Here is a 72,089-nt window from a genome sequence, read left to right as displayed (position 1 = left end):
TGGAATTGCTTATAACGAATGGTTAAGAGCCCTGCAGCTTTAGTTACCACTATTGTTTAGCTGAGAGTTCCCTGGGTGTAGCCAACATCCAGAAACCTCATCCCTAATGTATAAAAACAGATAAAAGGAGCTGCTCGGTTTACAGCCAGGATGGGGTTCCAGGAAGCCCCTCCTTCATAGCCTCCCCCACTTTCTTCCCCACTAAAGACCCTAGGGTCACCATAGAGCAGGGTTATGAGGTTAGCACAACACCAAACAACAAAGCCCAGCTCTGAAGCTTTGCTCAGCACCCATGATTTGCCAACTGCATCCAGGTACAGTCCTCACCTACAAAATGGAATTAAAATCTCTCTTTCAGAGATTGGCTGGGAAGATATAAACGGATTACTAGAAAATATGAAAAATCATTACTATGGGTCATGCTCCAAGATTTCTCTCTCCTGAGGTTCTTGTTAATTTTGTTTTGGGGTCTTTCCTTGTACCCAGTATGGTGGGCTGATTCTGTGTTTGGTATTTCCCGGAATGACCTGGAAAGAAGTGATGCTGAGGAGAGATGGAAGACAATGCAGAGATGCCAAGGGTTGAGTCCAGGGGAATGATCTTTCCCACGCTTTTTCCATGTTGGGAAAAGGTCAACCCTTGAGTCTAGGGCAGAGCCCAGCATAAAGATGGCAAGAATCTAAGAATACTCAGTTTCCTGAGGGCCAGGGCCACCTCTCACCTGACAGAAAGGAAGGGACAGGGAAAGAAGCCCTGTGACCGATAGGGACCTGCCCAAACGCCACATCTTTGAAGCCACTTCCATCCATTCCACTTAATAACCAGGTGGGAAATCCCTGAAGATATGATGGCTCTTATAGGCTGATCCTTAGAGACAGCCTGTTTTTGACTCACCAAATGTATCGTTAGAAATGCATTCAGCTGCAATTAACAGGCAACCCAATCAGATAGCTTAAATTAAAAGGAGATTATTTTTCTTAAATATCAAGTAATCCAGGGATAGGTGTTGCTGGTATTGACTTAGCTGCTCAATCATGTCATCAGAGACCCAGGCCTTTTCTACCATCCACACGAGCTGGCTCTCATCCCTATTGCTTAGAGTCTCATGGACACAAGATGGCTCCTGTGGCTCCAGGCATGACAGTCTCATTCAAGGAAGGAGGAAAGGGGGTCAGGAGAGGATAGAATCGTCTGGTGTCAGGGAAACCGCTGTAGGAACACGACACACCCAGAAGGTTGGCCCCATCTACCCAGGAGGAGCAGGTAGGCCTGCGGAAGTACATTCAGCCTTTTGGACTGGCGGCCTCATCCTCTTGCAACCTGCTGCTCACCTAGCTCAGGTTTCCAAAGGATCACCTGTGCAGGTATGTGCTCATCCCTAGTGTGGAATCGTTGCCCCTCACCAGATGAAAACGCTAGTGGGCGGGTGGGAGGATTCCATCCCTGAAGTGTCCTCTCCCTCCTGGTGGCACTCCGGCTTCCCTCAAGCGCTGGAGATGGAATCTCTGGGAACAGAACTGTGCCCTTGGGAGGCTGCCAGCTTAGTTACTCTGCTGATTTTTTTACCCCACCTTCCTCTCACTGCCCCGCTCTGTAGTAAACCAACTAGAGGCACACAGTGTGCCAGGCAGAGCAATTAGCCTCATTAGAGACTCAAGAGCACAAAAGACCTCTCCCTGCCAGCTGTCTCCTCCAGAGGGTTCTAGAACACAAGTTGGAAAATGGCAGCACTGGGTTCATTAATTAATACTTCATGTCGATTTGCTGCCTTTTATCACGAGGACAGGAGGTGACTGGGCGCTGAAAGGAGCACTGTGCTGGGGGTCCAGTCCTGGTCCCATCGCTAAACTCACTGTGTGGCCTCGGCCCAAGGCACCTACCTTCTCAGTCCCCTCTTCTGTAAAATGGGAATGACAATCATAGGCATCATGAGAAGCTATTAAACCCATGTTAGCAACTTACTTTAAAACTGATTATTTAGGAAATTTCCGTAAAGAATTAAAAGGAAATAGTTAAATGTTATAATGTTTTTATAAACTGAATTTGCACCCTCCCGCAAAAAATTCATGTGTTGAAACCGTAACCCCCAGTACTCCAGACTGTGACTGTATGTGGAAATAGGGTCTTATAAGAGGTAATTAATTAAAATGAGGTGTTTGGGGTGGACCCTAATCCAATCTGACTGGTGGCCTGATAAGAAGAGGTAATTGGGACGCAGACACGCAGAGAAGGAAGACCATGTAAAGACACAGGGAGACGCTGGCCATCTCTAAGCCAAGGAGAGAGGTTTAGAAGATACCTGCTGACACCTTGATCTCAGACTTCCAGCCTCCAGAATTGTCTGTTATTTAAGTCGCCTAGTCTGTGGTACGTTGTTACGGTAGCCCTAACAAACTAATACACTAAATATGATAGATCTTTGAAACGCGAGGTACCTGCGGAAGGCAACGTGTCACTTCCCCACCACACAACGCAGGAGGTCTAAGTGGAGAATCCCACATGGCCAGGCCCTGGTCAGGGCTGGGGAGTCATGCCTGCTGTGTGGGGAGAATGAATCCATCCTGAACAGGAAGGTGCTATTTCAGGAACTCCCTTCAAATCAGAGACTGAGCATTTGCACGGCCCCAGCTACCCACGCTGATGTCACATGAGCAGCCGGCAGCAGCCAGCTCATGCCAATCACTGAGGCCAAGGGTGAGTATATTGCTCATAACTTGTTAATAATATATTGGAAATTACAAAGCTCATGACTAATTTGCTTGTTTAAAAAATCAGACAAGGTTTAGGGTTATGCCTGAGGCCCTGTCACTTCACTCAGCCATCCACTCACTCATTTCATTTATTCATCATGAGTATTTTGAGAACCTACTGCCTGCTGGGTGATGTTTTAGGCTTTGGGAACAGAGAAGAAAACAATCTACCCCTCTGCCTTCAAGGAACTTACATTCTCCTGGATGGCAAGATGCTTTAAGCAAATAAACCAGTAAACACACACACACACACACACACACACACACACACACACACACACACTAAAGCTGCTTGAGGGAATAACACCTGCAGGGGATATTAGTTTACAAAGATTCATCAAAGAAGAACAGAACTCTCTGATTGCCATTTGAGATAGACCTGAATGAAGCAAGGGAGCAAACCATGCAGACATATGGGGATAGAGCATTCCAGGCAGAAGGAACAGCCAGTGCAAAGGCCCTGAGGTGGGAGCAGGTTCGGTGTATTCAAGGAACAGCGAGGAGACCGAGGAGGCTGTGACTGGAACAGAGGGAGTAAAGAGGAGAGTGGTAGGAGACGAGGTCGGGCAGGTAGTGGGGGCCAGCTGATGTAAGCAAGATAAAGACTAGGGATTTTATTTGGGGTGTGGTATGAAGCCCCTGGAAGATTTTGCACAGATGAGTGACATGCTTTAAAAGGATCCCTCTGGCTGCTGTGTGGGCAATAAACCAGAAAGGGAGACCAGTTAGGAAGCTGTTGTCCAAAAAAAGAGACAGTCGGGCAGCCATAGACAGTGGGATGCCGTCACATTAAATTGGAGCTCGCAGGATTTCCTGACAGACTGGATGTGGGATGTAAAAAAAGGTGAGTTGAGATTGTGCCAAAGTTTTTGCATGAGCTCCTGGAGGGTCAGCTATCCACCCTGACATGCTTTTGACAGGAAGGGGCAGATCTATAGCTGTTTAATCTTCCCAGAACTGCACACCCTGGGAGGGGATGCGGCACGTGACGTCATCTGCCTTCAGTAGCACAGTAAAAACCACCGCCCTCACACGTCCCCAAGCGAGAGATGGCCCTTGTGCTCTGGTCCACCAAAGGCTGGAAGGCCCCTGAGTGTAAGGGCAGGGAGGGGCCTTAGTCACCATCTATAGGACACATGCATGAAATCACCTGAGATGCCCGCTACAGACGAGAGCCCAGCCCAGCCCACACCTTCTGAACTAGAACGTCAGCTTCTGGGGATGAAACTGTAACACGTTCTCTGGGTGAATGTCATGCTCTCCAAAGTCTCTGAACCACTGATCTAGTTGAAGCCCTTCCATCTGCAGGTAAAGAAACAGGGCCTCACCCCCAGCTCCCTTCCCGGGCCAGGTTCCTTCCGGTATACCAAGCTGCCAGGGTCACGGCCCAGGTGACATCACCCTTCTTGGCTTTCCCAGCTGTCTGCCTCATCCCCAAAGTAGGACATCAGTTATAAGGGGCCCAGGATATGTGATGCTCCACCCCCACTGCTGGGAGGATAGGTTCTCACAGGTAGATGAGGGGCAGTGTGTCATTCCCAGGTGTAGAGGATGAAGACAGCTGGATGCATGGAAGAAGCCATGGCTGAATTGCTGTGAGGGGCGTGAAGCCAGGTGCAGAAGTGGGGACATGGGAACACTCCTGACACCGTCCCTGCTGGGTGAGCGTTACTGGGACTCTCAGGAAGTGTTCCCTTCCGTGAAGCCACGCCCTGGCACACTCAACTGTAACCCCAAAGGGGAAAGGCTAACCCCAGGGCTCTGATTAAGTCATCCCACTTATCTGCGAAACGTAGCCTGAATCCTTCCATGGGCCTGAACTGCCAGCTTGCTCATAGGGCCGTAAGTCAGACACGGCAGCCAGGCGGGTGGCCCAGGGCAGTCCCAGCAGCATTATGCTTGGCTGACTCTGCGCCCCTGAAGTGCCCAGGCCCCAGGGAGCACTGATGGCACAGAGCCGGTGGCGGGGGACGGGTGGTAGGTGGAGAGGGGCTTGCAGTGTGATGAACTAGCAAACCCTCCTAGTTTGCTAATGTACAAAAATTAGAATAAAATCAACCAGAGTTAACGCTGGCTTCCTGGAGCTCCATTCAGCTATATGAGTTTAATTTCACTGATGGAAAGACTTTGATTCTCTGCCTCCAACTTTCAGGTCATCCAGTTACCCGCCTGTCCTCCCCTCCCCAGCCCCTGGCAAAGGAAGCCACTGCAGCGCTGGGAGAACTTTCCTTAGCCCCCCAGGGCCAGGTGGGCTCTTCAACTGAAAGGTGTGGGTTCCACATTCTGCCTGGGAAGGGGGAGTTCATTGTCTTTAACTCCAGAGGTTCCATGCATACCTCCATGGGGATGCCCTTATGTATGCACACACACACACTGAACACAGGTGCACATAAACACACGCATCCCAAACGGGAGTCCACACAGATGCACACCCAAAATAAAAGTAAACAGGAAATAAAAATAGGCGTCATTGTAAGGGCTTACCGTATGTTAGGCAGTGTTCGAAGGGCTCTGCAGGTGTTACCCCATTTAATCCTCACAAGAACCTTGCAGGTAGGTGTCCTTGTTGTTATCAACTTGATTTCACAGATGAGGAAACCCACTGAGGTTCTCAGCTGTACACGTAGAGCCAATAGTCTAGCGAGTCTTCAGGGTCTGTACTCTTAACCATGACCTTCCCAGCTGCCCACCGTTATACACGCCACCCCCGGGTACATGGTCCCACACGTATGGTGTCCCACACCCCACTCGTGGCAACCACACACACAGACACACCCAAGACTGATCACACCAAGCCCTCCGGGGACTCGCACTGAATCAGGGCATCCGGAGTTTCTCCTGGTCCCCACCTCCCCCCACCCGCAGGGGATGGCAGCACATTTGGATGCTGGCCCAGGCTCATGGGTCCCCCTCTTGTCCTCAGAGCCCAAAGCCTGAGAAACTGCTCATTCATCTCATTCAAATGCAGGCAAATTGCTGAGATGGGTTAAGTCTTTGTTCAGGCTTCTTGGCAATAGACAGATCAGGAACAGAAGCATGAACTTTAAATCATCTAAGTCCACAACATTTAATAAACCTGTGGTCAGGAGCTTTTTTACTTGCTGCTGGCAGTTAAAGAAAAAGGCAGTTATACAGCTAAGCCCTAATGTGTCAGCTCACAAAGAAATCAGACTCCATTGTCACTCCCCTAATCAGGGACACACTGCTTTGTTCTGGCACTAACACCATTAGCTCAACGTGCATGAGAAATATTAAGAGGACGAAGGGACTTGCAGTTTCCAAGCAAGTTCTTGGGGTGCAAGTTCTTCCAGACGGGGTGGGAGCCCTGCAGGAAGAATTGGGCACTATGGGAAGTGGGGAAAGGCAGCTGCCTGGACACTGCCAAGTGCTTCCCCAGAGAGGCGACATTAGTGCCCTACCTCCAGGCTACAGAGGGAAACTTGGGCTCAAGGTTGGGGGCAGGGGAGGGGGAGAGGCAGGGCCACTGTCCATTCCTCTGGGGCTGAGCCTGGCTCCAGGAGGTATTGATAACGTAGGCTCTGGGTGTGAAATCTGACTCAGCATATGCTGACCATGACCTTAGGCAAGCTCAACCTCTCTGGGCCTCAGTGTCCCAATCTGTGAAATGGGGATAATAAATATAGCATCAGCTGCAGAGTTCTTGAAAGAATTAAGTAGAAAAGGCGTTTACTCTTAAAGTTTTTGTTCCAGAAACTGTCTCATCCTAGAGCGCCAGGAGCATTTTAGGAGACCTCAGGAGGATCTGGTCTTATCTGCACTTTCCTTGCAGGGAGGGGTATTGCTGCATCATAGACAAAGAATGTCAGAATTTAGAGATAGGGTTTGGGAAGCCAGCCTTCCTGATGGTTCTCCACTATTTCACCTCTTGGTATCCACCCCTAGTGTAGTCCCCTCTGACACTGAGTCAGGGTGGGCATGTGTGACACACAGAATGTGGTGGAGTGTTGATGTATGACTTCCGAAGCCAGGTCTTAAAGGCATGAAGCTTCCATCTTGGTTGGTGGGATCATCTGGTCTGGGGGAAGCCAGCCGCAGGCCAAGGGGAAGCCCAAGCAGACCTGTGGAAAGGCCCATGTGGAGAGGGACTGAGACCTCGGACCAGCAGCCAGCACCACGTTGCCAGCTGTGTGAGTGAGCCACCACGGAAATGGATCCTCAGCCCAGTCAAGCCTTCCAATGACCGGTTATGAGAGCCTGAGGCAGAAGCACCCAGCCAGCCACTCCTGCAATCCTGACCCAGGGAAACCATGAGCAATAGTAAATGTTTGTTGTTTTAGGATGACATTACACAACCATAGTGACTAGAACAGGGTGAAAATCCTTATTTCTCAGATTAGACAAACCCATAGGAAAGTGGATTGCCCAAAGTTGATAGGAGCCCAAAGACTAGAACCAGACTTTTGGGTCTTAAGCTGGCTCTTTCCTTGTGCTACCTTTAACCTAATGCCTGGCCTGGCCTCTGCAAGCTGGATTCAGTGGAATCAGGGAAGCGTCACTCTCCACCTCTCCCTGCCCCCAGCCTCCACGGAACATATTTCAGGCTCTCAGGCAGAGACAAGGTTACTAAACAAGCTGTTATTAAATTGTGCCAGGGACGATTAACGCTCACCAAATACCCATATGCATCTCTGCATCTCCCAGCTTCCCTTGAAGTTAAGTTGGGACAATGCACTGTAAAGAGAAGTGATGTCACTTCCAGGCCAAAATATTTAAGGGTTGGTGCATGACCCTCAACACTCTACTTTCTGGCTTCAACAACCAGGAAATCACCTATTCTGGAGTCTGTATCTGTAAGATGCAGCCTGGATCCCTGAGTCACCGCTTGGAAGAGAACTGCTCCTGAGAGCAAATAGCCCAAGAGCAGACTTCACAGGAACCAAAAATAAGCCTCTGAAATTTCAGGGTTTGTTATTGCAACCTAGCTTAACCTAATATACCATGTGTTCCAGATAATATAGCTACTAGTTGGGGTGGGGTTACCTAACTCATATTGGACTATGATGGAGTGAGGAATAGCTACTATTGGGTGAAGTCACTAAGATTTCAGGGTTTCATCTGTTATTACACCAGAGCCTCCAATCTCATCTTTACTAATAAATTAATCATGACTGCACCTTACAACTGAGGACCACTTACAAATGAGAAAATAGAATAATAAAAGGTACAAAGACATAAATATTATCAGTAAGTTTAGGTATGAGTACAAGTAAAAGCAAATCAAACTGATGGTAACTAAAATGATGCGGGCACTTATTGTTTATTTGACAAGAAGTTAGAGGAATATAGTTTAAATATTAGTTCAGCAGTTCAATGATGACATCAAGGACCCAGGCTCTTTCCCTCCTAACTCTATGCCTCCTCAGCTCTCTGGTTTTCATCCTTGTTGTCTTATGCTCAAAATAGGGCTGCCACAGCTCCAGCCATCACATCTTCACATGACCACTTTTAAACAGAAAAGAATGGGATTCACCCTATCACAGGGCTCAGTGCCACACAGGAAAAATCAGGATTCTTTTAGCAAGAAATGAAGGTAACAGCTATTGGGGTTACTTATCAACAGCATTTGCCCCATGCATAAATAATCAAGTCCCTTGCCTAATGCCGCAGTATTAAATGCAAAAAAGTTAAAAAAGCGGTGAGATAATGGTTAGAACACCACTCCCCTCTCTCTAGCAAATCGATATCCTTGGTTTTCAAGGCCTTTCCTTCCAATTAACTGAGGCTCCAAGAAAAAAGGGACTTGCTCAAGGTGTCCTGCTGATTGATAACTAAGATGAATCTATAAGCTAAATCCCCTAACTCTTGGACAGAGGTTGGGTCTGTGTCAATGTTTTTCATTTTGGGTGCCAGGGAACACTTTTCACAAGGTGACCTTCCAATCAAAAAGGGGTGAAAAATCAAATAAGTTAGAGAAATGCTATCTACTTGATCCCCATCTTGGTGATTCATTATGCCCACTAGCATAGTAAAGGCTCTGAGAAGTCCTGCAGCAAAAACATGCACTTTATAACATTTCACCTAGCAGTTCCCCAAATACGTTTGAGGATGGAATTGTCACCTCATGACCCCACTTAATATTTCATGGGACTAGCATTCTGAAGAACACCTTTGGAGAAGCTGCCCTAAACAAGGCAGCTTCCCTTCACCCCACCTCATCACCCAACCACTGTGCTGAACACATCCATCTGCAGAGACAGGGGTAATTAGTCTGAAATATGATGCTGTGCTTCTACTGCATTCTGGTGCAAGTTCCACCCAGGTGCTACATTTTTTTCCTCTGGTTAATGAAGAAATTTACTTTTGTGCGTTCATTTAGGAATTGTGATCACTTTCAAGAAAGAATGAGAGTGTGTCATTGGAAAGAGTAAGCATGAAGTTGGGAGGTAATGGAGAAATACATGGATGTATCTCTGGCTCAGAGAATGCTGGCAATGGCAGTCCACACAGCCCTGCTGTGCCACCCTGTACAGCCCCCTCTGCATACATCATCTCATGGATTCTAAAAGCAGGTGGCCCAGGCCTCGGTTACCTTCATGCACGTGGCCAAGGAAAGGTAACTGGCTGTGCCAGCCACCGCTTATGAACTTTGGGCAATTTCCTTCTCTTAAGTCTGGATTCCCTTGTCATCTACTGATAAGGACACTAATTCCTGGAATGCTTAAGTGGCCTGAGCTCAGGGTCCAGGTCTTAGGTTCTGGACTGCCTTTCCCCTCTACCTGACATCCCATGATCAGTCACGTTGTTTAACTTTTTGTAGAAATAATCATGCGGAGAAGTGCATTCATCGGAACTGTACATTGCAATGAGTTTTCACAAACTGAACATATCTGTGTGGCCAGCATTCCGACAAACATATCCTATCAGCGCCTCAGAAGCCCCCTGAGGCTGTCTTCTGGTTACTACTCTCCCAAGGGAAACCGCTACTTTAGTTTTGTCTGTTACTGAACTTTGGATAAGTGGAATCAAATGTATGTACATATTCTCTCATGCCTGGTTTCTTTCCCCTAAGAGTATGTTCATCAGATTCTTCCAGGTTGTTGAGTATAATTCTAGATCGTTAGTTCTCATTGCTGTGTGGTATACTACTGTGTGACTATACTACACTTGATCTACTCATTCCACTCTTAACAAAGTTTCGTTTGGGTCGTTTCCAGTTGGGGTCCATGAAAAACAGTGCTTCTATGAGCTTTCTACTACGTGTCTTTCGGAAGAGTATATGGATGTATTTCTGTCACGTATATTATACCCAGGAGTGGAAATACCAAAATTTCCAAACAGCTGTCCCAAGTGGCTTTATCCATTGATTCTCACACTCGCCACGTATGAGAGTTCAATCACTCCGCGTCTTCCTCCCAGGATTTCTCATCCTTTTCCTCATCCAGATGTGTGACGGCACCACATTCTGCTCTTAGTATGTATTTCCATACAGACCAATGATGCTGAACTCCTTTTCATGTTTTTTGGCCATGCAGTTATCCTTTTTTGAGACGGGAGCAAGGTTTCTATCCATTTTTTTCTCTTAAATTGTCTGTCTTTTTCTTATTGATACATTGTGATGCAAACACAAGGACCTGGTAATACCCCTGCCACACACACAATCACACCCACGCCACACTCTAGTTAACTCACAGAAACAAGGGGGCATGGAAACCAAGCCCTAGGTAGGCAGAAAATGCTCCCGAGAGATGGGTGTTTCGTGCGGGGTTGAAGGCCACTCCTCAGCCCTGATGTCCTCTCCTCTTCTCAAGGCCAGGCGAACAGATGAGACAGAGTGAGAAGGTGAGCACCACGTTCATACGGTAAATAATTGTCAGTTTCAGGCTGTGTCCCAAGCACTGTTCTGGGGGCCGGAAATTCTACAGTTGGACAAACCAAAACAGACCAGTCCACAGGAACCCAGGAGGTTTATTGAACATGAAAATGGTGCTCAGCCTTTTCTCCTCCAGAGCTGGGCCAAACTTCCCCTCCCAGAGCTGGGGATAATGAATGCCCTGGCTAATAATAATAAGTTGTTCACATTTATTAAACACTTACTATGTCCCAGGTGTTATTCTAAGTGCTTCACAGGTGTTAAGCCAGGGGCTCTCGTACTTTAAGGTACATCATTGGTGCTTAGAGGTTGTGTTCAAAAGACAGCTGCCGAAACCCTGACAGGTGCTGTTCCTGACTCAGTGGGTCCAGGAGAGGCTTGAGAACCTCCATTTCTAATGAAGATCCAGGCGATGCTAATGCTGCAATTTTTTTTTTTTTTTTTGACTGCACCACGCGACTTGTCAGATCTTAGTTCTCCAACCAGAGATTGAACCTGTGCCCCCATCAGTGAAAGCGCAGAGTCCTAACCGCTGGACTGGCAGGGAATTCCCATGCTGCAAACTTTTCAACCTCAGAGCAACCCTACGGGGTAGGCACTCTTATTATCCCTGTTCCTCAGTGAGGGCACCGAGGCATAGACAGGCTAAGCAGTACCAATGCCCGTGACCACACACTCATAAGTAATTGATGGGATTGGACCTGAAGCCGTGTGTCTGTGGATTTTTCACTCTTGACTGTTAAACCGCACCACGCTGTGCCCCAACTACCTTGCTTTTAAAGGCTTTCCCCCAAAGTCTTGCTTAACTGCTGAAATAAGAGTCTCCGATTCCCGTTAGAGAAATCAGTTCCTGGATGGACCGTACATTTGCCTCGTCCTGCAGAGAGATGCCAGCTCCTGTGATGCGTGGATAAGCCCGGAGGCCAGGGACACTTGTTTGAATTTTGCAGTTTAAAGATCTGTATTTGAATCACAGCTTCAGGCCTCATTACCTTTGAAACCTTAGGAAAGTTAGTCAGGTATCTGAGCTTCAGGGGTTTCTTGTTTGTTTTTTTTTTGGGTTTTTTTGCGGTACGCGGGCCTCTCACTGTTGTGGCCTCTCCTGTTGCAGAGCTCCGGACGCACAGGCTCAGCGGCCATGGCTCACGGGCACAGCCGCTCCACGGCATGTGGGATCTTCCCGGACCAGGGCACGAACCCGTGTCCCCTACATTGGCAGGCGGACTCTCAACCACTGCGCCACCAGGAAAGCCCACACACAACTGCTTTTAAGATCGGTATTTGTGTCTCAGACGGGAAGATCCCTGAGAGCAAGATGCAAGCCAAAGACCCCTTGCTGTTCAGACCCAATCAGACAGATTTGTGTGAGGATGGTGCCTCCTGCTGGGTGGACACACTGGATGATCTCGAGCCCTTTTCCTGCCCTGGGTTCTTTCTTAATCCAGCACCTGGGCTGGAAAGCTGAGTGTGCTGGCGTTGGGGGTGATAGGGCCTGATGGGGGTTTCCTATATACATTGTTCCACTGAGGCCAGAGAGTAGATCTGGGGAAATTTCTCATTAATGTATAGGCCTGCTAGGAAATAAAGAATCCAGCTAATAAATGAAGAAAGAATAGTAAAATTAAAATAGTACCATTTTGCAACCCCTGTGAATGAATGGCTCCAGGCATTGCTCGTTGGGCCACTAACAGCACAAAAAGAAAGACTTTTGTCCCTTCCGGTGGATGAATTCAACACCACCCATGAGGTAGCCTTGTCAAGATAATCCGTAAAAGCCAAACAGTGGAAAACTGCATAAAACAAACAACCCAATTTCATCAATACGTTGCAAAGAAAAAAAGAGAGATGGGAGGACCTATGGATTAATATAGACTTAAAAGATGTCACCCATTCAATCTGTATGGCCTTATTCACATCCTGACTCAAACAAATAAACAGTTAAAAATATATATCATGGGGGTTTGGGACTTCCCTGGTGGTCCAGCGGTGAAGACTCTGAGCTCCCAGTGCTGGGGACCCAGGTTTGATCCCTGGTCAGGGAACTAGATCCTGCATGCTTGCCTCGACTAAGAGCCCGCATGCCACAGCAAAGATCCCACGTGCCACAACTAAGACCCAGAGCAGCCAAAATAAATAAACATTTTAAGAAATAAATGCATAAATATATATATTTACATATCCCAGCAGGGAGGTGTGGAAATCATCAGGACCTGCAAGTGTGGCAGCTGCCTTGCCAGGAGCTGCGAGACCCACCCATGGACACAGGCAAGCTGTGTGATGTCCGTCAGGCCAGTGAAGGTCTCAAATGCCCCTCAGCACCAGAACCAGGGTCACTGGGGTGACACGCAGCTGAGTCCAAGTCACGTGGCCAGGCTCGTGATCCAGTCATGTATGCTTGGCTCATATGAAGCTGGGCTGCGCCCTCTTAGGAGAAAAGCGTTGATGTTCCCTCCCTGAGATGTGTTTATATGTTACGGCAGCTGGTGGGGAAGTCACTCTCAGCTCTCACTGTGAGGCTGACCTGGAGAGAGAGGCAAAGACACAGTGAGAGAGTGAAGCCTGCACCTGCTCAAGTCTGTGAGTCCAGCTTCTTAATTTGCAGGAATTACAGAGGACAGAGGGACATTTTCAAGGGTACCACGGGGATGCAAACAACAAAACTGGACTGTCTTTTAAAATCTCTAAGTCTTCACGTCCTTCTTCTTTCTTGCCACGTGCTGATGAATTGAGCTTCTGTTGTATGGAATTGTCCACTGCCTACAGTCCGTGGTCCTGCACAGTGCACCGGGGAGGGGCCTGGGGTGAAGAAGAGTGCTCAGGACAGGGACATGATCCTTGGCCACGGATGGTCCCTGGCAAGGAAAGAAAAGGTGCTCCTTCCTTCTGCTGGGCCCAGCCGGGACCCGGGAAAGCCCCACTTACACCTTCAGCTGGTGCCTCTATGCAGTCCCCAAACCAAACAACTATATGTGGCCTCCTGGTAAAGGTGATGTGTATCTCTCATGGGGCGAGAGGGAGGTTGGAGAAAGGGCCCACGCAACCAGGAGGAGAGGGAGCATGTGTATCTCTCATGGGGAGAGAGGAAGAGGGAGCAGTCTGATCCCACAGGCTCTAGGAGATGCTTTTTAGATGAGTCCTCTGCCTTCGTGGGCCTCCTCGTACCCCTGCATTTTTCCTGAAGCCCAGTGATCTGGGATTTGTTTGAGCAGAGATTGAGATGATAAATTCAAGCAATAGATATAGGCTTGTTTACCTGTAGAGTAAAGGGAATCACCAGTGACTGAGATCCTGTAGGAAACTGTGTGGCTCCCATTTAGGGTCACTTATCAGGAGCACCATTCCGTGTCTCTCCTGCTTCTCCTCTCACTCCCCCAGCCCTTGGCTCTGAGTTGTACAAATAAACCCAACCCTGCCCAGTCTGGAAGCTGGGCAAGTGATAGTACCCCCAGGCCTCTCCCTGGGTGCCTGCCCCTTCCGCTTGCGTGCTTGTCATCTCCAATCGCTCACGTTTATTGAGCACCTAGCCAAACACTTCACACACTCTGTCAGGCTGGGCTCTGAGATGCAAGCAACAGAAACGAACTCTGGCTGACTTAAACAGGAAAAGAATTTACTAAAAACACCTTTGGTTGCTCACAGATACTCTAAAAGGCCTAAAAAACAGGTCTGGGCCTATATACTCAAGAATAACACCCACGGTAATGCTGCTAAAATGGTCCAAATTTAGACACTACCGCTGTGGGCTGGCCCTAGACTTGGAGCTTATACCACTGACGCCAGCTGGGCACTGGCTACCAAAGGAGCAGCACAGCCACTGCTTTCTTGTAAAGCTGTTGCAGTAGCCAGAGATAATAACACTTCAGGGTCCCCTGGAGTCCGGGGCAGGTGCGTCCGACGGCAGAGCCAAGCCTTCCGAAGAGGGAGATGGGCTCTGCCACCACTGAGACACCCCCTCACAGGAAGGGAGTGAGGTGCTGGCCCCAGAGAAAGGCCTGTGTCTCCTTCACAGGCATGATCTCATTTATCTCCCTTAAATCTTGTGAGAACGCTGTGAAGTAAGTGGATACGTCACCCTCATGTATCAGAACAGGTACTGAAGGTCAGAAATAGTAGCCAGGGACACAGGGCTGGAGGCCCAGGTGTAGGATTTAGGGATGTCTGACTCCAGACAGCTCATCCCCTAACCATACCATCGTCCCTAAGCCTCCTGTGGGAAGCATTGCCTGACAGAAAGGGGCCTGTTTCCGCGAGCATCTGCCGGAGAGGAAGAGCTGGAACCAGAACGAGAAAGAGAGAGAGAATGTGTGTGTCTGTGTGTGTAAATGCGTATGTGCCTGTGTGGGTGAATGTGTGTCAATGTGTGTTCATGTGTGTCAATGTGTGTGTCAATGTGTGTGAATATGCATGTGTGTCAACGTGCATCCATGGGTGTCAATGTGTGTGAACGTGTGTATGAATGTGTGTGAATGTGTGTTTATGTGTGTGTGAATGTGTCTATATATGTGAATGCATGTATGAATGTGTGTGTCTGTGCGTCTGTGTGTGTGAACGTGTGTCTGTATGTGAATGCATGTATGAATGTGTGTGAATGCATGTGTCTGTGTGAATGTGTGGTGTTTGAGGAGGGCAGGTTGAGGCTCTCTCCCGGACTTTGCCCGCTATTGCTACCAGAGCCCTGACCATAACTGTCTGATGGTCAGACCCTGTCTACCCTTTCCAGGGATGTGTGTAGGACAATACCTGCAGGACCCTCTAACTCATGACTTTACAAAGTTGACCAAAGGCTCTGTGAGGTGAACCGCATGCAGGGCTTGTTAACAGCGCTGGTCACTTACACAGTGTCCCATATGCTGTGCTGATGCCCACTCCCTAAACGGCAGCTCTGACAGTGTGCAGTTTGGGATGGATATTTAGAAACCACACAGACTTGGAAGGAAATGTGGCGCTTTCTGATATCAGTCCCCCTGGACTGAGCTTCACGTCTGTCTTGTCCCCATCGCCCAGGGCTATGGGCACCTCAAGAGCTACTTGTTGAATGAATGAACGAATGAATGAACGAGTGGGGAGTGAGTGAATGAATGAATCGGCCTTCTCCCAGATGATGTCATAATGCCCTTAACCAGCATCATGTGATCCGTGGCCACAGGTGGGCTTCTCCTCGAGGCGGATCTGCCTCGGCCCCTCATCCTTCCGATCCCCACGTGGTCCGACTGAAGCTTTGCTGTTCTTCCCTTGCTTCTCCGTGCTTGCTCCCACATCTCAGTCTCTGGTTATTCATTTGCTTAAAATACTCTTTCAGAGTCTGAAATCTGTCCCCATTAGTTTCTATAGGAAGGCTTCGATTCCCTCCAACGAGCTCTGGGAAGCCTGAGCAGGTGGATGAGCCGCTTTCCACGCCTGCAGGGGGCGGGCAGGGTGTGCGGGCTGGGCGGCGGCTGCCGGAGACACAGGAGGAAAAGCTGGGTCTGCTCAGCCCCAGCTGAGGGACCGCGAAGCCCAGAAGGCAGCAGGGCTGGGTGAGAGCTGTGCTGCGATTTTCCTGGCTGCCCAGCATTTTCTCACACAGGGACCCAGGATCTCAACTCCAAGCCTGGAGGAGAACCCAGTCTTTTTCAATGATGAAAGGGTCCAAAAGCGGTTACCTGCTCCCCGCATCCCAAAGCGTCAGCCACATCCTCGCTCTCCGTTGCCCGAACATTGAACCCAGGGCTTTGAGGCTTTGTTCGTGTGTGTCCGGATCACTGGGATTCAGAGAGTGTCAGCAGAGGCTGTTGGCCAACCCAGCCTGCAGTCCCTGCACTGGAGGAAGCCTCCGGAAAGGGAAGCAGTGAGTTTCCTGCCTCAGAAGTGATGTCTGTGCTCAGCGTTGGCCCGAAGGCACCGCGCATGCTGGTTTCATCCCCCCTCTGCATATGCCTGCCCGCTTCTCTCCTCCAGCGCAAGCCTTCCCCGGCGGTGACAGGAAGGGAGAACTGTGTCTCAGGCAGGCAGGCGAGCTGAAAGGGGACAGGCTGGGCTGGGGGAGGGTGTGACCACTGTCCACTGGTGCTCCCGGGGGTGGGGGGGGTGTAACTTTCTCCTGGGCGGCTTTGTTTTTGCATCTTTCAGCCCTCATGTCTGTTCCACTCCAGGGAGTCCTGATGTGCGTTCCAGGGCCCCTAAGAGAGGGAGGTGCGCTGGCATATTTGAGAAAGATCCAGGAGGCAGTATGGGGTGGTGCCGGGGGGATGAGGGGGAGGATGACGAGATGAGACCAGAGCAGGACTGAGGGGCCGGGTGTGGCTTACAGAAAAACTCTTCTGAGCTTTTAACATATGTTAATTCACGTAATCCTCTCTCACCAAAACACTCAGAGGTGAGTGGGATTATTATCCCCACTTTCCAGATGAGGAAACCGAGGAACAGAGAGGTTAAATAATTTCCCATGGGGCACAGAGCCAGGATTCCCAAAGTTCTTGCCTGGACTCTGCACATCTGACCGCTTTGCTACGTTTTCCGTAACAGTGACCCATCAGCTTTAAAGTTGGACAGATGCAGATTCCAGCTCTGGGCTATAGTGTGGGAGCTGCATGACCCTGGCAAGTGAATCCCTCCATGTCCTTCTGTTTCCTCGTATCCCCCTCCTCACAGGGTTACAGTGAAGTGTGAAGCAGAGAAGATGCATATGGGGCTTATATGATCTGTGGGTCATTGTTCCCTCCCCGTCCCTCTTCCAGGCGTCCCTCTTCCGAGGCATGTTCCATGTGTAGGGAGTGACAGTCTGAGGAGCAGCGGGCAGCTCAGCCACAGAAACACGGGGAGCCAGAGCATAAGGTGATGCACCTGAGTGGAGGGAGCCACTTTCTATGAGGAAGTCACCATTGAGAGGAACAGGTTCCAGAAAGCACTGGGCCGTGGTTCTTCATTTGAGAGGTTTAGCTCCCAAAGAAAGGGAACTGACAGAGCAGAGGAAGTGAGAGCCAAGGAAGGGTATTCAAATTAAAGTGGAGAGAGCGAGGGCAAGGCAGGGAGTGCTGGAGAAGGTGAGAGGAGAATGGGTGCTCTCAGGGCCTGTGTCTGAAATAACCGGCCATGACCTCCAACCTGCTGGCCACACCCTGGCTGATGCTACACTGGCTGTTTGCAGAGCTTGGCACCGTGTGTCATTAGTTGCAGAGCTTGGAGCTGTTTGCACAGCTTGTCACCCCCTGTGTCACCATTCGCAGAGCGTGGCACTGTTTGTTATTCGCGGAGTTTGGTTTTATTTGCAGAGCTCAGCATTATTGAGAGAGGTGGGCACTGTTCCTGTTGCTGTTTGCAATACTTGTCATGGTCTCTGTTGGTGTCATGGTGTTGACTTAGCCCATTCCTCCAGCTCCTCTGTTTGCTGAGCCCCTCAGTGTTGATGCCACTGTCTCTGGATATCCAGAGTCTGTCACCACCCCAGGCATTGGCGGCAGCGCCCCTCCTTGCCCTGTTTGCAGAGTCCGTCACGATTGGAGTTATGGTGTCTGCACTGTGGGTGCCACGGATGCGGAGCCAATCGCTCTGTGCTGCTCCCCGCTGAGCCTCACCCCTGTGGTGTCGCTGTCTGCGTTGTGGTTTGCAGAGCCCATTGCTGGCTGTGCCTCTGTTTGCAGAGCCTCTCACTGTCTATGACACAATAGCAGACCCTGGCACCACACATACAGATTCTCCATAGGTCACCACAACCCTACCAAAAGCCCATCTCCGACCTCTGGCAACCACTGCTCCCCCAGCCCAGACTTGCACATCATCTCGTGCTCCCATGCCCTGAAATACCCTCTGACTAATTTGGATCACCGGCTTCTGGGGCCTCCTAAGACCAACCCCACCTCCCGAGCCTCTGCTTCCTGCCCCACGTGATGGGCCCCTACAACCTGCTTCCTGGAGCTTGATTTCATTGCAGAGTCGAAGCCCCATGGGATGGCTTTGGACCAGGAGCACAGACCAACATGCTGAGGAGCCACAGTTGGCAGGAAAGAAAAAAAATGATGCAGAAAGAGAGGAGCCATCAGGAGAGATGAAAGGGTTTTGCTTCTTCATCTGACGGGACTTGAAGGCTGTCACTGGGAGGGAGGTGGCTCCTTGCACACAGGGCGTAATTAATTAAGGGCGAGGGGTGCAAGTGCAGGCAGCTGGTGTGAGTGATAAAGTGGCATCGCAAAGCCAGTACCCAGTGGTGATGGAGATTAGGGGTGCCCATCACCCACATGCACAGGGCTTGCCGCATTCAGTGGCAGGAAGGGGGCAGGGTTCTTCTGGAGGGAAGATAGGAGCAAAGCACTTGTGGGTGAAGCTCTGGCTCCTTCAGACCCCAGCACCTGGAGGTTCAGCCCCCTGGTGGGAAAGCCCAAAATGCCCATCATGCCGCCAATCATTTCTCATAGAAAAACAAGAAATAAGACCGTGTGTTAAAGGTGAAAAATCGAAAGAAATGGTTAAAAGAAAGTTAAAAAAAATTTTAAAGCATAAGAAACCTATACACTATTAAAAAAATAAAGAGAAGCCTCCCTGAAATCTTGCAAAAATGTGTGCTGAAGATCAAAAAGACTAGTTTCTAGAAAGGAGAAAAAAACCCTCTGCATGGCTAACTAGCAAGAAAAAGGGGTCATGCCAAGGGGAAAACACCAGTTACATGTATATAATCCATTCATATATTTACATTTTATTATCAATTATTAATCACAGGAAAAGGTCAGATGCAAACTTGAAGTCAAATGTCCAGGAAAACAATGTGAGAAGCCCCTCTTGAGGAATTCCAAAACCAGTAACAAGAGCGCCTTTAAATACTTCAAAGTCAGGGACGCAGGGGGAGAGTGTGAGGGATCACAGTGCAGAAGACACTCCCAGGATGAAAAAGGCCGGCGGACGGGCTCAGCAGACTCTGTGCCGGAGAGGATGGCCTGGAGACCCTCACCCCCAAATCCCTTGATGCTGAGATTACACGGACAAGAAGAAATCCTCATGTTGAGGGTAACGCTTTACATCGCTTTGTGGTTTACCATTTTCTTTCACTTGCATCCTCTCATTTGATCTGCACAGCAGCCTCTAGGATGGGTAGGAAAGGAATCTTTAGTAGCCCCATTTCGAGGGTGGGAAAATTAGGATCAAAACTGGTAAAGAGGCAAGAACCCTCAGCTAAGTTAAACCTATGTTGAATTGAGAGCCCAGGGCTCTGACCCTAAGACCCAAAGGCTTAGCGTGACACCCTGCCATCTTGGTTTAGTTTCCTGCAGGAGCAGACACCCGAGGCAGGGATGTGGGCACATGTAGTTTAGTTGGGAGGTGAAGGAAGTGCTGGTAGGGACAGAGAAGGCGAGAACCAATGTGGGATGTGTCATCAAGTTGGTTAACACTGAGGAAGTTGGAGCCCAGTCCTGCGGGGACCTCGGGTCACAGGGTGGCACTGATCTTCAGAGTTTGCACCCAGAGGCAAGGGAGCTGGGGTGTTTATCCACCAGCTTTGGGCGGCCATGGAGGGCTGCTCCCAGGGGTCTTAATTCCCAGCACCTCTGTCCTGACCCAGCAGACTCCAGAGAGACCCTCAGGCCCAGGCACAGGTGTTGACACTTGGCATCTGGGCCAGTGCAGGAAAATGTTAAGGGCTGATGGGACGTGGAGGGCACTGATAGCACCTGCTCTGCATGCTGCACAAATTCTTCATTTCATTCAGAAATGGATATAACTAGACCAACAGGACCGGCTGAAATCCACCTGGACCTCCTGGATGAACTCAAGGGTGAGACTGTGAAATGGGCGTACATCCAAATTATGTTACTTTTTTCAAACATTCGCCCACTGAGTTCATGTCCTGGCAGATCTCCAACCACACTTGTTCCTAATAAGTGGATCCTTGAGATACGTGTTACCCATTAGATAGATATTGTTGTCCTTATTATTATCTGCAAGATAGATACGATTAAGCCCACATCTAACACGTGAAGAAACTGAGGTTCTCAGAGATTAAATAACTTGCCCAAAGTCTCTAGGTGGGGTGCGCTGGATTTGGACTCTTCACTTCCAATCCTAACATCCATACCAGCTTTTCCCACACCTCACAGAGGTGGTCCCTGTAAACACGAAAGGTGACATTGTACTTTCAGGAAGGTTGGTTCCTGGGCGCCATGTTCTCATTGAGATCAGAAGGGAATTTGGAGCCTGTGAGGGAGTCTCCCTGACACCTGTCCACGACCGACCGAGCTGTGGCCGGGGGATCAGTGGGGATTGTGATGGTCTAGGTGTGTGGGGGGCAGGCCCAGTGGGCGTAAGGATCAACATGCATGGGAGACCCAAATGGAGAGGTTTGGAACCTGGACTCAGACAAGGAGAGAGGCGAAATAACCTGTGGAGTGTCTCGGGGCTGATAAAATGGTCAGAGCCCTTCCACACCCACTGCTGCCTCCTTCCCTTCAGCCCCCCAGCTTCACAATGGCCCCTCTTCCTCTCCTGCCTGGAATTCCTCCTTTTTTAGCGCAGTAAACCCAGCACTGAGAGGCAGTAATTGAGAATCTTTTGTTGTACACAGTCTGCCACACTCCTGGGGTTGCAAAGTTACTTTCTACTGCCAGGCACATGGGGCTCGGGCTTTTTCATTTATTTGAACACTTACAGTCAGAAAGGGAGGGTGTGAGGTGTGGGGAGAGAGCGTGATAGAGACAGGCCTACAGAGGGAGAGACCTAAAGGGAGAGGAACTGAAGCCAAGACCAGAACACTCGGAGAGAGAGAGGCAGGCAGATACCAGGAGGAGAAACAGGAAGTGAACAAACACATGACAGTGAAAGCCTGAGAGGCAGCTGGAGTCCAGAAGAGAAGGAAGGAGACAAGACTCCGGGGCCGAGAGATGGGAGTAGAGAAGGGAGATAAATAACAGGGAAACAGACAGATGCAGAAAAGATGGACACATGCGAACCCACACAAACTGGGGAGAGAGGAAGGAAAAGCCGTCTAGGTGATCCCCCAGTTCCCTGAGTCCTGTGATACCTGCCCACAGGCCAGCCCAGAATGTTAATTACAAGCTGCTCTTCAACAATCCTGAAAGCTTGCTGGTTCCCTGAAAGGGGAAGCTGGCAGGCATGGAGGGAACCTGCATGCAGCATGTAGCACCTCCCTGCCCTACCCGAGGAAGGGAAGCAGCAGAACCTTTTGGTGGATCACAGAGAAAAAAGCAAGACAGTGTCCCTCAGGGTGGTCAGCATCCCTCGAGGACCACAGAGCCAGAAGAGAGCCTGGCCAGCTGGGCTGAGGAGAGTCTGGAAGGAGAAACCAGGGAGAGGAAGGGCCCAAAGAAGAGGATGCTCAGGAGGGAGGGAGAAGAGAGGCGGAAGAGATGGGAGACCCCTCGGCTTCCCCCCACTCCACCCCACATTTTACAGGGATTAATCCCCTTCTACCTCTTCTGTCCTGAGATGGAGCAGCCCCTCCCCAACTTCACCCCATGCATCTTTTCAAATTTATCATCACCTTCCGTTAACCTTTAATCAAGTGCTGGGTTACCAGTCAGGTCCGAGTAGAAAAACCTGACTCTTCTCTTCAAGGGCCCTATAAAAACTGAGAACGCAACTCCCTTCTGGGTGATGAGACTCCTCCCTTTACATCTGGCCCTTCAGTCCACCTCATCTCTGCGCTCCACATCCCCAGACCCTCTGGCTAAGATCTGTCTTCAGATCTGGTCTCCAAGTCAGGTGGGAAGATAATGCAGGGGCTCCAACCACTGCTGTCTGCTCCCCTCTTGGGAAAGGCCCCCATTTCCCTCAGCCTCTCCTCTGCCCAGGTGCCCAGGAAGCCCTCGTATCCATACCCGCTTCCTTCCTCCCCAGCCAGCTGCCAGCCACTGCTCAAGGGCAGAAAGGAGGCTGGCATTGCTTGCATGGTTCATGGTCAGGGGATACGGGGCTGCAATGGGAAATCCTTTGCCAGCTCGAGGGCAGAGAGACACCCCGGTCTCTTGAATTCCCCCAAGACTGGTGAAACTGGGTGGCCATAGACCTTGGGCCTTTCTTGCCCTCTGTGTCCTGCGGCCCCAGCCTTCAACAGCTTCTCTGAGATCCTGGTGTGATCTGGGCGCTTTGCCAGACATGCTCCCACGCACAGACTTTCGATGGATCTCATCCCACCCGTGCATCCCCTTTGCATCTTCACACAGGCGCATACTACCCAGAAGCATCCAGCCAGGCCTGCACACGAAGTGTGAACACAGCCTGGAGTCCATCAGCATGTGGACATATGCCAAACACATACACACGCACGCCTGTCTCCCTGCAGACAGAAATGCCCACAAAAGAGAGCACTCGAGCACACGGGCTCCTGCATAGGCAGCCAGCCCAGCGCTCCATAAGCACAAATTAAATTAAATACGCACAAGCACACCCATGGCAAGTCACCAGGCCCCTGCTCTGCCCCAGGCAAGGGTGTTGGGCCGAGCATCCTCTGCACAGCTAAAGAGCCTTTGATTTGACAAATACATTACATTTCCTTCCCATTAAAGGAAAGGCTTTGAAGATTCAAAGCCTCGGGCCCTGGAAGCAGTGACCACCCTGGGGGACAGGGCAGCAGGTCAGGGGCTCCTCTCCCTGCCCCTGTCACTGAAGGAGTGTCCCCGTCCCTGAGGCCTTGAAGGGCATTGAAAGTTGTGATCTTGGGAGGCTGAGACAAGGTCAGCGGGTTCCACGCGGCTGGCTGCCTGGCGGTGGGAGGGCTGCCCAGAGGTCTTATGGCATCAGTCCACCTTGGGGGTCTCTCATCTCTCTTTCGGACACCTCTTTGCTCTTTCCTTTATAGTGGCCTCCCAAGGGTGTGTCAGGCTGACCCCCTCCTATGTGAATGATATGACTTTTCTCATCTTTCTGGGACATCCCTGTAATCCAGAGAAGGAACACACTGCTGGGACAGGAAAGGCACCGAGGCAGCAGTCCGCTCTGCTGATATATAAGCTGGGCTGACATACGAGAGGCTGGAGACCCTGGAGATTCACACAAGCCCTTCCTCCACCCGGCTCATCGCCTTGCCCTCCTGAGTGTTAACAATGCTACGTACAGGCCAGCACTTCAGAGAAATAAAACGTTACTGCTCAGTCTTAAGTCTGCTCTCCCAGCTCAGTGTTCCTCAGGCAGGGGTGGCCTCAGAACTACCTGTTTGTCTCCAAGACACTTCTCAGCCAGTCCTACAACAGGACACCTACCAGTCCCTCCTCAAGAGCCTCCCACATTGATTTTAATACAGTTAAATCTTCTGAATTGAGCAATTTTCTGCAAAGGTCCCTGCAACTCTCAGTGTGGTCTGAGGTGCGTGGTGACCTCTGGGAAGCATTGGAGTCAGTCCCAGAGGGGCGGGGAGAGGAGGAGGAAGCCCTCCTAGCCTGCAGGCCCAGCTCCCCACCAGCCCCTGCACATGCCCACCTGAGCCTCTTTCTCTCCTTTGATCAGAGGAACACTATACACATCAAAGCATGGGTCATCAGAGTTAGAAAGAACCTCAGAGATCACCCAAACCCCTTATTTTACAGATGAGAAAACTGAAGCCCCAACTGGTGACATAACTTGTCTGAGGGTGCACAGCCAGTCAGGGGCAGAGCTGGGGCCCGAACCTCCTCTTTATCATCTCAGTGTTCTGTAAATGTTAACTTACAAGACACTTCCTTGAATTCTGAAAGGTGATTATTTTTACAAATACTCAGGCCCTGTGTCCAGGCTGTTACCTCCGCTTGGAGCTCCTTCTCGCCCACCCTCTCCCAAACATTTCTCTCTGGAAAACTTCTACTCATACTCCAAAACCCAGCTGAAATGTCACCTGTTCCTTGATTCCTCTCTTCATTCCCACCCAACATCTACAGATTGAATCACCCCTTTCTCGGGTCTCCATAGCATTTCATATGACTCTACTTGGGCACATAACCACTGGAGTTGACTGGTTACATGCCCGCTTCTTTCCCAGAGCCATGACCTCCTTCTGGGGGTTGGGGGTGGGGAATCACAGTAGAGTCTATCAGTGTTTGGTTCAACTGACATTACTAATTGAATATCAGTTGTCCATGTCAGTGGACTGTGGAGGGGAGGGATAGTTTGAGAACCATCCTCAGGATTCAAGGTCAACTTTCTAGAAATATTGCTCTGACTGGGCACGATGACCCTGTGTATTGGGCTTTCTCTCCAGATATCTTTGTATCTGTGAGGACTCCAAGCATCTCCCAATAAATTCAACCAGGGCAGGATGGATCCAGGGAAAGGCATGTTTCAGAGGAGGGAGCTACCTTAAGAGGGCCTCTAGGGTGACCTAAGAGGGCCCCTGCTTCATCCTTTTCTGTTGGGTCGGGCTTGAGACAGAAGCAGCCCCTGGCCTAAGACCCCAGACACTCTTCTGTACTTGCTGTCGCTGGGAGATGAGCAAGAGACTGTTCTGCTCTCCTCTCCTTCCCCAGGTTGGGCCATCGAAGACTCACACACCCCGAGTAGGTGTTGAGATGGCCCCTCCCCTCTGGCAACAGGTGCAGCCCAACTCAGTACTGCAGCAAGAAAACTGGGCCAAAAATCAGGTCTGAGGTTGGGCTTCAGGATAAAGTTTGAATAAGATTAGAGAGATCAGGTTAGGGTTAGATTTGAGAGGCTGGCTACGACTGCCTGTGGGGAGTTCCCAGCCTCATGAAGCTCCCAGTCCGACCAGGAGACAGAAGGCACATATACAACCATGGACGTCGGGGCCCAGCAGATAAACAGGACTGATCTATGAGTGGAGACGATGGGCACGGGGAGGAGGCCTCTGGAGGAGAGGAGAGAACAGCAGGGCTGGAGGATTCTCTGGCCTGCCTGCTCGAGCTGGTGTGAGCCCAGCAATGTGGATTCTCTCTCTAGAAGTTTCTGGTGGCACTCAGTTATATTGCTCTATGTGTGTGTCCGTATGTCTGTATGTCTGTATATGTGCCTGTGTGTGAATTTCTGTTTGGCAGGATAGGGAGAGATGGAATGGAAGTGGGACAGGACATTCAGAGATGAGCGGCTAATTTCCTGTTAATGGCTGGTTGCTTGGCAACCCAGCTTCTTTCTGCCTGTTACCCTCAAAATTGGACTGAGGAATTTTTAGTGTTAAAGCACCTCCCATGGAAACTCAATGCTGTGAGAGGCCAACCTATCCCTACCCGGCTGTGCCCTGCTCCACCCTGCTGGGTGACAGAGCAGTGCATGTATTCAAGGAATCAAAGCTACAGGCTCGCACAGCCCCACAGCCCGTCAGTCTCTCATTCTGTCTTTCTGCCATCTCCTTCATGGGCAATCATGCACACAGGCACATACACGCATACGTGTCTCTGTAACACCTGTGCACATGCATAGACATGCACTAGACCGTGGCTCACCAACAATAATAATAATAATTAGCTGTTACTATATTTGAGTACTTACAATGTGCCAGGTATTTTGCTAAGGGATTTGTATTAATTTCCTCTGTTATTTTTCCCTGTGGCCTTATGAACCATACTATTGTCCATGTTTTATAAAAAAGGGAAGAATGAAAACTTTTCCAGTGATCGAAGCACTCATATGAAGATGTTACAGAAATCCAAGGCTGAGGGGGGACCACCTTGAAATGACCCCAAGAATGACCTCCATCTATATCCCTCTTCCTTACCCTCCATAAGCCTTCTGACACTAATTCTACCTGGAATGCAAGAGACCTAAGAACACGTGTTCCTTTCTTCTATCCAAACAGCCCAGAACTCAAGGGATCCCCTGTTCTCTGCCATCCTCCACCCAAGTCATTGGACCTGGGACAGATGCCCGAGCTTGTCTGTGCCTTTGCATAAGGGACAGAGATTTAATATCAAATATTCTGTGCTTCCCCTATCAGAATCATAATTTATTTAGAGTGGAAATATGCCACTTAAGCAAACAGACAAACAAACTGACAGTTCTCAGACTTCCTTGCAGATCGGGATGGCTAATAAAATATACGGGGAAGTCATTGGGTGGGGCCTTTGGAAAAAGTTTTTAAAGGGGTTTCTCGTGTGGAGAAAAGGGAGCCCTTGTGCAGTGTTGGTGGAAAGGTACACTGGCACAGCCTTTATGGCAAATGGTACGGAGGCTCCTCAAAAAATTACAAATAGATCTACCCTGTGATTGATCTAGCAATCCCACCTCTGTGTATATATCCAAAAGAAATGAAATCACCATCTTAAAGAGATATCTGCACCCCCATGTTTCTTACAGCCTTATTCACAGCAGCCGAGCTATGGAAACAAACTAAGTATCTGTTAACAGATAAGTGGATAAAGAAAATGTGGTATAAAATATACAATGGAATATTATCCAGCCATAAAAAATAAGGAAATTCTGCCATTTGCAACAACATGGATGAAACCAAAGGGCATTATGTTAAGTGAAATAAGCCAGACAGAGAAAGACCAATACTGCATGGTATCATTTATATGTAAATCTCAAAAAAGAAAAAGAAAAAGTCAAACTCACAGATACAGAGAGTAGATTGGTGGTTCGCAGGGGCTGGCGGTGGGGGGCGGGGTAGGGCAACAGAGAGAGGTTGGTAAAACGGTACAAAGTTTCAGTTAGAAGATGAATAACTTCTGAGGATCTAATGTACAGCGTGGTAATTATAGCTAATAATACTGTATCATATACCTGCAATTTGCTAAGAGAAGAGGTCTTAAGCTTTCTCACAAAAACAAAAAACAAAGATACGAAAACCAAAACAAAACAGAACAAAACAGGTAATTATGTAAGGTGATGGATATGCTAATTAACTTGATTGTGGGAATCATTTCATAATGTGTACGTGTATCAAATCATCACTTTGTACACTTTACATATATTACCATTTTGTCAATTTTACCTCAATAAAGCTAGAAAAAAATGAAATAGATAAATTGTAACAGTGGGATTCCTCGGCTGATAGGTTCTCCTTTGCCCTCCCCAATTCCTCCTGCTTCCTGCCTGGAACTCCTATATGCTGGCTAGAATTCTAGCAGCCCCCTTAGGTTATGAGGGGACCTTGAGCAATAGAAAGATGAATGGAAGCTGGGACATTAATAGCACCAAGGAGCCTTCTTGATAGGTCTGGATTGCTGACTCCTGTGTCTTCTTTCACATAAGGGAAAAGCAAGCCCTAATTTATTTAGACCAGCAGATTACTCAGTATTTGGGTTTTCTGGCATGCAACCAAACCTCGTACTAACAGACACAGCAGGTCTCCAAAAATAGAAGGTGCCAAGCTTCCTTGACCCCTGGGAGCAGAGCTGAGCTGAGGTGAGCTGGGACCCCCATTGGCATGTGAGACCCTTCATCACGAATCAGAGCCTGCGCATCATTGCCATCCAGGAAAACGCTCCGTTGCTCCTAGGTCTCAGACTTTCCCACCATAAACCCTGTCATCTCCTCCGCAGCCTCCCTGAGGCTGTTCCAGTGGTCTCTCCACCTCCCTCCCTGGTGAGACCGTCTTTAAGTCTCCTGAAGCAGTCTGTACACATAAGGAGTCTGAGGTACGGATGCTGAACCATACCACCGTTCCATCTCAGTCTGCGGGACACAGGGGTGGTCAGCCGTTTTCTGAAAGATCACAGATGAAGAGAGAAGGTTAAGGAAATGCCAGAGGGGACCCCGGTCCTGAGTTGGGCTGAATCAGGGAGTGAGCGCCAAGATCAGGCAGCACTCAAATAGGGAGCAGCTCTATTTTGTTTTCCACTCAGGCCTCTACTGGGCAAGGTGAGTGAAACAGAGCAGAGGTTGTGGGATGGGAAGCAGCAGACTGGTGGTTGGAAGACATAAATCAAAAATCCCAGTTCGGGCTTCCCTGGTGGCGCAGTGGTTGAGAGTCCACCTGCCGATGCAGGGGACGCGGGTTCATGCCCCAGTCCGGGAGGATCCCACATGCCGCGGAGCGGCTGGGCCCGTGAGCCATGGCCGCTGAGCCTGCGCGTCCGGAGCCTGTGCTCCGCAATGGGAGAGGCCACAGCAGTGAGAGGCCCGCGTACCACAAAAAAAAAAAAATCCCAGTTCTGTCTCTAACTTGACCAGAAAATGGGGGCTGGGCTGGGTAAGCTCTGGAGTCCTACCACCCTATGGATGGTGGTTCCATGCTCCCTGGTTTAAGGAGTTTATTATCCAGTACACAAGATTCCTTCTGTTCTCCACACCGGCCTCTTTAGTGTCCCCCACGCACTCTCCAGGTAAGTCCCTGTGTCCTCACCTTTGCCTGTGCCAGACCCTCCGCCTGCTGTGCCTGCAGATCCCCACACGCCTGGCCCCCTCCCCTCACTCTGGTCTCTGCTTAGATGTTACCCCTCAGAGAGGCCCTTCCTCTAACCCTTACCCCAGGAAGCACCCTGACCACTCTCATCTCTCACCTTGCTTTGGTTTTCTTTATTGATTAATATCTGTTTCTTTGTTCAGATATTTTCTTTCTCCCCCATGAGAAGCTAAGCTCCGCGAAGACAGAGATTATGTCTGTTTTGGTACATTGCTGAATCCTCAGCTCTTAGTAGGCATTTTAATAAGTAGTTAAATGACTGGATGAGGGCGTACATATGCACAGATATCTGTATATCTTCACTACACATGTTTACGTAACACACACCTAACACTCACACACACCTAACACACACACACAGTATGGACACACGTCTATTAGCTTTTGGTGTGAGGGGTAGCTCCCAAACACTATTCCAGAACCTCTCAGAATCACACCAGCTGGAAAGGCAATTCCAGAATCTCATTCTTAGCAGACGCCAGTCTGCATAACAAAGCACATGGGGTATGGCGATGAGATTTAATGTTCAAATTGCAGAATAAAATATTTGTATTTACTTGCCTTTTATACTCTCTGTGTAATAAAAGTCACAGTGTTCTCGTAGATGCTTTTCTTATCCAGCTTGTAGCTCCCCGCCCCCCACCAACCATACTTTTTTCTGGTTCTACAAGAGGCTCCGCTAGCGACACTTGTAGCAACACATCTGGAAAGAGAGGGATGGGCAATTTATTTGACCAGTTTATGGAGCCATGGAGCCAATGGCAACCCTCCTGGACTATTCCTCACCTCCCCTGGTTTTGGCAAATGGGAGGGAGCCCAGAAGAGACACAAATATGTTTGCAGCACATAAGTAAACTCCATTTCCCCTTCCCTTTCTTATTTATGCCACATAATAAATTAATTAATTCATATTAGCTAACAGTAAAGAGAACCAGGTCGAAAGAGTAGAGCTTCTTATTGGGACAACCTTTCTGTTTCATGGGTGAATATTGGTATTGTGTTACAGAATGAAATAATTTATCTATTCTGAATGCTTACTAAGAGCTGTTAACTTTATCATTTATTAATAGACAAATAATTCATTCGACTTAAAAAATTAAATATAGAACCACTAATGAACTAAATTTAAGTAATTAAGTCTAGTGTAAGTGGAGAGGGCCTGTAGTAGAGAACTGGGTTCTGCTGAGTGTTTTGTGTGTGAGAAAAAAATACTATGTATGGTCAGACTCTAAGGTTACACGTGACGCAGGCATGTGTACTGAGCTCTGATTCTCCTGGGAAAGTGACTTCAGACCCTGTGGATTAACCCTCTCATGCCTGGCTACCCCTAACCAGGGAGGCCAGGGCTGTCCAGACCCAGGTAAGAAGAGGAGAAAAAGGAGGCAAACGACATTTGTCACTGGACCACATTCAATTCTGGGTGTGGGTTCCAGCTTTCCCACCCCTGGACACTAACCCCTGGGATTTAGTGTACAAAATTCTCAGAGAGGACCTTCCTGAACTTGACCCTTGCATACTACACCTGTGGAGCCAGCCAACTCCCTAGAGTTTCAGAGCAGCCTCAAGCATCCTGTTTACAGTTCCTGATACCAGAGCTGCTCACACTTTCAGGTTTACACAAAGAATTACTTGGGGATGTTGTTCAAAGCACAGATTTGGATTAGCAAGGCTGGGGTGGGCCTGGGGGTCTGCATTTCTGACGAGCCACTGCTGTTACACATGCTCCAGGGACTCACTGGAACAGAGGAGCCTTTTGTTTTCCCTGGAGGCTCCACTCTCACCCACACATGGTCCAACCCCAGGCCTTCTTGCAGCCCCAGACTTTAGGCTCAGAGCTCATCCTGCTGGTTGAGAGGGTCAGGTTGGAGCACTGCAGTCTCTCAATTGGTGCTGAGTGCCTGACCCTCTACTGGGAGCTGAGTATGGAGCAGGGCAAGCTGGGGATCCCCTGCCCCGTGGAGCTTGTAAGCCCTCAGGTAAGAAGCCAGGACAATCCCCATGCGATGTCTGCTATGGAGGAGATCTGTAGGGCCTGGGGACTTATGGAAGGAGTAGTTATCCTGACCCAGGGGTTCAGTCAAGTCCCCAAGGAAGAAATCCTTAAGTGGAGACGGGAGGAGATGAGTTGGTATTGGCCAGGGGAAGTGGAGTGGGGACAGCGGAGGAGAATGTTAATGGCAAGAACATGTGCAAAGGCCCGGAGTGGAGAGATGGCCATTTTCTCTCCAGTAGCACCTGCTTCTGAAGCCGGCTCTGCAAAACGCGCCCACCTCCAATCAGAAGAAGGCTCACTCCTTCCTCTGAAGCCTGAGTGTTTTGCTTCTGCTTTTCCTATGGCATTCACCTTCCTCCCTTCTGATGTGATACCCACGAGTGATCTTGTTTAATTATCAGTGTTGGCCAATATTCCTGAAGGTAGGAGTAAGAGCTGATTTGCAGTGTGACCTTCGGCCAGTGCGGACGGTCCCCACATAACAGAGGTGTGAGCATCGACTGAGTCCCCGCTTGCAAGGCACCTCGCATCCCGCCAGGCATCCATCAGGGGCTCAGTAAAAAGCTACAGAACACGAAGCATGATTGAAACATATATTCTGGAGCCAGGCTTCCCTCCTGGGTGCAAACCCTGCAATTCCCATTTGTGTGACCTTGGGCTACTTAACATTTCTGGGAGGCCATCTCCTCGTCCGTAAAACAGGGGAAATACCCAACTCACAGGTTTATAAGTTTAATGAGATACTATGTTAACTGTATATGTGTATCTAAAAGCTGCTTAGCATATAAATCCAGTGGTAGCTACTATTATTTGCTATCATTTTCCTCTCTGGTAGCTGGGATCAAACTGTCCTCACATCCAAAAAGTCCTCTACGAGCTTCGCTCTGATTCTGAAATCCATCACCATTTTCATAAGCAGATAAACTGGGACGGTGCAGGGAGCATTTCCCTTACCTGGTTCCCCTTCCCAAAAGCCTTAGCTGATCACTGGCTCTGCCCATCTTCTGTGCAATCAACACATCAGCGATGGTCCTGCGTTCCTGAGTGAACCCAGTATGCTTCCTTGAATCCCTAAGGTACGTTAAATTGCACCCAGAAGAGTGATGATGTCCTCTACGTTTTGCTGCATCTTATTTATATTCGAAAACTCGTTGTGTGATACTTAAAGTGAGTCGGTCCTCAGTGGAAGCAGGGCTTAGAAGTCACACAGGTCGGGGATCAAATCCCAGTTTTGTCACCCCCCTGAGTGTCACCCCCACAGCAGAGGATGGCAGGCTGCTCTGGGGAGTCAGAACGCCTGGCTCCAGTTCTAGCTGCCCGCTAACACTGGGCATGCCTCAGGCAAATCGGTTATCCCTTCTGAGCATCAGCTTCCAGATCCGGGAACCTGACTAGTAATGACACTTCCTCCAAGGGTTCTTGAGAGTTAAATGAGATAATGCAGGTGAAGCATGTTAGCCAATGGCCTGACATCCAACCTGCTGTTATACCGTATTATCAGTTATCAGACTTTACTCTTCCACTGCCCCCTCCAGCTCAGGACAGCACTGGTCTGAGAGCCTGCAGGACCTGCAGGAGGGAGAGAAGGGCAGTGTTACGGGAATGGGCACCCAGGCGGGCCTGTACCCTGCCCCTGTTGTTTTGAAGCGTTGGCTGCAGGTATAAAAAAGCTTAAAGAGGTAGAAAGTGTCAGCCCTTGAGAGGAGTTGACGGAAGATGACAAGGGCCCTGTTACACGAGCCCCCTGAGGAACAGTCTTGGGGAGACCCTTTGGAACAGAAAATTCTCAGCCCCTGCTCCTAGAACCTTCTAATGGGACACGGTGGGGGGCTGGCAAGAGGAAGATTTATTCTGGGTAGAAAACTGCATCCCTCTCCTTGGTGGTATTTCTTCTGCCTCCTTTGAAATATAAAAGCCAGATGCAACAAACTCTGTGGCCTCATGAACTCAAATGTTCAATTTACATATAAACGGAGACCAGGAGCTTCAGAAGGAAAAGGTGTTAGGGAAATTGTCTCCGGGAAAATCAGGAAAAGAAGCATCCCAAGAGGAAAGGACTGAAAGAAGGCTCTTGAGGCTGGCTCTTGTGTGTCTAAGCAGGGGGGACCCTTGCCAAGGTCCGGGTAGTCAGAAGCTGGGGACCTCCCTGTGTCTGTGGTTTCCAAGACAGTTCCCTACCCTGTGAGGTGTGAATGGTAATCTAAACGGTTAACGGGGACATGGAGCCTGCAACATACAGGACCCTACACGGAGTGGTTCACACTCACTGCCCACTAAGCTCTCAAACAGTCTGGGTAGGGTTGGCGCTGTCACCACCTCCATTTTACAGATGAGAAAACTGAGGCCCAGAGAGGTTAAGCAACACGCCCCAGGTCTCCTGGCAGCTCTGAGGCACTGCGGAAAGTGGCCTCCTAGGACTGACCTACGTAGCTGGTGACTGAAGGGCTCCCCAGCCTGGCCCCTCCTAGCACTGACAGCCCATCTCCCATTGCTCCCATGTGTCTGCTTCCTGTTCAACCACAGTTTGTGCAGATCTTCCCATGAAGCTTTGGATTTGCCGAATTAATAAGTTAAAGAAGAGGTGCAGTTTTCATCTCACCCATATAGACTCTTGGAAAAAAACTTCCAAAAACCCTCACAGGGAAGGTGTGTCAGTCAACAGAGATATGTTTTCTAATTAGGCAGAAGTAAAAGGGGAAGTTGAAACGGCCCCAATGTTTTAATCAATTGGATAAATCAAAAGAGTCATCAGTTCTTAATGGTTAAGAAGTTGGTTGAAGGAGAACGAGCACAGAGATATCTAAGTAACTGGACGTGCAGCTGTTTTCTTTTGCTTTTTTAAGGACTAATATCTTTCCTATCGACACTTTTCCTTTTTTAAAACGTAGGTGTGATTGAGACTCTCTGAGTTGTGATGTAGCATCTCGGACTTCCCTTGGACCTCCTCAAAACATAAGAACATACAAAAACGCTTAGTTCATGCTTGCTGACCGGATGGCCGATTCTGTTTGAAAATGTGTCTTCCAGCTGTGGTCCAGCATCTGTCGGGGACAAAAGAAACTTGCAAGCACAGAATATTTGGGCTGGAAGAGACCTTAGAAATCCCCTTGTCCCACCCCCTCATTTTACAAGGAAGGGTGTGCAGGAGGTGGGTTAGAGAACTTGCCCAGGGGCACGTGGCTAGTTAGAGACCCAGCCAGGCCAGAACCGAGTCTTCTCACTCTTAGACCCCTGTGCTTCTCCCTCAGGCCTTTGGTGATGGAGGGAAATCAGGAAGTTCATTAAAAACACACTCCATTAGCAAACTATGGCAGCCTCACCAGTTGTGGAAAGCAGGGGCCATTGAGCGCAGCCCCGGAGAGAGTAAGTGCTCACCACTTCGTTAGCACCATCATAACATCTCTCTCTTTTTTTTTCTGGTCGCATTGCACAGCTTGCAGGATTTCAGTTCCCGGACCAGGGATTGAACCCAGGCCACGGCAGTGAAAGCCCGGAATCCTAACCAGTAGGCCACAAGGGAACTCTCCATAACATCTCATTTTTAAACTAAATACTTTTTCTCCATTGGAGCCCTGCAACGACAGAACACACCTTGCTGAAGTCACCTTAGAGATAGGACAGTCTCTTGTCCCCAAGGAAGGGAAAGAAAGGAAACTGACAATGGCTGAGGACCTACTGAATGCCTGGTGTCTTTTCCTCCTTTAATCTTCATGGTAAATCCAAGAGGAAGGGGTTTCTGAAATTCTGTTCTTCTAGGTGAGGAACCTGAGACTCAGAGAGGTTAGGTGACTTGCCCCCAGTCACACAGCAAGTAAGTGGCAGAGATGGGTTTCAAAACCACGTCATCTGATGCCCAGTTTGAGGCCCTTCCTGCTAGCTCAGGATCCTGGGGACATATGGAATCCAGAGTTGTCCCCTAAAGGAAAAGCTGAGTTTAGTAGGAAGAGCACTGGACTTGGTAGTCAGGAGACCCAGGCTGCGGCTTTCCATGAGGCAGACCCCACGCTGTCTAGTTCAGCACACTGCCTGGCATGTAGTGGTGGCACGTAAAGATTTCTTGAATAATTACTGTTATATTTGACAAAGGACGTATATTCAGGATGTATACAAAGAGCTAAAACTCAATAATTAGGAGATACACAATCTACTTTTTAAAAAAGAGGCAAAAGATTTTAACAAACAGTTCACCAAAAGGCAATGCAATGACCAATGAGCACATGGAAAAAGTGCTCAGCCTCATTAACCATGGGAGAAATACGAATTAAAGCCATAATGAATCATCATTACACAGCCACTGATGACACCATTAGACGAACAACACGAAGCGCTGAGGAGGATGTGGAGCAACCGGAACTCCCTTACACGTGGGTGGGAGTGCAGAATGTACAGCCTCTTTGGGAAAGGTCTACGAGTTTCTTGTGAAATGAGACATACATCAAACCCTATGACCCAACAATTTCTCTCCTAGGAATTTACCCAGGATAAATGAAAACACATATCCTCAAAAAGACTTGTACAGAAGCACGCATAGCACTGTTATCCATAATCACTCGAGACTGGAAACAACCCAAACGTTTATTAACAACAGAGCGGATATAACCAAATTGTGAAAGGTACATACTCTGGATGCTATTCAACAATAAAAAGGAATGAACTATGGATTCATGCAACAACATGAATGAATCTCAAAAAATATGCCAAGTGAAAGAAGCATTGCTAAAAAAGGGTTATATTGAATGCTTCCATTTATATGAAGTTCTAGAACAGGCAAAATTAATGTAGGATGTAAAGTATCAGAGCAGTGGTTGCCTAGGAGTTTGAGGCAAGGATTAACTGAAGGGGAACAAAGGAAATTTCTGGAGTGATGGAATGTTTTGTATCTCGATAAGGATTTGGGTTACTCAGCTGTATATATGTGTCAGTGATATGATATGCAGGCTGAAGTGTTTCGAGCTGATGTCTGCCACTTTGAAGTGCTTAAAAATAAGGTGGATTAAAAGATGGATAAGGCAATACCATCCTCTCTCTCCTCCCACCCTCTGATCTCATACTGGGGCTCCCCACTGGCTAAAGTAGAAGAAGATTGTGACTGGGGTTAGGGCTCCAATAGAATTTTATCTGTGAAGTTTTATTTTTTTCCATTAGAAACAACTAAGGCATATATAATAAAATATTAACAGTTATCAAAAAAAATATGGATAAGGGATGAATAAGTGGAAAGATATGTGAAAAAAACAAATGGAGCAAAATGCTAGAGTAGAATCAAAGTGGTGGGTATGTGGTGTCCACTGTGCATTTTATCTGTGTGTTTAGCTTTTTTTCATAATACAATTTTGGATATTATGAAGAAAAAATGAGAAAGACTTGGATTCCACTCTTGACTCACATGCATATTAGACCCGGTGTCCTCTCCCTGCCCACCTTTGCAGCCCCGTTTCCCTCCACTCCACATCTCACTCTCTACACTGTGGCCATAAGGTCCTCTTTTCACCTCCTCAAAGCCATCATGTACCACCTCGGACCACAGGACCTTTGCATATGCTGTCTCCTCTGAGAGGCTCTCCTTCCTTTTTTTCTCCCAGATAATGTTTCAGACCTCAGCTCAAGCAGCCTTTCTCTGCGTTCTTTCTCTCTCCATCACCCACCTCCACTAGCGCCACTGCTTTAATTCTTAAAGAAACACACCTTTTTCTGTCATAGTGTGACTATTCCATTCATGTCCCAGCCCCATGAGACTGACAGCTCCATGACAGCAGGGTCATGTCCATTTGGGCTCACCAAAGCATACCCACACCCAGCACAGTGCCTGGCCAGAGCCCCTGTCCATGAAGGTTCTGCAGAATGAATGAATTTTTCTAACCAGCCAGTGGGCCTGGGAAAGGCACAGCCTTCCTTGGTCCATTTTCTTGGTTTTCAAATTATAAGATTGGTGAAGAACCTTTCTTTTTGCACAGGGCCTATTCAGAAACTGTGTGTTTTTAATTCAAAATGAAAACAACTTTAATGAATCCTACAGAAAATAATGTATATTCCTTCCACTAAGATTATTCACTTTGTTGAATGAAAGGATTTCAATGAGAAATTGATGCTGCTTTTTTAGCCACTAAGATGTTCCTAGTTGGGTGTTTTGAAAAGAAGCCCTAAGGATAAGAGGGAGTTCTCTAATCTCTCACCTCTTACCATTCAGAAGGTGTTAGAATCACAAGGCTCACTGACAGCTGTTGTCTCATTCCTTCTTCTAAAATATGTAATGTTATCATCCCCTCTTTGCAGATGGTGAAAGTGTGGCTCAGAGAGGTAAAGTGACTTGCCCAAGGTCACACAGCAAGTTGATGACAGAATGCGCTTGAGTTAATTCATTCAATCAGTGGAATAATTTCTGAACATCCACCCACCCTTCCTGTATGTGGTACCATGTCAGGTGCTGGGAATCTAGTGATAATAAGATGCAACTTCTTATGTCTCCCGGTTTGGGACCACTCCCCCACCTTGGTTGTATGATCTTCTCTCTACTTCGATAGAGCAGGACAGCCAATACCCTCAGTTGTCTTGGACTGACTTCTCCAGAAGGAGACTGTGAGATAATGATGTCAGGACAAGTAGTTCATTGGGGAGGTGACCCCAGAAAGTACCCACAAAGAAGAAAGGAAATAAAAAAAGGAAGAAAGCTAATACAGGGAGCAAGTTACTACTGTGGGCACCTGGGGGCCGATCCCACTGGGGAGCTTTGGGAGACTGTGTAGGACGTGCCTCAGAGTTGGGTATTTATGTACCAACTGCCATTCATTATGGGGTGGAGGCTACCCCCCAGGGTGACTTCCTGGCACTTCTGCCCTGCAGGAGGGCCCAAGCATGCTCTGGTGGAGAAAGTCCTCAGGCAGTGTCCACACATATTTGCAGAGAGAGGCCATCATTACATATGGAAATGGTGTGGAAAGGTGCATGCTAAGGGGACACAGGTGCGGCACCAACAGCACCTGTGGGGCCAGGGCAGTGCCAATCAGCAAGAATCCTGGAAGGCCAGCTACAGGTACCCTGGCTGCTCTGTGCCATACTGTGGTGCAGTGCTCCAATCCTGCGGCTGTGGTCCAGACCACAGACACCAGCCCTGGTGGTGTGAGGGCCTCAGCCCTGGCTTCTGAAGGACCCCACCCCACTCCTAGGCAGCATCGAAGCAATTTAAAAACTCCTCTCTCTGCCTCTGAGCTGCTGGCCCTGGGGGCTTTTTCTTCTAATCCTGCTGTTCCGTGGTAACAGAAAGGCAGCTGAAGTACTTGGGAGAAATAAGACTATCGTCTGCCATGTTTCCTTCATCTGTGACAGAGACTGTGAATTATGCCCCAGTGTCCCTTCTCCTCCTCTTGGTTTTAGTATCACCCAAGTTTTAGAGGAGCCTCTAGCTACAGACTACATTTCCCAGACTCCCCTGCAGGTAGAAATTGTCACGTGACTAAGTTCAGGCCTTGGGATATGAGCCAAAGCAAACTTCAGGGCATATCCTAAAACAAAGAAGAGGCCTGCTTTCGCTTCTTCCTAACTCTTTCCACAGGCTGGAGATTGGCCATGCCTGGAGCAGTCCTCTTGGATGGGCAGCCTGGGTAGAGGGTAGAGAGCTGCACCCATAGCCTAGGTCTCTGGATGGCCCACACCATCCACCTGCCTCTAGCCCATCTCAAAAGAGAGATGGAAACACCGGAAACTAACACAACAATGTAAATCAACTATAATCCAATAAAAATTTAAATAAATAAATTGAAAACCAGGATAAAAAAAAGATAGAGACATAAACTCCCATCTTCTGTCAGCAGCTATGTCTTGAGCCTCTATGATAGCAGTTTGACCTGTGTCTAACTCACTTATCCCTAAGGTCTCTATCAGATCTAAAGATGGCTATTTCCGTAAGCATTATTCTCACATCCCAGGTCTCAGAGAAGTGACCACTTCACCCTGACCCTCAAAGTGTTCCGATCCCCAAAGGGTGCTGCTGCCTTTCCACCACCCCTCACCTTCATCTCTCCAGTGTGTGACACAGCTTTGCCCAGTGAAATGATCTTGATTCTGGACACCTAGAAGCCAATCATCTGGTCACCTTCTTCAGGGCTTTTCAGCGTGCAGACACCACAGAGAAGTCTGGGCTGTGTGCTGCTCAGGTCAGGAGGGCGGATAAGTGGGGATGGGGAAGAGGCCCCGCCATAGCTCCCCCAAATGAAAAGAGGATACTTTTGCAGCAAGAGGGATGGAGGAAAGTGATGAGATATAAACAGAAATCTCTTAAGAGTGGGGATCTAAATGTCCATCGACAGAGGAATGGATAAAGAAGATGTGGCACATATATACGATGGAATATTACTCAGCCTTTAAAAAGAATGAAATAATGCCATTTGCAGCACCATGGTTGGACCTAGAGATTGTCATACTGAGTGAAGTAAGTCAGACAGAGAAAGAGAAATATCATATGATATCCATTATAAGTGGAATCTAAACAGAAATGATACAAATGAAGTTACTTACAAAACAGAAACAGACTCACAGACTTAGAGAATGAACCAGGGGGGAAGGGAGAGGGAAAGGGATAGTCAGGGAGTTTGGGATTGACATGTACACACTGCTATACTTAAAATGGATAACCAACAAGGACCTACTGTATAGCACGGGGGACTCTGCCCAACGTTATGTAACAACCTGCTGTCCTGAAACCATCACAACATTGTTAATCAGCTATACTCCAGTATAAAATAACAAGTTAAGGAAGAAAAGAGTGGGGATGAAGTCAATTCATCAGGTTTTAGATTGCTGCTCCCAGAAGGTCTGGGTCTCCGCCCAGGCACCTTTATACTGGGAGGCGGGGATAGGACCAGGTGACCTGCAGGTGAGTTTTGCTCTAAAGCTCTGGAATTATACTAAATAAGAATTGCTGAAAAGTCTACATGCCCATGAGCTGCTTAAGAGCAGGAATTATTCCTGTGCCCCTTTCTATCCCCCAAACTTCGTATAGTACTGGAATCTAGACGGTCTCAAAAAATATTTACTGAAGTGCACCATGTTTCAGATAAATATTGTTGGATGAATGAATGAGTACAGTTTCCCACTGAAAACGGAACTCTCAAACACATTTCCCTGTTAGAAAGTCATTGAGGTTGATAGCACTGTCTCCCAGTTGAGAATGGAATCTTCAAATCAGCCGGGAAGTCGTCTAAAAGCTGGGTTGTGTCTCCCCTCAGACCGGGGCTCCCTGAGGGCAGGGCTGGGTCTCCCCTCAGGCTGCACACCCTCCTCCACGCCTGCACACATTCTGCAGGACAGTCCATCTCAAAGTCCTTCCTCCCCTCTGTAGGCTCCTTCTGTCGATGAGCTCAGCATAGCCCTGTCCGTGTCCCGTTGAGCATTTTTAATGTTTCAATATGAATATGTTAAGGAATCATAAATGCAGAGAGGAAAACGAGTGAAAGAAAAATGAAAACTGGGAAAGAAAGGCCAAGTAGTGGTTAAGTTCGTTCCAACAGGCGGCCCTCAGCCTCAAGGGAAAAGTCTAATACATGCACCAAAACCTCATGAATAATTATTTCTGAGTGGCTCAATATTTTAAATGCTGGATCTGTTTTTTCCTCCTCGGGAGCATTCCATAACTATTTATTGCAGTGCAGAAGCCGGATGGAAGGTGATTAAGTTTGATTTCTGGGTTGAGGGATGGGCAGAGTGGAAAATGGGGTGGAGGTGGTGAGCAGAGGTTGATGGGCATGAGAAGGGGGAGCAGATGGGACCAGGACCCCCTAGGCCAGCATCTCGTGGGGTCAAAGAAGAAAGTTCACCACCCAACAAATAAGCCTGGTTGGATTCCGGTATCTTTTTCCCCTAAGGAGCTTCAAGCTTGGTGTTTCTGTCCTCACCAGCCCTGACACTGGGGGGCAGACAGCTGAGGTGGAGGAAAGATACAGATACCAGCTACTTGCCCCACGGTTAATGTCAAGGCTTTGGGGAAATTAAAACTCAAAAGTATAGGAGACCTCCAACCCTGTGTGATGATATGACTGTCCCCTCCCCAAGGCAGGGGTGAAAGAACCCTAGTTTCTCCTTCAGAGAGTCTACCCTGAGTTCTCCCAATGGTTCTAAGGACTGGTGGTTAATACATTGGCTAAACCATGCCAAGAGTGTAGCAACCTCTTGGGTCCTTCCTTCTTAGTTTGTTTTAGCCTGGCTCCAACCCTATGAAGCTGAAAGAACAGGTGCTATTATTCCCTTTTTTTTTGACTGCACCACGTGGCATGTGGGATCTTAGTTCCCCGATCAGGGATCAAACCCAGGCCCCCTGCAGTAGAAGCGCGGAGTCCTAACCACTGGACAGCCAGGGAAGTCCCTATTCCCATTTTTTTTTGCGGTACGTGGGCCTCTCACTGTTGTGGCCTCTCCCGTTGCGGAGCACAGGCTCTGGACGCGCAGGCTCAGCAGCCATGGCTCACGGGCCCAGCTGCTCCGCGGCATGTGGGATCTTCCCGGACCGGTGCACGAACCCGTGTCCCCTGCATCGGCAGGCGAACTCTCAACCACTGCGCCACCAGGGAAGACCCCCTATTCCCATTTTATGTTTAAGGAAACTGAGCCTCAGAGAGGCAAGTGATTGCTCCAAGTCTTCTGTTCTTTGAAAGATGAAGCAGAGAAAAAGGCCCCGGGTTTCTGGACTCCCAGGCAGCCCTTGCCTCTTACACCATCACTGGCTTAACTCTTAGATGCCTCTGTGGTGGCAAACAGTGATGAGACACTGGCTGGGTGAAGACTGACTGGCACACCAGGCGCGTCCCTCAAGCGCACTTAGGCCTCACGTGCCTGGCAGCGTCACTCAGTGCTTCCAGCCTCGCTCCGCCGGCTCCTCTGCCCACCGTGGCGTGTGCTGTCAGCCCTCTCAGCGGGCCTTGCTAACTTTCGGTCACTCTTGCCCATATGCAGGCCTGAGTTGCTGCCTTTAGGATGCGTATATGGCCTCCTCTCAAGCTCTTTGCGGGCAGATGTCATGTCTTATGCTTCTCATATATCCTCCCCAGGGCCTAGAGCAGTGCTGGGCATAGGGATGGGGTGGAATGGCATCCATTAGTACATCGTCATCATCATAATGGTGAGTTTTATCCAGCACTTAATTTGTGCCAGGTACTGCTGCTGTAAGAGGCTTGTATACATTAACTCATTTAATCCATAGCAACTCCATTCGATGGGTATCATTCTCCTCCTTCCCATTGTACACATGAAGGAGCCGAGGTCTAGGGAGGTTAAGTAAAATTTCCATAATTATATAGCAAGTAAGTGACCAAGGCAGGATTTGAACCTGGACCATCTGGCTTTAACCCTAACTCTTAGATGCTACGTTATACTGCCATTCAGCATGGAACACATGCATGTATGCTTATCTCTGCAAGTAGCCGTTCATTCATTCATTCATTCATTCTTAAATTTGCTACCATTTATTGAGCACCTATTATGTCCAGGGCATGGTGTTAGTGCTCTACCTACACCCCTAATTCTCACATCCAGGCTGCAAACTTGATGTTATTATTGTCTCCATTTTATAGTTGAGAGAGTCCAGGTTGCTTCCCCAGGGTCATATGGCTGGTAAATAGTAAGGCTGGATTTCAACCCAGGTCCGTTCTGGGTGGTTCCAAAGCCTGAGCTGTTTCCCCCAGTTATGCTGCATCTACCTTCCGTTACTCTCCAAACTCAGCCCAGCTGAGAACCCAGCACGGAGGGACGTGCTGGCAGGAGGAACCAAAGGCTTCCGGAGCCCCTGGCAGTGGAAATGGCAATAATAAAGATGATTCTGGGCACGTGATGGCCTCTGCCATTCCAGACTATATGGCCACTCTAAGCTGACCGCTAGTGATGGCCATTCTCCAGCACAAATGGGGAATCAGACAAGATAACGTGCATGTGGCAAGGTCGTACTCACAGTGTGCTCAGATGTGCGAGAATCCCCCCACCTTTTCTTTATTTTCTATCAGCTGATTGGAGGTCTCCCCTATGCTCCCGGCCTGTGGGTGAAGAGGAAGGGGAGAAACTAAGTTTTAGCCCAATGTAGTAATCTAGGTCCGATTCAATAATTTAAACAGTCTTTTAAAGGAGGCAACCTGTTTCTTGTGGACAAAGTGCTGATTTCTCAGTTTTCTATCTGCCCTCCAGGATGGCACTTACGTGGGTGGGCAGAGGCCTGCACGGCGCTGGGAGAGAAGGGCACATCTGGCCTGGAGCCAGTCCTCGGCTGCGAGGGTTGGTGCCCAGCAAGATGGGATGGTGTGTTCTACCCTAAGTGTTCAGCAGGCCCTCTCCTGCCGATGGGCGAGGCCGTTCTCCTTCTGCTCGTTCTTACCTCCATCAGGGCTGGGCTGTCCTAGCATTCCGAATAGACCTGGTCCCATTTTGCCTCTTGATGGTGCTGAGGACCCTCTGCGGTCCTGCCCTGCAGCTTTCTCTGAACCCTCTGAGAAACTCCCCAATCAGACTCGTATAACTTCAGGGCAAGCCGAAGCATCTGGGCTCCACCTCAGGCACAGAGGAACCAGGGCGTGCTTGGAGACCCAAACTCATGCCCTCCCTCCACGGCACCTGGTTGACCACAGTGCAGCCACTGGTCATCAGGACAGGAACAGCCTGGGAGGTGATGACCTTCTCAAGTCCCAAATGAGAAGGGAAGCAGAATGCCCTCTGCTCTTGATATCTCTGCCACTTAACTGCGTGCTTCTCTCCTTGGGGAATTCAGCCTGGAGAAAGATCAGATGTGGGTCTTATTGCCCATCCACCCATCTCCAGCTCCTTTGTCCCCCAGAAAACCCCAGGACAGGAATGAATGGGCTCCCTGTGCTGTCTGATGGGCACGCCCTGTGTAAAGCCCTCTGGCTGCGTCCTCCAGGCTTGCTGACACGCTAATGTGTGCACGTACTGTGCACCAGACCCTGTCTACCTCACAGCTGATCTATGAAGGAGGCACTGGTACAGCCCCTGGGTGCAGATGAAAAGGGCCCAGCACAGAGAAGTTATCTGCCCAGGGTCACAGTGCGTGAGCCACGATACAAAGCCCACTAGATTCTCCAGAGCCCTGGAGACCATGGAGTCTTGTTCAAAGCAAACCCACCCTCTCCTTTATGGGGATGACAGGCTCACAGCTCAGCCTTGGAGGAGGAAGCCTGCATGAGAATGTAATTTAGTGAGGAAATTAAAACACATTGATTTCATATTTGAAAAATAGTAGCCCCCTCACAAATTAGATAGGTGTTATAAACTGTAAAGCCCTGAAAAGGTAAGGGATGGTTGTCCTTACTGAGACATCCATTTTTATTGGAAAATTGGAGGAGGCTGTTCCTGCCCAAAGAATGGAATCGTGAGATCTGGGTTCTAACTCTAGCTCTGAGACTTTGGGGAAGTAACTCCTCCACTCTGAGCTATAGTTTCCTCCTCTGTCCTATGATGGAAATGGCTCTCTAATGCCCATGACCTCTAGATTCTACATGTTTCCACAGGTCACTGAGGAGCTGGAGGCCCCTTGCCAAGATCTGCAGACTCAGTCCCCTGAATGGCGCCCACCAGGCCTGGCCCAGGGATGCTAATGCTGAGGGGCCGGGAGGTTTGGTCCCACATGGTAACTTATGCTGAGCCTGGCAAAAGGTCCTGCCTGGCCCACAGTCCTCTCCCTGTCCCTCCAGCCTGCAGAAGGCCTTGCCCTTCTTGCTTCACAAGCTGCGTCCCTGATGTGCCAACTCCGGTGAGCTGAGACTGGCACCCACCATCTGCCCACAGACCCCTCCATGCTCATTGATTTTACAAGCTTTCAAAGGTCAAGGTGGTTGTACAAGCGGATAGCGAGGTGACCAGAGGCATTTTCAATGAGAGCATGCTACATGGGTTCTGAGGCCTGGTGTGGTCACCTGCAGACGCATATTTTCATGAAGGGGTACACACAGAAATGAATGTCCTCTCCCCACTGTACACACACACACACACACACACACACACACACACACTTTAAACAGGACAAGTCACAGTTCACTAATCATAATAATATCTATGCATAGAGAACATTATTGAACACCTACCATGTGCCAGGTGGCGCTCTGCTCTTTACATGTATGATTCATATAATCCCCCAACTCACTCTTTGAGATGCGTTCCAATATTTACTCCCGTTTTACAGATCTGCACCCAAGGGGGTTTTATGGCAAGGGGATGGGAATCAGTCAGGCCCAATTTGGTAAACAGAAACCACTCAGGATCTGAACCAGAGGGAAGTTGGTTGCACAGATGAGGGAGGGAGCCTGGAAGCTGATGAGAGAAAGACAACCCAGAAACTAGTGACAGCAAGAAGTCAGGAGGGCTGGAGATGGAGGAGAAGGCGGTGGAGCCAGATCCTAGGGGCGGAGCCACCAGGAATGTCGATAGCCTATTGAGAGGGAGCTAGAACCTGAGGAAAGGCAGACCCTGATGGAAACCACCCAAGCAGGAGAGACACTCTGGCTTCTCCCTTCCTGCTGCCCTCCAGTCCCCACAAGGGCCTCCTACTGGTGAACCCAGAAGCCAGCCAAGCTGACAGGGGAGCCTGAGAAACACAGCCTGCAGCCGTGAGCCCACCCTATAGCGCGGAGCAGGGGAAGAGAGAGAAAGGGATCTGAGGGCAAAGGGGCCCAGGCCTGGCATAAACTACAAAATGAATGCCAATTCGAGTCAACCTCGGGTGTGGTTAAAGGTATAGACAAACTATACCTTTAACCACATCAGAGAACAAAGTGGGTAAAGACTCTAAGGGACAGACAGATCAGTGAGACTGGGGCTCTCTGAGGCAGGGCTCTGGGCTGCAGGCGGAAGGCGGGAGTGAGGGGTAAGGGACAGACATACTCCTGCAGACACATAGACCCTCACTCCCAGTGCTGTGCGTTGTGTGGACAAGTGGACATGAGTTGAGGCCATTTCCCAGTCTATGGATGAAAGCTAAAGGGGAAAGACAAGCAGGGTGATTTGGTGATGAGCTGACAGCTAGTGGCAGGAGAAGATGCCCCAGGATGCTCATCCCTGGTCAGGGTGTAGACGGGGGAATGAAGGAGCCCTGACTTTCCAGCGCAGGCTGAAGGGAAAGAGGAGGAGGGAGAGATAATTACAGCATTTCAATCTTCGAAGATAGTTTATCCTAAGCATCTTTGATTGGGTCTTCCAAAGAAAATTCTGGAACAAGGATTTGAATGCAAGTGGTTAATGTGGGTCATGATCCCAGAAGCACTAGGGCAGGGAGGCAGCTGATTCAGGCTGTGCTGTTGAGTAGGTGCCACTGTGTGAAGCTGGGGCTCAGCCACTGGGGACCCCTTGGGCTCTGAGTCAACACACCTGTGGGTCGTTCCGCCGAGGGGCAAGGAAGCCAGGGAGTTAACCCCCCAGCTGTCATGGGTCATAGACGGCAAGCTGCCTCTGCCCTTCCCTTCCAGATGCTTCCAGCCTGCCCCACACTGGAGCCGTGGCACACACAGCAACCAACCACCCCTGCTCGAGTGGGAATGGCAGGGTGTCCTTAGCTGTGCCCACTAAACGTGCAAATACAGGGGACTCGGGCTCCAGGAAGCGTAGGGGTCAGAGGGTGACAGGATAGACCTAACTTGAGAATCTGAAAGAATTCAAGAGAATTCCTTGTCCCACCCTCTCATCCCCATGTAAGTCCGCCGTGTCTAGTGACTGCGCTCCCTCCCCCAAACCGGAGGAAATCATGAGCACTGAAAGGAGACGGAGATTGTTGGTCCTTCCGAATTTTAATAAAGATCCAATCCCCTTTCCTCCTCCTGCCATGCAGCCCCGCCCCTCCCCTCACACCTGGGCTGCTTGTGCCCCAGGTATGGACTCTACACCCACGTTGTAGGGAGCCGGTCTGAGGCCGAGTCTGCTGAGGGAAGAAGGTTGTGTGAAGAGCACAGCGCAGCTCCGGTCTCCTCCTTTTCTGAGCAAGAAAGGGTTTCATCGTGCCGTGGGGCCAGGTTCCGTCGCCTGCTCCTTTTTTCTCTCCCATGCTCCTTTCCCCACCCCCAGTTTGTTGCTTCAGAGACCTGGATGCGCTGCCTTTTATCTCTACCTCGAGTATTCCGAGTTCTAATTAAGTTCATTTCAGCCATCTGATTTGAGAAGCCTTATCAGGAATACTTAACCTGTGCACATAATATGAGGAGCCAGGCAGCACGGGCCCCGCATGCTAATGGAACTTCACACAGGAGCAGCGGGAGAGCAGAGGGACCCAAGCAAGCAGCCAGGTCACCATGAAGCTCCTGGGAGGAGGGAGGGAAGAAGGTGCCCATCTAAGGACAGGAGAGGAACTGGTCCAGGCCCTTTGTGACCCCAAAGCCCTGGGACACCTGGCAACTGGATTGCTTGGCAATTCGGGGTCTAATGGGCTGGGGTAAGTCAAGAGATGCCAGATATCCAGCACTGCCCACCAGCCTGGCCCAGCTTCACGGGCTGTGCTCTGCACCCCACAGACCTGGCTTCTTGGGGCATGTCTGATGGGCAGGGAAGAGGGCCAGCCAATAATGACTGAGGGAGACAATCTTGACCCTGGGGCAGTGACTTGTGAGGATGTTGAGAGGGAAAGGACACCAGCCTGGGAAGGCCAGCCTCTCCTTCGCCAGGAACCGGCTCAAGCGACGCACCCCCTCTGCAGCCTCAGTGTTCACACGGGGTTGGACAAGCTCAGGGTTTTGTCCTGTGTCATGTGGAGTCCTTGATTCTCGGGCCTCCGGACCATCCAAGGCTCTGTGAGTGGAGCCCCAATCCCTACACCTCTTCAACCAAAGCAGCTGCCATTTGTCTGTTATCTGTTGGGAAATAAAAGATACTGTAGCTAAAAATTAGTGCAAAGCATGGGGCTAGGTGATTTCTTTGCTTCTTTCCAAGTCTAACAACCTCAGTTTCCAAAATCTGAAGGACAGGCCCCTGGTTCAGTGCTCTCTCTCTGTTCCCAGAGCCGTGGGTATACATTACACTTTACCCCTCAGCGGTGTTTCTCTGGAGTCTGGGTAGACGATTCTACAGAGCATCCTGCCTTCCCCCAACTACACACGTTTCCCAGAGACGTTGGCTGAGCTGGTACAGATAGTAGAGGGAGAGCTGGGGGAGATTCCCAAGAGACTGTCCTTGGGAGCGATCACGGTCCTGGGGACCTAGAGCCCACACTGCCGGAGCCACATCTGGGAACAACCTGAACCTGTGAATGATGAGGGGCTGCAGAGCAGAGGCAAATGACGCAGGTGGGGTAATCAGGGAAGGCTTCATGGAAGAAAGGGGCAGGGAAGGACAAGAATGCAGTAAACTGTGAAAGAGTCAAGAGTGAGGGAGTAGCACGTCCAGATCCTGGAAAAGATGAGAACCAAGATGGGGCAGGCCTGGTACACCTGAAACATTGGATTCTCCGCATCCTCAGAGGAGTTTCGTCCAAACTCCTCTGAGGTCTGAGGCAGGTCTGAGAGGCTGCGCGTTGCTTTTTCTCTGTATGAACGTGAAGGGGAAACACATTTAAACCAGGTTCGATCTGTCAGACTAGTTCCGCTTACTTAATAAGCCCCAAGACACAAATAAGCTTTGATGAAGGTAAGGAAAGAAGGAAAGGCCATGAAGACGTGGCTGACCAGGAAAGGGCAGGAAACAGGGAGGCCAGGCTCAGACAGCAGAGACTGGGGCTGGTGTTGCTGTTCACCCCGCCCATCCATTTCTCCTCACAACCTAGAGCCAAGTGTAGACAAAGAGAGGCCAAGAGGATGACGGCACACAGCCGTGCTGGACATCTTCTGTTGCCCCTCTGTTTCTGCTCCCCACCTACCTCCCCTGTCTGCACCCCAAGAGGCTGCTCTATGTGGGACCCTTCAATGGCTCCCCCCCGCCTCTGGCTTCCAGTTGGGTCTGGTCAGTGATGAACACCAGCAAGACATCAGGGGAGGGAGAAAATGAGATCGGGCTGCTCATTCCCTAGGCTCCACCAGTGGGGTCACAGTTCCTGTCGGGCCATCTTCTCCACACAGCTAGCTCTGCCTCTGGGTCCCGGTGACTGTGACCGCCCGCTGACCCTTCAGATCTAGGAGTGGCGAGGGCCCTGCTGTCACTAGCCCCGGATACTGCATCATGCCTTGTGGTTTCTCTGCACCCTGCCCTCACCTCTAAATGGACCCTTTACTAACCTCTCTTCATTACCCAATTTGAATGTGACATTTGTTTGCTGCCTGGACCCTGGACGTGATGTGAGTTTCTGCTTCAACTTGGGGCTCCCAGGTCTCGGGGCACTTAATCCACTCCCTCTCATCCTGGCTCCATTCCTGAGCCCACGCCCCGCTTCATCTCTCCAAGGCATTATTCCCAAGATCCAGACTCTGCTTTTTGAGTTCTGTACTTGGAAGCTCACTTTTTGTGAGCCTGTCCCTCTCATTACAGATGCAGGCGCCATATGGTCACATTGAAGAATAAATACAATGCCAGTGCTTAACTCCTGAAAACGCAGCTTTTCTCCTGAATTTCCTAGGTGCGGGCTGTGTTGAGCTGAACCAGGTTGATCTAGAAATTAAATAAGGATTAAGAAATTGGAAGGCACCTGCTAATCCAGCAATCAGACAAGCCCGTGCAAAGTCGTCTGCTTCCTTTCCTAAAATATGAATTTGAAAAAATAAATCAAACAATTGGCTCTTTGTTAATTAGAAATCAGCAAAGAACGGACCAGTCAGGTATGCACCTCCAGGAGGGAAGGGAAGAGAACTGAGGGAGAAGGCCCACAGACACCCATGTTAAAGGGAGACCCATGTGCCTTGGGGTCTGCAGGGATGTCCTCTCACCTCCACATCTGGGCTTAACCCCTCGCTTTCTCTGGCAGCCCGGATTTCAAGCTGTCTCCAAAGCTGATCTCTTTGGTTGGCCTCCCCATGATTAAAAAGTCAGGGTCGACGCCCAATGTTATCTTCTTCTCCCAAACTCACTTCCCAGGAAGACTACACATGGGATATAAGAAAGTATGGGTGGATCAACTCCAAAAGTCCTGGGATCAACTCAGCTGTGTCACCAAATGCCTGTGCGATCTCAGGCAAGCAGCCCTACCTCTCTTGAGCCTCAGTTTTCTCATCTGTGAAATGTCTTAGATCACGGGGCTCTTGAGAAGACAAGGAAAATGGCCTAACTATTTGGCACATGGTAACTTAAAAATTCCAAGTTCCCTTCCTTTACTTCCCATCCGCCTTCAAAGATAAAACTATTCTTGGGGCTTTTCCGCATCGAGATAATGGCAGTAGCCTCTGCAGTGAGCATCTATTTCCCCCTCAGTCCGTACCACCTCCGTTCTGCCATTTTCTGGCAGCAGATTCCTCTGTCCTTCACCACTTCCTTTAGGGGTTTGCTCTTCCCAGACTCCACCTGCTGTGGAGGGCTGTCAACCCCAGGACTCCTGCCCCAGTGCATCTCCAAGTCACAGCAATTAGACCCCGATGCACGCAAGTCACCCAACCAGAGCCTTTCCTGAATTTTCTCTCTTTCCTAGTAGTAAATGTAAAGATTTGATCCCCAACCAGCTGTCAGCCACGTCCCCTGCATGTGAAAGCCCTGAGGAAGGACGAGAAGGGGAAATAGAGTCTTGGGGGCTTAAACCCAAACCCATCACCAAGGTCCCCAGAGCCTCTCCTCGATTCTGTGAGTCCCCTAGCTAGTTCCAATCAGCCTGTTTGTGCCTGAGATAATCAGGGTTGGTTTCCAATGCTTACAGCCAAAGCCTCTTTACCAGCTTCCCAGAATTCTCTTTTGATCCCCTCCTATCTGCTTCCCACATTTCATGCAGAGAGAACTTCAAAAATCACAAATCCAATCATGTTTCTCCCTGCTCACAGGCTCCCGTGGCTTCCTACTGCTTTTAGGATAAAGACCAAAATCTTTCATATGGCCCGGGAGGCCTCACCTGCCTTTCCAGCCCCTTCCCCCACCAAGGCGCTCCCCAACCCTTGCTCTCTCTGTGTTCCAACCGCTTCGGGGCCTTTGTTCTCACAACTTGGAGTGTCTCTCCACTTACTCTTCACCTAGAAAACTACTCAGGCTTTGCATCTCAGGGAAAGCCTCACTTTCTCTGGGAAGCCTTCCCTGTTGCACCTCCATTGTTGTATTAATGTCCATCCCCCTAACCAGACTGCAGGCTGCAAGGAGGTAGGAGCCACACCTTTTTCATTCCCACCAAATCACCTCTGCTTGGAACAGTGTCAGCATAGTAGGTGCTCATCAAAACGTGTTGAGTGAATGAATGAGTGACTCATGTCCAACCTATGACTTAATCCTTGTTACTCTCCATTCATGAAAGCTCTCTTTCTGGATGCTTTTCCAGACTCCCCGAAACTACACTGGCTCCTTTATTAGTCTCTCCCTTCCCACCTCCAACCAACCCATCAGATTCCTTTTGTCTTTAACCTCCAAAGGCTTCCTAGTGCCCAGCCTATAAAGAAAACATCCACTCACAGGAGTTCCCCAATTTATCCCTGCTACACAGCAGCCACAGTAGCCCCCTTGCCATCCCACCATACCCCCAGCCCCCATATGCACACCTTCTTCACACAGTTATTCATGCCGTTTCCCCTGCCTGAAGGGTCTTCCTTCTCTCTCTTGCCGTCCAGATCACATACCTTCCGCAAATCTCTGTGTACAACCACTGCCTCTGCAGAGCTCCTTTAATTAAACTCTCCCCGCAGTAAGTCCTCCTGCCTCTGAGTTCGCCTTGCAGCAATCCATTGATTATATTTAAGCTTAGAACTGTTTTCCAGATATTTCCTAATTGCTGCAGTTCCTTCCAGGTCACTGAGCCCTTTCAAATACATGATCTGATTTGATCCTAAAAACTTTACAGGGAAGTCAGGGCAAGTATTTTAAGGAATAATTCACTGTAAGGATCAGAAACCCACCAAGTTAGCTTAAGTAGAGGGGTTTTATTACAAAGACACAGCTGAAGAGCTTGGATAATCCTTGCAGGTAGAGAGGGGTGGTCTCAAGGGGCCTGGAAAGGCATCCAGACACCTTTCTCTTTCTCATCTCTTGGTCTCTCTCTGTCCATCTGCTCCGCCCCCACCCCTCTGCAAACCAGCCTCCTTGGAAAAGTTCCCCATAAAAGCTCAGTGTACACACACCTCTGAGTTGCCACTTGCCAGCGATGGTACTCACTGGCTGGTGACCTTGGAAAGTGTTCCCCCCCCCAAAAAAATCTCCCTAAGTCTTAGTTTCCTCATCTTAAACAGAGGATAATGGTAGCATCAGCAGTACAGGTTACTGTGATGTGAAGTACAGAGCACATGGCACGCGGGAAGTGCTCAAGCGATATCAGCTGCTAATGTCTGCGCCAGTACGTATTGTTATTCTCACTTTACTGTTATTGGAGGTGTCCTAGAGCCTTCAATCCCTGCGTGGAGCCTCACGCAGACCCAAGTTTGGTTCAGTAATACCCTTAGACTGGGGTTCCCTGAAGGCAGGGCTGTGTTTCCCCTCCGACGGGGGCTCCATGTGGTAATAGACCATCTATTAACATCCAGCTTGGAGGCAGGGGGCGGGGTGAGGGCTCTGACACCCACTGCCCCTTTACTCTTGATCTTCAATATTTGGGGCAAGGCATCTACTGCCCAGGAAATTGGGCTCTTCCCACTCCCAAACAGGGCTGATGTGGTTTCTCCGTGCCACTTCCTGCCACTCTAATTGCTCCATGCCATGTTTTATGTATTTTAATTAGTGCTTTAAATTTTACACCTAAATCTCAAGGCACTCTAGCAAAAAGCCCCTCTTTAGAAATCGGAATAAATAAATAAAATCTTGCCAGACAGATGACAGCCAGGAACCTTGAGATAATTCATATTAACCTGTCACTCTACCACCACTATTCTGTCATCTGGGTCAGCCTTGAGGGCGTGTGTCTAGGGTTTCCCCAGCAGTGCTTTCTGCCTTCCACTCTCCTGCCCCCCCGAGGAGGCACTGCTCCTCCAAAGGTGGACTCTTGATGGTCACCACTCTCCCCAAATTCTTTCCTTTAAGACACGTGTTCCTGGCTGGCTTTGTCCAAGTGCTGTCATAGTTGCTGTCCAGCGGCGGTCCTTCACCTGTGGTCAGTTACAATCACCCGGAGAGTTTGTGGAACATACAGACGCCCAGACTCCTCCCCAGAGGTCGGGTTCCATGGGTCTGGAGTGAGGTCTTGGCATTGCTGATTCCGGGAACTCCCCAGGTCAGCCTGTCTTGCAGCCGAGTGCAGAACCAGTGCTGTGGGAACTCGGAGCTGGACAAAATGCATGTGGCTCTCGTGGGAGACACACTCAACCACCCATTAAACTGTGGACACCACAAGGCTGGGACCCCATCTGTCTTGTTCACTGCTGTGTCCCCAGTGGGTCAGTGGGCTGCCTGGCACACAGTTGCTGCCCCAGAAATACTTTCTGGATGAAACCTGAGCTACCCCTTCCCACACACACCCTCTACTCCTCACATTCCCAATATAGGTCCTGCCGCTTACTAGCCAGGTCGTCGTGAGCAAATCAACCTATCTTTCTAAGCCTCAATTTCCACATCTGTAAAATGGAGATGATGTCAGTAATCTACCCACGAAGTTGTCGTGTGGACTAAGAGAGAGCATTCACTTTGCCCAGCGCTGGGCACCTAGTGAGCGCTCAGCAAGCCTAGGTGATCAGTACTGGACACATCCACTGTCACAGGGGAGTCCCCCTGCTCCCCCGTCCCGCTCTCAGGCTTTCTGGGCTGAAGTCACACCCAGGGAGGGCAAGTGTGGAGGCCAGCAGGAGCTCTGAGGAGCAAGGTCTGCCCTGGGGACCCAGAAAGGCGGATTTGGGGGTTTGCTTCTGCTGATTTACTCTGTGACCTTGAGCTTGTCTCTGGACCTCTGAGCCCCTGACCCCCACCAGCTGCCCTCCCCCCACCTCCCTGTGCAGTCCGTGGCTCTTCAGTTTAGAAGGTCACTTTGGTGACTGTGGCAGCTGCCCTTGAAACGTCCATGCAGTGTCTGACCAGCGGCAGCCAGCCCTGGATGCTCTTTGGATAAAAGCAAAGCACACAAATGCAGCTGTGGAGAGAAAATTCCTTTGATTTGACAGCCCCTGGAGAATTCCTATGCTAACAGACACAGAAGCTTTGTCCCCCAGACACAGCCTGCAGAGCCAGTCAGACTCGTGGGCCTTATCTCTGTTCCATCGGTTCTGGGAGGGGGACAGAGAGGGCATGGAGGTCATTTCTGCTCAATCATGGCATGACAGTCATGTCACGTGTGATGGGGAACCCCCCCCCGGGTGGGACAACAGCTTATTGGTTGGAGACTCCTTCTGTAGGTGCTGGGAACTGGCTGGACCACCTTCTTCTATCACAGAAGAAATGTAAATTCCTAGGGTGGGCTCATGATGGAGAGGGTGAGGAGGAAAACTTTGCTGACCCTGGAGGTGGGGAAATAAGGAAGCCAGCTCCAAGCTTTTTAATAAACTACCTCAAAGCATGATGTGCTTCCTGCCCACCCGAGCCTGCTGCAATCTTCCTACTTAGAATTTCCAAACATCACGTGCCATTTGTGGTGCAGAGTCACACACTCCTGTATAAGATGTGGGGCTGGTTATTTCCAACCCTAGGGCTGTGCCTTTCTAAAGGGCTCAGAATCAGAAAGAACAGGGATCAAAGCCCAGTTTCGCTCATTTCTAGCTGTGCAACCATGAACAGTTTACTATTACCTATTTGGGCCTCTATTTCCTCAACTGTAAAATGGGGACGAGAAAAACTCCTCCCTAGGATTACTACCAAGATGAAATTAAATAATCCAGCGTACCTTTAGTACAATGCCTTGCCATGGGACATGGTCAGTAAGTTAATTATGATGATATTAACAAGTCGCAATTGTTCTTCAGCATCTTGAGGGTAGGAGCATGTCTTAGGGCTCTTTAAATCCCCTCGGCACACAGCTGAGGTCAAAGAAGAAGACTGGAAGGTTTGCAGAGCTACGGGGGAGGGGCCTGACTCCCTGGCTGCCAGAGTACAGCACATGCATACATCCCTGTACACCTACCCTGCAGATTTCTTCTCCCAAACGCCATAATTAATACTCGCTTCTTCTGCCCCAGTCCTCGGTCACTGTCACCACTTAGGCAGGGAAAACACATGCCGGCCTTTTACCAAAGAAGACGCCGGGAGGAAGGGCCAGGGCCAAGGGGTGGCGGGGGCGGGCTGCAGGGGAGCCTGTCATTACCTTGGCAAAAAGGGGCATAATTAATCCACAGCATTCTCCTCTCATTAAGTCTTCACGTTTATACCTGAATTAACTTTTCACATCCAGTTAAGGTGCGTGGGAGGTTCTGTCCGCCGCCGGTGTGACAAGCGCAGCTGTGACTGTTGGGGGAATGGGGGTTCTGATGACCCACCACCCAGAGCAGGGGGACTCCTAAGCTTCGGGAGGAGGTTGAGTTTCCAAGCTCCACCCTGTCCCCCTGGGTCCAAGCCAGAAAGGGGCGTCAGGAAGAAAATCAGGGCACTGCCTCTGGCCCAGGGACAGCGGGAGTACAAGTCCATGTGGCCACGTGGGCAGGTGTTGACCCCTCCTCCCATCTCTCCTGCTGAAACAGACCCCCGCTTCCTCCAGGCTTGGATTTTACCAGCCCGGGTAGGGGTGGGGGAACACCCGTTCCAATGAGGGAGGCTTATTAAGTGTCCCCCTCCAGCTCAAGTTAGGACATAGTACGGCAGAAACACACAGGGGCTCGTGCCTGCACCCACAGGCAGGTGTTGGTGGAGGCCTCCCCAGGTTCTGGTTTTCTCCAAAGAGGACCTACCTATCTTTAGCTCCCTGGGTCCCAACTCATTAAACTACCAGCATTTTCTCGGCACCATTCTGGGATAAACGGTTAGCTGCCGGAGCCTCCTCTCTGGGAGCTGGGCTCTATCAGGGCATCATTTTTCAGATGCCAGATGTAGGAGGCCACCCTGCTTACCCGGTGTTAACAGAAGAGGATGAGTTAACATCCCCACCAATGGACCTCCCCTACACCTCCCTCCCCCACCCAGTTCAAGACGCTCAGGTCTCCTCAATAAGCAACCCTGCCCACCCCAGCCTTGAACCGGGTACCTAAAGATGCTTGATTAAAGGAGGGAAGGGGAGGCACCCACCTTCGTACATGCGATGTCTCAATAAAGTACAGGCATACCTCGTTTTATCGTGCTTTGATTTATTGCGCTTAGCAGGTGTCCAGTTTTTCACAAATTGAATATTTGTGGCAACCTTGCATTGTCAGATGATGGTTGACTTTTTTTTAGCGATGAAGTATTTTTCAGTTAAGGCACATACATTGCTTTTTAGACACAGCGCTACTGCACATTCAATAGACTACAGTATAGTATAATCATAACTTTTACATGCACTGGGGAACTAGAGAATTGGCGTGACTCGCTGTATTGAAGTATTTGCTTTGTTGTGGTGGTCTGGAACTGAACCCGCAGCATCTCTGAGGTGTGCCTGTATTTGCTTCACGATCTCTGTCCTCTAGTGGTTTAAAATCTAGTGGGGGAGACAAGACAGACAACATAGATGGACATGGTTAGCACGTGGGGGTGATGTACACGCAGAAGTGGTGAATGGTTAAATGCCAGGATGAGTGTCTGGGACTCGAATCACACCCTTCAGAGGAGGGAATCTATTGTGGGCTGGTCCTGAGTCACCGGCGATTTCTCAGAGGAGGCAAGATTTGGACTAAGCCTTCGTGAGAGCGTCTGTGCCAGGCTATGAGCTAAGTGCATGACGTCCATCTCAGTCTCATTTAATCCTTACAACCAACCCATGATCTGGGTATTATCATCATCGCCCCCATCTTAGCGATGAGGAAACCGCTCAGGGGCTTCAGGGAACTGCCAAGGTCACCGTGCCAGTAAGAAGATTTTAAGCTGGGCCTGACTCCTAAGCCCTTGCTCTGGATCCTTAATCCAGGCTTTATGGCCTCCTCCAACCTTGAAAACATGTAAAATTTCCAAGGAGAAAAACTAAGAACATTCCTAGAGAGACAGAGCACCAAGAAGATGGGCGGTGTTGGTGGGTCTAACTCTGGCTGGAGTGAATTTCCAGGCCAGTGGTAAGACCTTGAGTCTTTTCTAAGAGGTGTGTGCTACTGTCTGCAGCCCTAAGAGCTCTTTATTGGAGGGGAGGGGCGTTGGGGTTCTTTCATTTCCCAGGGAAACCCAGACCACCTTTGGGTACGAGCAGAAAAGTCTCCTTGTAGATCCCATCCCCAAGAACTTCAGGGTATTGGGGATTTTAGAGACTCTGCGACCCAGCTGATCCAATACTTTTGACTCACTCAATTCAGGTCGATAAATATTTATGTGTCAGACACAAAGTGTTAGAAACGATTAAGGGACGATCCTTGCCATTAGGAAGATTATAGTCTGGTGGGAGTGATAGACACAAAGAAAAAAATCAGAATGCATGGTCCCCACACTTGGAACATCAGCCCGGGAGGAAAGGACACAGGAGTCAAGACTTGAAGGCTGAGGAGGTGGTAGGGGAAGAAAGGGGGAACGGCACCCCAGGTTAGAGGAAATCACATAAGCAAGGTCGAGGGGAACAGGACATTTTGTGTTTGAAATTATAAGCCAATCGATTTATTAGAGCATGTCCTTGGAGACAGGGAGTGGCATGTGACGAGGCTGAAGAGGTAGGCAGGAACGAAGCCATAAAACGTTTTGTGGGCCTGGCTAAGGACCTTGGACTCAATCCTTCAGAAGACTGAAGGGCTTGCAGTAGAGTCTAACACAGTCAGTTCACATTTTACAAACGCAACCTTGGTTATAAGGAGGACAGTGGCTTTCACTGGGTAAGACAGAAACCTAGGAGGCTGGGAAGGAGGAGACTGCTATATTTCACCCAGGATATGATGAGGTCTCAGATCAAGGCACAGGTAGTAGGGTTGGTGAAGAGAGGATTGGGTCCAGAAACGATTAAGAAGGGAAAGAGATGGAAAATCCCAGGGAGCAGGAAGGAAGAGCCTGCTGGCTCCTGACTCGGGTGACTGAGCAGTGAGAGGGGATGATGAATCAGTATGGGCTTTGTTGAATTGACGATCCTTAAAGTGACATCCAGATGGATGCTTCCAGTAGATACCTGGAATCAAACTCAGGTGAAATACTGAGGTATAACATTGGGAGACATCAGCAAAGAAATGGGGTTAAAACCAAGAGAATGGGGGAGCTCAACTATGGAGATCATGTCAAGAGAAAAGGGAAAATCCATAAACGGAACCCCCGGGGAACAGCCATGCTCAGGAGATGGACAGAAGAGGAGACACTCAGAAGGAGACTAAGCAGACGTAGCCAGAAAGTTGGAATCCAAGGGAGCAGAGGGTATCAGGGAAGAAGCAGCCCCAATGTGAAAGGCATACAAGAGGTTGAGGGAGATAAGACTGGAAAGTGTCCACTGGCCTTGGCGAAGTGGAGGTCACTGTGGCGGTTTTACAGGGTCCTGGCAGGAGACAGATGGCACTCTTAAGTTTGGTAACTTCAGGAGAGTTTAATGAAGGGTTTTGACAACAGTGGGCGTGTTGTAGGGAGAGCCTCAAGGAGGATGCTGGGCCCTGGGAGGCATAATAGGGAACGGCATGAGTGGTTACCACCCTGAGCAGAGAGACCAAGAAGAGAGAGAGGTTAACAAACCTGATGGCGGGGAGGGCTGAGTGCAGAGGGCTATCTGACAGGCTTGTGAAGTGGGCAAAGGGTCACAGCAAGCCTGTTGAGACCCCATAGATAAGGAGCTGGGGAGATATTCCCTGACCTCACTTCCTCTTTCAGTCTGCAACCAAGGCTCCCTGTTGGAAACACCCAACTGTAGGCAAGTGAGGCAATGGACAGATGCAGGTCCTCCAGGTCAGCCTCTGGAGGAGGGTAGACAGTGAATATGGAGGGACAGAGAGGAGATGCCCAGCATGGAGGTCTCCCCAGAGCACTTCAGTAGAGCTACAGAAGAGGCTGGAGACCCAGGGGCCTCCAGCGGGGGAGCATGTGGTGAGTGCTTATCTTGCCTGCCAGCATCCCCTGAACGTCCTTCCTGTGAGTGGTCAATTTCTCACCCGTGGGCCAGAAGCCTCTCTTTCCCAGCCTCCCTTGCAGCTGGGGTACAGTCATGTGACCAAGGCTCCACCAATCAGTCACACCAGGTAGCCGCTGGATGAAGGAGGGAACAAGGGGTGGAAACAGGTGTTACATGGAGTCCATTTTCAGGTGAGGGTGGCTTTGGGGTCGGCAGTTCCAGACTTTTCAGCTTCCAGAATCAATCATCAGGGACACGGCAGCTGGGGTTAGCAGAGCCTCCAGTGTAGACAGTGGTGGGCTGTGGGTACTGCTCCCCGTGTGCAGGATCCAGGTCTTCTCTGGCCTTCCCAGAGCTTCTGGAAGTTTCTTGGGACCCCTTCATTTATTTCTTTTCTGCTTCAACTAGCTAGAGTGCATTCTGTTCCTTGTTACTAGAACACTGACTGCTGAGCAGAGAGCGGGGAGTGAGGACATGGGCACGGGAAGGCAGACTAAACTTTTAGGAGAAAGACGGAAAGTAAAGAAAGACGGTCGAGTATTGGGTCAAAGAAGAGTACTTTTAGGAAAGGAGAGCACTGAGCAGATTTACGAGCTGAGGGAGAGAACTCAGAGAGATGGAGAGTTGTAATCATCCCCACCTTAGAGCTAAGGAAACTGGGGTTCAGGGAGGTTAACGATCTTCCCAAGGCCACACTGACAGTAAGCGGGGGCGCAAGCATTCCAGTCCAGGCCTGCTGGCTTGAAAAACCTCATACTCTTGGGTTGGCCAAAAAGTTCGTTCGGGTTTTGCTATAACTCCTTACGGAAAAACCCGAACAAACTTTTCCACCAACCTAACACAAGCACCTTCTGTAACAGCCACTCAGGCAGCCTCGTCCAAGGTCGCTTGCCTTAGAAATTTACAAGTCATACTTGAAACCCAATTTGAAAGGGCAGAACAGAACGGCCCCTAGGGACAGGGTGAGGAGTGAGCTGGTCAGCTAGTCAGGGTGAAAAAAAGACCCAAGTTCATGGCAAGTGAGTCAAGCTGGCTTCAGATAGGAGACCCAGTAGTATATGGTGCGCAGTTCATTTCCTAAGAGGCCTCACCCTGCAGTAAAGTCATCGTTTCCCAAATAGCTATTGGGCTGTGTGAGTTGCCACTTTGAAAGTGACTCCCAGAGGGAAGCAGAAAGGAAAAGGGCTACGGAGCACACCCTCACCAATGCCTTGGGAAGTGGGCATCCCTGAACACAGAGGAAACTCCTGAGAGTGCCTGGACGGCTTCACCAAAGCCCGCTCGTGCATGTGTGACATGTCAAGGTGTGTTCAAGGAGAGGAAAGGCAGGGAGGTTTTGATGCATAAATGCGTGGAGAGATTCTCAGTTTTCACCTAGAGAATCTACAAAGTCAGCAGAGTTTACAGAGTATATGTGTTTGGATTGCATTTGTGCCCTTATGCATAGAGGGCTTGTGGAGATGTTTGTAGAGCTGACTCACCCTGAAGGTTTGGGCCCCGCCCACACATGCGTGCAGACATGGTCCATATATGTGAAGTCTTTGTCTTATGAGGGTGGCACCTCTTCTCCACAAGCCTCAGAGAAACCAGCTTTACATAGAAAGCCTGTCACTCTATCACAATTAAGGGGCTAACTTCTCAGCTGCTTCTTCAATTGACCATATCCACAAAGTCTTGAAATTTGGTTATTTTAAAAAGCGACACATAAAGCTTTTTCCTTGGTGAACACACTTGAGTTTAATTCCAGTAATATTTCCATTAACGACCTGTAATTAAAGCATCTAATAAAAATCAGTCATTCACTTAGCTGGATTTGCATTTAAAAAAAAAAAACAGAAGAAGGGAAAAAAATGTATTTGTGGAACTCAAATTCCACTCTTCTGTTAAATGAGCATTATGGTTTTTCTGGGCATCTTAACTGAACCTCATTTTTTAACAGGAATATTAAACAAATTAAATTAAGCAAGCAATTTCCCTTTCTAGGATTAAAAAAAATGCCTCCGAGTGGAAAAGCTCCCCTAAAACACCCATTAGTGGGAGGGGGTGGGGCAGCAATGTGGGCAAACGTGCTGATGGGCTGCGGCCCTGAGTGGACGCCACAGCCGAAGCTCAGGGGCCTGTCCTCAGGACCTGCATGGCTGGGACCCCATAGACATGGCCCAGGGTGAATGAGAACCCCAAGTGGTGAAGGAGCCAGGACCAGACAGGCCACCAGGGTCAAGAGGACCCAGCCCAGATCACAGTTGATCCTCCCATCATCAGCTCGTGCGGTCGGGGTTATTTGCTTCAATTTGTAGGTGCAGAAGCTACAGCTCTGAAAAGTCACAATTTGAGACCAGGTCTGCCCGGCTCCAATGGCTGTTAGACTGGGTTCTCCAAGAGGCAGACTCCAAGATGGGCCTAAATGTGCACGAGATTTACGAAGGGCAGTGCCTGTAAGGGGAAGCATGCAGAGAACGCTGGTGGAGGCTGGGAGAGCTGCCCGACCCGGCCCAGGTGCAGATCTGACCCTGGAGTGAACCAGAGCAGCCAGGAAGGAAGGTTGTATGGGAGCGTCTTAGGCTGCAGTACAGTCATGAAAGGGTCCAGCAAGGCTGCCAGAGTCCTTGAGCCAAAGTGGCCCATCAGAGGGGTCCCACATCTCAGGAGCAGGCCTGCCATGCTCAGACACCAGATGGGAATGCGGTGATTTCAGGCAGGAGCCGTGGGTCATGCATGCTCCCCACAGCCAGAGATCTGGGAGGTGCATCTCCATAGCCAGCCCTCCAGTGCTGTCCTTCCACCGTGCCACATGGCCTCCTTGGGTTCAGATGGGTTTGACACCAGGGACTGGCAAGGATGAGACAGCTGAGGGACATCAATTCCCACATCAAGCAATTTGCAGGCAGTGCTTGAGAGTTGGCCACGGGAGGCGTTGACCTTTGGGTGAACAGAGTGGAAGGATGTAGGACTCAGCCAGGGTTAGGGAGGAAGAAGGGCAGGGTGGTTGGGGAGGACAGGAATTGGAGCCCCCAGTCACTGACTGGGATGGAAGACTTCTCTGAGAATGTGCTGGATGCTAGACAGGACTACAGAAAACCAGGGGAGAGAAACTAAGCAGGGATCCAGGCTTTAGACCTGGCCCACTGGAAGTCAAGAGAGATCAGAGGGGTGAGGGACACATGAGCCACACACCTAGCACATGAGGCCCGCAGGCTGGTGGAGAGCATCGTCTCAACAAGAAGTGCCCAGGGATCCAGTGTTCACGGCTGGACCTCCACACCCCACCTGCAGGAGCCTTGCCTCCCTTCACCCCACTCTCTGACTGTGGTTTGCAAAGTCTTAGATCTAGGGCAGGGCCAAGGGAAGTAAGTATAATGGAGTAAGGAGATTCTTCGTGGGAAAGACACTCTCTCTGCCTTAGGGGCGCTTCCGATCTAATGGAGACGATACAGTTTCAGCCCTTGAAGAGTCCCTGATCTAACAGAAACACACAGCCCCTATTTATTCATTCCACAAACATTAATTGAGCAACTACTTTACACTTGATATATATCAGTGGCCAAACAAAAATGATCCCTGCTTTCCTGGAGACTACATTCTATTAGGGAGATAGATAATAATTCGTATAATAAATACATTTTCTAGTGTGTTCGAAGCTGAAAAATACCATGGGAAAAGAGAAAAATTAGACAGTGTAAGGGAGATGGGGTGGAGTGGAGAGGGTGTCTCAACTTTAAATGAAGCAGGCAGGGTCGGCCTCACGGAGCACAGAAGGTGCAGGGCAAGCCCCGTGGAAATCTGGGGGAAGAGCTTTCAAGCGGAGGGAACAGACTGTGCAGGGCCCTGGAAGCTGGGGGGGGGGGGTGGGCTTGATGTGTTTGAGAACAGCAAGGAGGCCACCGTGGCCACAGGTGAGTGGAGGGGACGAGTGCTGGGAGAGGAGGGTCAGCAAGTGATGGGGACCCTATCATGCTGGGCCCTACAGGCCACTGTGAAGACTTTGGCTTTCCCGCTCAGGGAAATGGGGAGCCATGGCAGGATTTTGAGGAGAAAAGAGACTGAACTTTTAACAGGATCACTTTTGCTGTTGTGTTGAGAATAGACTGTGGGAGTGAGGAGTGAGTGGAGAGACCCGATAGGAGGTAAAGCAAAAATTGATGAAGCGGCTCTGACCAGTGATAGCAGAGTGGCTGGTGAGAAGGGAGCCCACTGAGTCTGGGTGTGGCTTGAAGGATTTGCCGACAGGTTGGATGTGGCCTGTGAGACCAAGGCAGCGTCTCCATGAACTGAGGAAGATGGCTAACTGAACCCTCTGCGCCTGAGGTCCCCCCTCTGCACACTCACACCCACACAGCAACAACACACACGGCTCCTGCAGTCACGAGCAGAGTCAGAGAGTCAGAGGCAGGATCTGGTCACCCCTGGCCCCCCCCACCACCCCCCTCATTCCCGTTCCAGGAAAGGCATCTGGGTGAGATTCCACCCTGAGCCCTACACCCACTGATACCTCTTAGATCAGCACTGCCCTCGCATGAACAGCCCCCTGGGAAAGTGCAGTAACTCAATTCAACTGTGCAGCTCCGTAATCTCGTGTCAGCCTCACAGTTGGTGATTACTGTTTTATCACAGGCTCGTGAAGTCCCCACATTGCCGTGAATCATGGACACTCTGCCAGCGAGAGCCGGAAAACATGGCCAACCCCAGAGGGTGCCAGCCTGAAGAGCGGCTGCTGCAGTTTGCCTGAGGTCACCTTTCACTACTGCAAGGGTCTTTCACCTGCTCGTTCTGGAAATCAGGGAGCAAGTCATTCTCCCTGGGGGTGGAATCTCCAGCTCCCTTCTGCTGGAAAAATATTAAATGCCTTGTGTGCTCTGGTGTAACAGATTAAATGGCTGACAGCATGGTATAGAGGGAAGTACCTGGGATTTTTGAGTCCAAAGACATTTAACTCCTGTGCCTGCTCTTTGCTAACTGTGTGACCTTGGGCAAGCCATTTAAAACATCCTAACTTCAACATTCTCATCTGTAAAAAGGTAGTATGAAACTTAAATGAGATCACGTCTGCAACACACTTTGAAAACAGTAAATCACTAGACACATTTAAATTGTAGTTGCTATTAAGTCAGGACCCAGACAACCAAGGCCCAAACCAGGGAGACAGGTGGAACCAGGGAGGATACCAGAGCTGAGGCAGGGCAGTGGGTTAGAGCCAGGACAAGGACACCTGGCATCTCAAACTAGTGGAAGAGAGAGAGAGAGAGAGAGAGAGAGAAAGATTTGTTTTAAGGAACTGGCTCACATGATTATGGAAGCTGGCATTTCCAAAATCTGCAGGGTAGGCACTCAGGATGGAGATTCAATTCAAGTTTGAAGGCCTTCTGCTGGATAAATTCCTTCTTGCTTGGGTGCTCGGGGAAGGTCAGTCTTTGTTCTAGTAAGGCCTTCAACTGATTGGATGAGGCCCACCCACATTATGGAGGACAACCTGCTTTACTCAAAGTCTACCAATTGCAATGTTAATCTCATCCAAAAAATACTCTCGCAGAATGTTTGAGCAAATATCAGGGCACTGTGGTCCAGCCAAGCTGATACATAATCTTAACCATCACAAGACCTCATACAAAACTCCAGTGTATAAAATAGATACAAGAGAACCCATCAGAGCTGAAGAAGGAGAGGACCAAAGCCCACTCACTCCACAGTCCCTTGTCTTCTTCAGTGCCTGCAGAAGCTCCAAAGAACCCAGTTTGAAAAGCCACTGTTCTAGTTTCCATTGGGGGTGACCTTCACTCAAGACGTAAGGTAACCAAACTGCACACAGTTAGTTAGTGCTGGTTTCACCATGTCACAGCCCCCACTAGACTGTAAACTCCTTGAGTATCTGATCCATTTGCCACTGCCTGCCCAGCTCATAGCACTGGGCAGACGCATAGGAGGTAGGCACTCAGTATTTGTGTTGAATGAATGAGTGAATGGATGAATGCAGAGACAAAGACAATTCAAAACCTGGAAACCCAAACTGAGAAAGAGGTACAACCCAAGGGGGCAGAATCAGTGGCAGTGCCTCAGAACTAAAGCCTTGCCCCCTCCCTGCCACAGGTAAGACCGGTGACTAAATTCCAGAGGAGGCCCCGGATGCTGAGATGCTGCTGTGTGCCACCCCCGACAGCAAATGCAGGCAAAACTCCTCCTTGGCTTTTGAACGCGCTCCACAACTGTTCCTGCAGCAAATTCACTGTAGGCTGGTAGTAAAATGAGTCTGCATCCTAGAACACGTTCAGAGTGACGGGAGAAGGCAAATCGCCCAGAGAAGCTACCGCAGAGGGAGAAAAGGGACGTTGTCCCAGGGTGGCAGAGTCTAACAAATGGGAGAACCAGGATATACCTGTTGAATAAAAATCAAATGCAGGGTGTGCAGTATTAGTCAATCTTACAGGCATGTGTTCTGCCAGCAGCTGGTCTGAGGGGCTCTGGGGCACAAGGCGGGACACGCTGTCTGGAGGAGGAAGTTGTGCACTGAGCGAGGCCTAGGAGCACTTCTGGGTGGAGATGGGCCTCCTTATACCTGGTAAGTAATCAGGAACAGAGGTTGGCATCAGCCCTGTCTCTGGAGCCTCCAGAGGCTGAGAAATTTCCTGCCAGCTGTCAGCACAGCTGGTCTCAGGCCCCAGGGTGCCAAAGGTCAAGGGAGAAGCGGACCGCCCTGGCAGAAAAGGAACAATGAACATAGGAAAAAGTACTGACAAAGGAACATTTTGGCAACTCTCTTCTCCCCCTGCCTGATGTTAGAAGACTTTCCTTTCAGGAGTCTGAGCCCAGTGAGGGAGGAGAGAGAGGCACCTTCCTACATGGCTGCAGTTCCATTTCTGGGCAAGACAAACAAACCTGTCCCCACCCTAACTCTGGACAGTGGCACTCAGCCCAGACTGCCCAGTACAATCACCTGGGGCCTTTTAAAAAGTACTGATTCCCAGGCCTTGGCCCAGGGAGAATCTTAGTGGACTGGGGGAGAGCCCAAGCACTGGAATTTTTTAAATTTACCCACGCCATTCCAAGTTGCAGCCAGGATGGAGAACCCCTGCCTTAGAGCTTTAGATCCTCTGCCTCCAACCCTAAAACCTGCCCCTCCTCACTCTCTCCCAGACCTCGAGATGCACACAGGCACTCTTGGCCATGCTCCTACCAGCCAGGCCTTTTCACAATGCCCTGCATTTACCCATGCTCCTTCGGGGCTTCCAGACTTCCCACTTCCCCATCTTTCCCTGTTCGGCAAATTCGTCTCCATCCTTTCGGACCCTGGCCTCATGCCACTTCCTCCCTGAAGCCTTCCCTGATTTCTGCAGACCAAGCCAGGCTGTGTGCCTCTGAGCCCCACGCCCACCTCTGTACTGCTGCCTCTGTGAGTGTGCCCGCCACCTGGTACTTCAGCTTATCTACTCATCTGACTCTCAGCTAAACACTAAGCGTTTTGAGGACAGGAATGATTGTGAATTAGCATACATTAACATATGTAGGTGTTCTCATATAATTAGTATAAATTAACATTAATATATGTGCACATTTTAATATATTATCTTTACCGACTGTTTTATTTAGTGTCTCCTGTGCGCTGGATGCTCTGAGGACCAGGAATGTAATGATAGACTGTCATCTGTCTTTTACATTCCCTCTGGCACACCTGACACAAGGATGTTCAATAAATGTCTGCTGAAGAAGTGAATGACTTTCTGACTGAAGGAACATAGACAAGGTAGTGTATGAATTAGGAAATGTGGTGGAGACGATGCTGTATGTGCCCATTTCTTAGCACCCCCGTGAAGTTAGATTGGGTGGGTCTGTGGGATTTGGCAGAAGTGATATAAGCCACTTCCAGGCCTGGCCTTTAACACAGCCCGTGTGACTCTACAATTCTCTCTTGCTCTGCTCAATGACCTGGGGGCCGCACTGACACAGTCACAAGACACAGGAGGGCTGTTCCAACTCTCAATGGCCTTAAAAGGGAATGAGAAGGAATGAGAAATAAACCTGTTGTGCTTAACCTACAAGATTTGTGAATCAAGGTCTAGTTTATCCTGACTAATATAGGATGCTTGGCTACAAGTAACAGCACATGACTAAAAGTGGGGTAAAAATAAGAGTTTACTCCTCTTGTGATAAAACTCACAGAAGTAGGTGGTTCCTGGGGTCGAGCAAGGAGCTTGTCCACGTTAAGAAGTACCCAGGCCGTTCCCATCCATCAATCCTGCCACCTTCAGTGTGCCCACCACACCTCTGCTCATACTGGCAAGGTGGCTTCCACAGCTCCTATCATCACATTGTCGTGTCATAGGACAGTGTCCTAAGCGTTAAAGAAGGGGGAGGCAAAAGCACCCTCTCATCATCTTTCCCATTTTAGGAGAGAGCAAAGATTTTCCCAGAAGCCCCAGCAGACTGTTCCTTGTATCTCATTGGCCAGAACTAGGTCACCTGACCAAATCTGGCTGCAAGAAGGGCTGAGAGGAAAGAATGAAGTATTTCCCTATGTTGTCTAAGGAAGTGGGCTGTGCCCACCAAGCCTGTTCCCACCAAGCCTGGGGAGACAGAAACTGCCTGAAGGAGCCAAGCCAAAGGCGGGGGTTTTGCCTGCTTAGCATTAACTATGGCACATCCCGTGCAAGAACCTAATTACTAATTGTAATTTATACCTGAGTTTGTGATTTGGGGAGAGCACCAAGGGAATCATTGCTGCCTCCGAGAGGCAAGATACAAAGGCAGGAACATTTGTTTTATTTCTTCCTTCAGAAGATTCTTATGAGGCATGTCTTTTATGGCTACATACTCATTATATTTCAAATGCATTCAAGTAACCTTGATGTATTGCTAAGAGTCTGGATGGTTTTTTTTTTTCCTCCAAAGCACTTGTGAGAAAAATACTTATAGGTAAAATTGGGCAAGCTGATGGCATAGTGGGCTTTGCTCTCTTACAGGAAGACCGTGTTGTGGAAACTCCCCTGGCTGTAATAGCACTGGATAGAACATGCAGGGCAGGCCATTGGCAAGGGTTAAGGAGATGGTCACCCAGACACTATGATTTAGGGGGCCCCCAGGGCCATACTACAACCTGGAACACCTCAGATCCCTAACTCCTACGTGGAATCACCCCTTAGGTCAAAGCATTGCTCCCCCAAGTTTCCTACAATGTTTACTTAATGGAAGATGAAAGCCAGTAGGCTCCCTGGGGATGCTAGGAGGGTAACCAGGACAGATCTCCAGCTGGTTGTTGAAATACTGACGTACTCCCCTACCAGGCAGTAAATAAATGCTGTCCTGAGCCCTTGACTGCCGTTCCTTGCTGCTGCCCCAGCCCCTCCCTTTATGGCTCCTGTCCCCCACATAACCCAGCAATCAGAGGTCACTTCTGACATTGCTGGGGTCCTTCAAGATCCCTCAGTTCTGACTGGCCGCTGCTTATACTGGTTGTTAAATAGTTTGACTGTCACTTCCAAATGCAGCCTCAAATGGTCTATCTGAAGGTTTCTGTTTTAGCTGGGAAAAGATAGCAAATGTTGCATTCTATGCCATAATTTACTCATACTTTTTTTCATTTTAAAAAAAGTTTTGAAATACTATGCACCAAATAAAAATGTTGCTCCAAGAAGATCCCTGTGGCTTTGGTCCTTCCAGCACAATTGCTGGGTGCTCCCTGGGTAGTTGGGGAACCCAGTTGGAGAATCAGGGATTTAAAGTGCTGTCACCGGAACATCACTGCACAATTGCACATATGGCTCCTAGAAGGTAAAAACCAACTCCCTCAGTCTCTAGCCTGTATCCAAACCTTGTTTAAGACAAAACTGAACTGCTACTCCCTGCTGGCTGTTCCCAGTGCATCAGCCTAGCAGGTCATTTCCCTTTCCTCCAATCTGCTCATGGCCTTTGCTCACACTGTTTCTGCCAGCGGGGCTGCTCTTTCCTTCAGCTCTGGCTTCAAAGTCAAGCTCAAAGCTACATCATCCCCCTCCAGAGCAGACCCCCAGGCTATAACCTTTTCCTCTTCCTTGTTTTTGTACCTATCTTGTGGCTCACATCCCTTTCTATCCGGCATTAGAGTTATTTATTTTGCGGTACGCGGGCCTCTCACTGTTGTGGCCTCTCCCGTTGCGGAGCACAGGCTCCGGACGCACAGGCCCAGCGGCCATGGCTCACGGGCCCAGCCGCTCTGCGGCATGTGGGATCTTCCCGGACCAGGGCACGAACCCGTGTCCCCTGCATCGGCAGGCGGACTCTCAACCACTGCGCCACCAGGGAAGCCCAGAGTTATTTACATTGATCTTTTGAACTTGACTGTGAGCTCCTTGAGGGAGGGACAATACAGCGTTGATCTTTTTATTCCGCATAGTATTTAGCACTGTGCTAGACATGGAGCGAGCAAGCAGAAGATGTCTGTTTAATAACTAAAGGACAACACTCACCTTTTACATCTTCACATTGGTTAATTACATTTTCATTTCATGAGGCAGGATGGATAGAGCATGGGACAGGCCATTTTGATGGGAAGATAAGAAAAGGTTTAGATGAAGGTGGACCCCTAGACCACCCTGAGCCAGCATGAGGGTAGAGATGTGAGGGGCACATTCCAGTCATATCACAGGTTTGAAGAGAGCTCAGTCCTGAGTGTAGCTCTGGAGCCACGACGCCTGGGTTCAAAGCCTGGCTCTGATACGGTGTGACCTTGAGAAAGTTCTTAACTCTCTGTGGTTCAGTTTTCTCGTCTGTACAACGGGAATGATAGTAGCACCTACCTCATTCATTTGTTTGAGAAGATTAATGAGTTAAAACATTAGAACAGTGGCTAGTCAGTCATGCTCACTTGGTATATATTGACTATCGTCATACTCTCTGGGATCTGTCTAAATCTCTGGCCTAGACAAGCTGGATCTCCCATGTTTTCATCTCCTTTTCCTTTGTGATATATATATCACAGTCACCCAATCCTATTTTCTTTCACGTCTAGACCAGTGTGTACATCAACTTGAGGGTATTTTTAACATTCTCAGGTTAAGCATACTGGACTTATAGCTTCTAGAAGCCAAGTTTCTCTGCTGACTGTGTGGGATGATTTTGAAGTTAACAAAAAAAAATAGGCACATAAAAGCAAAAGTTAAATACATGTTCCAAAGCCCACCTTCTGAAAATTTCTTTTCCTCCCAGAAAACAGTCTCTTCACTTTTGTTATGGTACCCACATTTCTGACACTTAGAAATTAACTCAAGGAATTCCCTGGTGGTCCAGTGGATAGGACTCGGCGTTTTCACTGCCAGGGCCTGGGTTCAATCCCTGGTCAGGGAGCTAAGATTCTGCAACCCGTGCGGCACAGCCAAGAAAAAAAAAAAAGAAATTAATTCAATGTAATAAACTTCTTCTTGGAAAGGAAAGGGAGAAAAAGGTAGTTTTAGTAAAATCCCAGCAGTCATTCACAAGTCAGTGTGAATTTGTTAAATCAGATTGCCTTTGTAACGCTAATCTGAGAGCAATCTGCTTGGAAAACAGAGGTGTGGGTGGATTGGGATTTAAAAGAAGGAAAGGCGATTTCAGAGCATATTCAGGAAGGACAGGCCTGGAGCAATACCTAGAGTAGTAGGGGTGGGAATGGGTGAGGGATGGCCCAAGCAGCCATAAATCAGGAGACTGTCCAGAGATAGGTAAGGGCAGGGGAACAAAAGAAAGATAAGAAGGAACTCTGAATGAATCTTACATCTTAAAATTTAGCCTAGTTGTTGCTTTGGATTTGAATGTAACGCAGATGTTACAGCCTAAAGAGATCCAGTATTTCTATCTGCACAGGGTTGGTGATGCTGTTCCATCTCCAAAGATACTTTAACCAGAGGGGTCAAAGAGCCACAGCAGGTGGCTCTTGAGTGTCTGCCCTCCCCACTCCTACCCCTGCCCTGTAATGAAGGTGACAGTGTTCTCTCTGTGGTCCTCAGAGCCGATTCGCTGCACAAGCGTGGCAAGCAGTTACCTCAGATTCATCCTCTCCCCATTGCCTCTCTCCCTGATCTCTGTGAAAATGGACAATTCCAAATCGTCCTGCTCCATTTCTGTACAGAAAACACTTTTCTCAGCCAGTCTAGGTGACTCAAAGGCAGTCACTGGAATAACTTACCCATCCACCACCCCCAACTTTAGCCTCCACCATCCCCCATTGTATTTTTTTAGTAAAGCAGCTTAATGGGTTTAGACAGATGACAACTCATCAGAGAATCAGAGAGCTGGAAGGACCCTAAAAGAACACCTAGACCAACCCCTTCATTTCACAGATAATGAAGGTGAGACTCAGAGAGGGGGACGGCTTCCCACAGCCATACTGCAAACTGAGTGTGGAGCCACATATAGAACCCAGAACCGCTGGCTCCCAGCTCCCCTCTGCCACCCTTAAATCTGCTTTTGTTGGGGGGTGGAGAGCCCTATCTAGGGCTGGACTGGAGTGTCTGCCTGTGATTGGTGACTTGTAAGGATCCTGAAATTTCCGCTCTCTCCAGTTGCCACTGCCTGGATATAAGACACACTACTAGAAACCCCTTCACAGCCTAGCTCCTTAAGTATCAGAGGAGGCTTTGGGCTGAAAGTAACAGAAACCCTCACCTCAACTGCTTTTAGCCAGGAAGATTAATGATGTCACACCACCAGATGCCCAGAGTAGAGGGATTGCCAAAGTTGATATGTTCTGTGGTTCGATACAGGTTCTTTGAGATTCTCTGCATCTTTCCAGTCCACTCTCTTGCATGTTGGGTTAGCTCCCCTACTGCTTGTAAAATGACTGCTACAGTTCCAGGGGTCACTTCTAGACATGATAACATCACTCCCTAGAAGATAAGTCATTTCCTCTTGGGTGTCTTTTTTTGTTAGTGAAGAACCTTTTCCCCAAAGTCCCCCAGCAGAATTCTCTTCTCTCATTGGTCAGGGTTAGGTTACATGCCCCTTTTTGAACCAATGACTGGCCAGGGCAATGGGATTACCATCATGGATTTACACTAATTAGATTTACCCTAGAGTCTTGTAGGGAGGGGAAGATACCCAAACAAACTCAGAGCTCTGCCAGCAAAGAGGAAAAGAATGGCAGTGGACAGGCACTTAGTAGTATCTGCCCATGTGAGGAGCGTAGTGTGCAGAGCATGAACTCTGGAGCTAAAACGGCTGAATTCAAACCCCCACGCTGAGGCTTACTAGCTGTGTGACCTCAGGCAAGTTAATCTGCCTCT

The sequence above is a fragment of the Delphinapterus leucas genome, chromosome 10 (assembly GCF_059928025.1).
Source record: "Delphinapterus leucas isolate spDelLeu-1000000601 "Yukka" chromosome 10, BTC_Dleu_Yukka2, whole genome shotgun sequence".
Classification (NCBI taxonomy): Eukaryota; Metazoa; Chordata; class Mammalia; order Artiodactyla; family Monodontidae; genus Delphinapterus; species Delphinapterus leucas.
This window is presented reverse-complemented; position numbering follows the sequence as displayed.